The sequence below is a fragment of the Helianthus annuus genome, chromosome 16 (assembly GCF_002127325.2).
Source record: "Helianthus annuus cultivar XRQ/B chromosome 16, HanXRQr2.0-SUNRISE, whole genome shotgun sequence".
NCBI lineage: Eukaryota > Viridiplantae > Streptophyta > Magnoliopsida > Asterales > Asteraceae > Helianthus > Helianthus annuus.
The window spans coordinates 176,022,733-176,094,512 of NC_035448.2; the positions used below are offsets into that span (position 1 = coordinate 176,022,733).

Below are 71,780 nucleotides of genomic sequence, written 5' to 3' on the forward strand. Positions count from 1 at the left end.
TGGCATCACATGAGAAACTCATGAATGCAATTAAATGAGTTCTGATAGTTAAATTACTTTTAATAGTCGAATTTAATTGCTTAGTAATTGCAATGCATGAAACGAAAATAGTGAATAATATTAATGAGTATTAAAAGTTATCATGGACTTCAAAAATCAAAACTATTCTAACTAGGATTATTGACAACGCGCGTTGCGCGAGAGAGTCAGTTTTATTTCTCACAACCATAGCAATGTTTAATTTACAAAATAATACCGAACTATACAGATGGGTTCTATAAAAATACAAAGTAAAACTGAACTATACAGATTGGTGCATTTAGATATGATAATTACTTGCTGGGCTATTTGGAGAGCCAGGAAAAATGCTATTTTCAATAAAAAGATGGGGATTGACGCTTGTGTTATTGATGAAGTCAAGGTGTTGGGTCTTCTCTGGATAAAGAATCGCACCAAGCCGTTTTCCTTGGATGAGGCAGCATGGAAGTCCTTTAATTTCTTTGATGAGTAGTTCTGAAACATCAATATTCATAATCAGGTATTGAGTAGTAGATCACGCAATTCCTGAATTATCATTGCGACAAGGTTTTTATATTATCCTAAAATTGCAATGGAAACGAAAAATATAAGAGCTTAGTCGATTGATTTGATCTCCAGTGTACACACCTAGTATTGTTGAATCAAAACAAACCTTCAACATAATCAAATGGACTATTAGATGATATTATATTACCTGTTTTTTTATCACGTCAAGCATCAATAAAAAATAAAAATAAAAAGAGGATGGAAAAGTTGTTGTCAGAGTTACCTAAGTTGTCGAGGGTGGCTACCGATCTACACAGATCTGAGACATGCAAGCCTTGATCAGTTCATCTGATGAGGGTGGTGGTTAAATTGGAAAGAAGCCAATTGGAGACTTGTAGTCGACACAATCATTCAAATATCAAACCCCTAATAACCAATTACCCTCTCTTATACCTAGATCTGGCAAACGGATCGGGTTGGGTCGGGTCATGGGTCAAGGCGGGTTCGGGTCGAAATGGGTCAATTAAAATAAGGGTTGTTTTGGTTCGGGTCAAAACGGGTTCGGGTCGGAGCGAGTTCGGGTTAAAACGGGTTTCGGGTCGGGTCGGGTCGATCTGGTTAAAAGATGCTTTTTTAAAGGAGAGATTGTACATGAACTGATAAGAACACCATGAAATTTCATTTAATACTACACCTGGCAAAACGGGTGGGTTGAGTCGGGTGGCATGTCGGGTTAATACGGGTTCAGGTCGGAACAGATCAATTAAAAAAAAAAGGGTTTCTTGTAAATCCCATAAGAAAAGTCTTAATGTAGGCCAAAACTAAATGTCGCTATCAATAGTTTAAACACAAAATCAATGACTACTTAAACTCTATATTAGTGTATATCACAATAGAGACATCAAATTTTCAGCTTTGAATTAGAAAATTGCTACCTTACAGTTTCTAAATATAAAACTTTTTAGATGGGTAAAATGATTCATAATCTGCATTATGAATCTTCCTAAATTGCCATTATAATTATAAATTATAATATGAACCACTACACACTGGCATTCCGATGCACACAACAAAAAGTAGCAATTCCTCTTCTAATTATCCAAATGTAAGGTATAACCATATTCAACTATTATAGCATCAAAACAATTACATAATGAAACAGAAAACTAATAACAACATCAACAACAACAGTAGTTAATGAAACATAAAACTAATAAACTCTTTACACAGACCTAAAATACACAACAATTACATAATGTCTCTACTGAGTAATTACAAATCTTCACACAAACACAGTCGATTAACAACAAAACCTAACACAATGATCCAAAGTTATAAACCTACATGAATCCATTCTTCAATTTCCTCAACAAATCAGCTAAAATTATATAAACAAACACTATATAATCAATTTCATAACATTCTAAACATCATAAAGCTGACTAATTTCAACAATCTGATTTGCATTGATAAGAGTAAGAAACTAAAACGAACTTACCGAATCCCCCAACAAATTCACAGAACCAACGAACTTCAAAAACCCTAGAACGAATCAAGAATACGAATCACAAACTGTGAATGCTTCTAGGCGATTAACGAATCACGGACACGAATTGTCCCCTCTATCTCTGTCGTAACCCGCCTCTTTATTATAACCCGTTCAACCCGTTTCTTTTTACAGCCCAAACCCAGCTGATCCGTAAGAACATTTCAAAGTTTATGGGATGACCCAACTGGACCCGCTAATCACTAAAAGGAAGCCCAAACTGACCCAATGGAATTTAGAAAAGACCCAAATATATTAGTTTGGGTCAGAATTACCAGGTCTAGTTATACCCAACCATGAATTAGAAATCATACTTGAGTTTGTTGACTTGAGCCATGTTACCTTCAGCGACTCCCAAAAAGGGTAGATGGCGGTCATTATGCTTTCAAAAGCGGAAGAAGCAACGTAGAGAAAAAGGTGGCTGTGAAGATTCGAACCGACGTCAAAGTTATCACCACAAAACCAACAAATCACTAAGCCAAAGCCCCAAATCAAGTACCATAACGAAACCTATTGATACAATAACATCGGGTAAATGGGAAGAATGCAACCAATAAGGTATTGCCACGTGGCAAAAAAAACACTATTCATAGTGGAAATGATTAAGAAACAAAGAAGTTAACCGATTTTATGTCATAACCTAATTAAAAGGGTGAAACCCATCAATTCCACTCTATAAAAGACCAGCATCATCATAATGAGCGCACGATTATTTTCCAGCATTATTCCACAAATGCCGAACACTAACCGATAAAAATAAATGCTTGTATCATCTCTGAAAACAAACATTTTGGTGACAAACAACTTAGAAAATAAACTAAAGTAACACTTATCATCAAAATGTCAGTTCAATCGGCTACTACAGACATCATAATCCAAAACCATAAGCGATTATACATATGTAATATCTAGCGGATAGAACAAAACCCTAACATAAAGTTTACCTTTTTAAAAGGCTCGAAGGCCAGATGGGCGCCGATAGGAAGGTTATCAAATTCATGCCTTAGGTGCGAAGATTTAGCTGTTACCCACCAACATGGTTGAAACATAAAGATTGAAGCAATAGACACCTGGTTCGGGTTGTATAATCGGAAAGTAGAGGGGTTTAATCCTTCTCGACGGAACTTCACCGGAATAGGACCTGAACCCTAGGTGTTTCGCCTGAGCTTCTTGAAGCCATCGAGTTCTGCTGATGTCAACAGAAACAACCAACAACCTAGCAACCACTTACAGCTGCTGACCGCCGTTGTGGTGACCGGAAACCCTGGTACCACCGCCGACGCCGGAGAGCCGACATAACCCCAACACCATGTATGGCGGACCCGACTGTGATGTCGACACCGGAGAGCCATGTGCGGCGCGGCCACCGTGTCGAGACCGAGACTTCTCCGTCTCTGTCTTCCATCTCTTCTCCCCTCTGTGTGTCTCTCCAGAGTGTCTTTCGGTTATGTTTTGAAGGAAGAAGAAGGGCTACCTGTTTATTACATAAATGCCCTTCTTTACTCTTCTACTGTTCATTACTGTGTTTGTGGTGTAACAAGTGAACTCTACTAAGTATAAAACTAATATGGAACTGGCATTAGAATACTTAGGTAATTTAGGAATTAACCTTACATGAAGAGATAATATGGTTGGTTGTGTGAGAATTGAAATGTTACTTTGTTGGAGCCATAAGAAAGATGGAAAAGAAGACAGAAGAGCCTTGGTCTGAAGTAACATGATAAATGAGGTTTAAAGAAAAAGATAAGGATAGGCATCGTTTATGCGGTATGATGTCATAGTAATTTGGGGATAACTAATTGTGACTTGATTGAACTTATGTGGTTTAAGTTGAGTTGATCAGTGAATTCGAACACGAATTTTAATTAGGTTTTGTTGTTGTTTCGTGCAGGAACCATATAAATCGCAACCAGGGATATGCGGCTCATGAGATTTGCAGAGTATTTTGGTAGGGCATTTGCTTCAGTCAACAGTTCTGAGTTTTCGTGGATGAAAACACTCAAGGTCAAGGAAGCTACTATTGAGAAAATAATTGATGTAAGAACCTTCTCTTTTAAGCTGTTTTAAAATTTTAATGTTTATGGTCATGTATCATAGTTAGCTTTTGGATATTTATTGTTTTTTTATGAATTACAAATATCGGTGGCCTTTGTAAACAAGTCAAAAACAGTGTAGAGCACTTTTTTAGTCTTTTAGTTGGAACTCCAAGTCAAAACATTATGGAGAATATCATTGACTCCATCATCGGGCAGCGAAGTCGGCATCCGAACCCAAGCAAGCATCTGAGTCCATACCTCCTTAGCTAAGGGGCATGAAACAAGAACATGCTCAATGTCTTCAACACCCATATTGTAGTTAGGACACAACAACCATGAATAGTGATTACAACTTTTATTTTTTGGGTTTGCCATGCGTCGTTATTTCGATTTAGTTTCACGAATTTAAGTTTTTCCTTCTATGTTTTCAATGTGTTCTCTCAGATGTTGCCAAATTCAGGGCCTCGGTTTAATCAAACAAATATTTAGGGTTCGGTTTAGTCTTTAAGTACGTTCAGTCGATGTGTTCAATATGTTCAATACCAATTACCAACTGATTTCAATTTGCTCCCAGGCCTGTGCTCGCAATTTGCTTATTTCCGTTAATTACTTGACGATGGTATGTTGATATCAGTTACGGGTAATGTTTGCAATGTTAAGTCGATATTTGCTGCGAAGAGTAGGCGCAATCACCTGGTTCGTTTTTGCAGGTTTGTTTTTAGTTTGTGCACCCCTATTGTTTGTTTTATTTCCTTTTGATATGTTTCTAATTTTATATCTTATTAAGTTGAAGCCCACATTAATTTCATTTGGAATCTACATTTCATTAACTACTGAGCAGTTGGTGAACTTGGAGGAGCATGATATTTATAGTTTATACTACATGTGCATGAACACATCTGTTAATAATGAAAAACTGAAGATGTTGATGAGAACGGGTCAGTTTGTAGGGGGAAAAGGAACACATTTACTTGCATTACAGAATATGTAAATGCATGGAAGTAATTATGTACACATTTAAAATATATTGAGCCGGTTATGTTTTTGGTGCCGCCGCAACGCGGTTGCGGCGGTTTGATTCGGTTGATTCCGCTGCAACGGATGTGTTAAAATTTGTAAGTTTCGGACGCTAATAAAATTAAACATGTCAAACAATAAAGGCGGAAAATTGAAAAGGCGAAAAGAATTTTACAAAACATAAAAGCTTTCTATAATTTATATTGATAAGTAAGTTAATGTAGTTTTCTTATCATATGATTAAATATGAAGAATATCTCTATAAAAAAAGAAACGATTAAATCTAGAGAATATTTCTATAAAAAAAAGAAACAGTTTTAATGATGTATAAAGTGGGGTTGGGAGATGCCATCGGTTTAGTTGTTTTTTTTTAAATCGGTTTAGTTGTTTTTTTTTATTTGGTTATGTAATTTTTTTTAAAGTTTAATGAAATTTATAATTTAGTGTTTTATTTTTATTTTCTAATTTTAAAATGAAAATTAAAAAAAATGGGAGTGATAGAATCCATCACTAGTGATTCCACCCCTAGTCCATTTCTATCACTAGTGATAGAAATATGGTTGATGACATGTCATGCTTTGATTGGAGAGTGGGAGTGATAGAATCCATCACTAGTGATTCCACCCCTAGTCCCCTAAGCGTAAATTAAATATATATTCTGAAAATAAAAAAAAAATTATTGGATTGAAATGAAATGAAAACAATACAGTTGAACATTTTTACTTAACCTTTTACTTGATAAAAAATGTAAAAATGTGTGCATATATGCATATGTACACACATTATTAAACTCTATATAAATAATAAATACTCGAAAGTAGTACTTGAAAATAAATCATATGCTTTTTTAAACTATATACAAATTTATAAGTGATGGTTTATTAGTTTGAAGACAATATTAGCAGAGAAGCAAAATTAATTCATGGTCCAATATTCTATGAAAACCCCCACGATACTTATAATGTTTTACAATTTAATAATAAAATAATAATTAGTATTTATAAATTTTCATTCAATCTATTTTTTAAACATTTACACATCCATTCATTCCTGCATCTCGTTCCTTCAAATCTAATCTTTTTCTCTCTCCACCAAAAGAAAACTACCATTGCCACCACACGAAGATATCACCCATCTAGCCGCTCGTTTTCTATTTCCACCGCGTAACACGCGTATAGATCGACGTTTGTTTTTTAATATATAGGATAATATATAGGATAATTTCTAACTAGGTTGAATTTAAAAGGGATTTGGGCTTGAAATTGCAATGAAGCCCACAGCATGTGAAGCCTGCACAAAAAAAAAATCGTATATGGAACCGGACCTGATAAAAGAAACTCGAAACCGGTTATTTTTGTACCTGGGTATTGTATACTCATAGCCAAACCCGACCCTACCCGTAGGGTATGGATATGATATACATTTTGAACTCAATACCCGTAACTGAAACCGTACCCGATTTATACCCAAAAATACCCAGAACCGGTCATACCCTATACCCGAACCCGGTTATACCCTATACCAGATAGAATACCCGAATTTTAAAGTATATTTTTATGTTTACTTTGCAATTTTTATATTTAAGTTTTTTAAAAATGTATATTATAAAACAATAATTTGTATTTGAGTGAATTTATGTTATTGTAATTTGTTTTTAGTTACTTTTACAAACCAAATTTAATTGCTAAACACATTTATTTTCATGTAAAATAAAAAACATATTTTTAAAATCGGGTATTAATACCTTGTTCCAATACCCGGTTATACCCGAATCCGATTATACCCTACCCGGGTACATAGGGTATGACTTTTCTCTTCAATACCCGTACCTTACCCGGTTTCTCTTAATACCCGATTTTCCAATACCCGATCATATCGGGACCCGGTTCCATACCCGAAACCGGGTATTAACAAAAACTCAATTGTGCACCCCTGTTTTTAGGCAGTGGTGACAAAACCGGGTTTTTTTTAATATCCGCGTTCGGGTTCATACCCGAGTACGGGTATGATCGAATTTTGAATTTTCGGGTGTTGTCAATACCGAGTCGGAGTCGGGTTCGGGTCCGGGTATTGGCCAGGAAATCCATACCCTGTGTACCCGGGTTCGGGTTTTCTATACCTGGGTATTAGAATACTCTATTTCTGGGTTCGGGTATGGTTGAAGTATGAAAAAAAACCTGGGTTGGTATTAAAAATAACCCGGATGGGTATTCCTAAAACCCGATGTCAGTAGGAACTAGAATAATCAAAGTGCATACATTTCTAACGCCTGGTATCGGGTATTCCTAAAACCCGATGCGGGTACTCCTAAAACCCGAGTACGAGTATTATTAAACCCGGTTACGGGTATTGAAAAACCCCGGTATACATAAAACCCAGGTATAAAGCGGGTCTAAAAAACCCTGGTGTCCATACACATAGGGAAGGGTTCGGGTTGTCAATACCCGGTTTTTATAATACACGGGTCCGAGTTTTTTTTCGTGTTCGGATTCGGGTTTTTCATGCACCTCTATTTTTAGGGAGAGCACTCGGTGTTTAATTATTAACTACCTGTAAGATGTAACAGTCATTGTAAGGCTATAGGGTGTGTCCATTAACCCTTATGACCATTATGATCATCTACGTCAGCGTCATGTCACCTACCTCTAATCCACCATCAAAAGCCAATACCCTAAGGGTGTGGTCATGACCCAAACCACTATCCTTTTATTTATTTTAATATATTTTAGTCTAAAGAAAAAAGAAAGGAAATCTTAGAAAATGGAAAAGAGGACCATGGTAGCCATGGTTTAATCCATGTGAACCATGGTGAACCAAACATGTGGGTGATGTAGTATTTCATTCATTTTCTTACGTGATGAATCATGTCTCAACCATTACCTGACACCCTTGAGCCTAAGTGGTAGTGAGGTGCTAAAAGGTCTTTAGCCGAATAATATTTATGGATTGCTCTCATCCAAGTGGTGATTACTAAAACTCTGCTACATGCAAGTGGTGATTACTCAAACTCTAATACATGTATTTAAATAAAATTAAGGAGGATTCATGTGGATTAAAAATAAGTCACACTAGAATGTATTAAATTGGAAGAGATGATGTGAGTTTAATCTTAGTGATAATATCATGTAATTTTGGTGCTTTGTTGTAACTTCTTGTTGGCCCTACTTTCAATACAATTACTTTCTATACAATCATAGTGCTTACGGTTAAAAAAAATGTATTTAAATAAATTTAAGGTGGCCTAGAATTAGAGATCGTATGTCACCCTTTCAAAAAAAAATTGTTGTGATACATCATAAAAACAAGTAGAGTTGAACCGAATCGAGCTCGAGCTTCATAAAAACATAGTGAGTCGGGTTCAAGCTCAGCCCGGACGTGTCAAGCAATCTCCCACGAGTAAATTCATTAAACATGGTTGTTATGGTCCTGCGTGTTGAAACTAGAACGTCTAAAATTCAATATTTTTATTTAATTGTAGCAACGAATTATAAACAAATCTCATTTTAAAAGTATGTATACATGAAGAAACAGTGATCTAATTAAGGTATTAATTAGAGGGGTTTATGTTCCTATCATAGTGGTTAATCTTCTTTGAGGTATTTGAGCTCCGACTGGTTAATCAACCTGCAAAACAGAACACCGTTACTCGTTAAGAGGGGAATGTGGGGGTTTCCCTCTTAACCGGGCTCCGGCGTGAGAATAAGCGACTGCTTTGAGAATAATTAAGTAGTTAAGAGTAAGAGCCGAGAGAATAGAATGAATAACCTGAGGAATGAAGGTCTCTATTTATAGCCGGAGAGGTGTAAGGGGTTGTGGGCTGATGGGCCTTGGGCCAGAAACGGACAACAACGAATATGCTCTTTGCCTCGCTGGCCTCGACTGCTTAGTGGCTTCTAGATGCTCGTCGGTGCTGGCGCACCTTGATTGGAGCCACGTGTCATTGTTGTCGGCCTTGTTGTCCCTTCTGTCATCAGCAGACAAGTGGAGATCGTGGGACAGTTGTCCCCGTCTCTTGATTGGTGCCATGTAGTCGTCCTTGTGTACTTATCGTCAGAAGATCGTGGCGCACGATTGAACAGAGCCTGCTGGACGCTCATTGGCTCTTTTTACTGCCACTTGTACCCTGTGTACCTCTGTAGGTAACAGCGCGTCTTCCTATGGAGAGGATTTTGTTTGGTGGCAACTAACCCGCGCGGGGTTAGTGTGCTCACTTATACCATTGTTTTTATACTAAGTGTTGCTATCTGAGTTTATTATGTGCTCTTCCTCGCGCGGGGGTAAGTCACAATGTGATGTGAGCTGCGCGAGGTTGTTATTATCAAGTTGTTATGCTAAGGAGTATGGTCTCACGTGCAACCTGTTATGAGGTTTGCGCGACTTTTTGGGACCATACCCCTTCAAGTCCCCCCAGTCCAGTGCTGCACCATGCGCAACGCAAGTGGTTGGAGCTCTGGACTTAATAAAAATAAGAGAAGGGAAATTGTCCTTTTGGTCCTGACTTGTAAGGCGCATGTAGAAAACTGTTGTTTTCGATGCGCAGGTATTAGGCAGGTGTCGAGTGATTTCTTGTTTGTCCTTTTAAGCGCGCGGGGTTATAGTGGTTTACGTATATCTGGCGCGACTCATATGACTTCTGCATGAAGTTACTTGCATGTTTTATGGCGGGAAACTTCGAAATTTGAACTTCTGACAGGTTGGTGAGATAAGTCGCTGAGGGCGACGTTTGAGTTGACCCCTGGCACGGGTGTCATCATGCCGCCTGCGGCGGTTGCACTTCATGTCAGGAGAGTGAGGCCCACGCGCGCGTGGTAACCGTCACTCCTGGTTTCCCGCTTGACGTGGCAACCTCCTGTTGGTTAGCCTAGCGGCGAATTCGGCACGGTTACCCATCGCATTAAATGCGATGGGTATATATATCCGAAGAGAAAGGTGAGAGATTCACTTTCTCTTCGTTTCTTCTCCAATTTCCTCTCAAAGGGTCTTTGAATCTTCAAAGTGTTCTTCATCTTCTTCAAGATTTCTTCAAATCTTCAAACTTTTCTTCGTTCTTTTTTTTTCAGATCCTTCTAAAATATGAGTGAGGAGCACCAAGAGGTTCCTGCTAGTGAGGAAGGACCGGTTCCAGTCCTTAGATGGGACCTGGGTCTGTTTGAACAGATTGTTCGGAGCTTCAGATTCCCACCGGAGTGGGACGCCCGGTATCCGGCTCAGGGCCAAACCGCGGCTGATGCCCCACCCGGCTATATTACCCTTTATGAAGATTTCTTTCTTCAGGGTAATTTCCGGCTACCGGCGACCAATTTTCTGGGTAGTATCCTTTCTTACTACAGGTTCCACATATCTCAGATGAGTCCACCTGGGATGGTGAGGGTGAGACACTTCGAGTTCTTATGCCAGTCACATGGCATTGAGCCATCTGTCGACAAATTTCGTTCATTCTACCAACTGCAAAGGACGATGGGGTTCTTTTCGTTTGCAAGCCGAGGTGCGGCGAAGAAGATCTTGTTAAATCCACCAAAGAGTTTCCATGACTGGAAACCCAAGTTCTTCTTCATCAGGGAAGAAGTCGTGCCGGTCGCTATGACCTTTAGGGAATGGACTGAGGCCATACCCAAGGAAGATCTGCCGATCCCAAAAACGGCTTTGTGGTACCAGCAGCTGACCCCAACCCCTAACCGGGTGTTTGGGGAAAATGTTCTAGTTGCAGCTAAGATGAGTGACCAGTGGTCACCTAGCAGTAGGGAAGTTCCCGTTTTAAAGCTTGGCGATCAAGGTTAGTCGTTTTTCTGTTCTTTGTCTAAGTATGATTTCTTTGATTATTACTTATGTATCTCCGTTTATAGAAGCGCAACTTTACCAAGCTGCCTTCTCTACTTTTGGAGGCTCCATGGGCCTTCGCCCAGTGCGCGATGATGAAGAAAGCTGGTATGACCAGATTAAAGGAAACTTCATGTTTCCAGCTGCTGATGCCTTCGCTTCGCCGCCAACTGCTACTGAAGGTGCGCAATATCCAAAACCTCGTCCATTGCGTTCTGTGACTCTCGCTGGGAAAGAAACTTTCTATCTTTCCAGCGAGGAGTCCGTAGGATCTTCCAGCGGCGAGCTAAGCTCTTGGTCTAAAATATTTGCAGGTGTGTTGCGCGACCTGGGGATTGACCCAGAGGAGAAAAAGAAGAAACCGGTGAAGAAGAAGAAGAAAACGGAGCCGGAGGTGACCAGCAAGGGCACTGGCCCTAGTCGCGCAACAACTGCTGCCGGCAAAGGTACTCTTCGCCTTCGTCAACGTGACTTGGATGATTATGTGATCATCAGTGACTCATATGAAGGTTTATCACATGTAGCCAAGGGAAAAGCTGGTGCTGGTGGGTCGAAGAGTTCCGGGAGCGCGGGTTCTCGCAACCCTGAAGCTGGCGCGACACCGTCTTTCCCAGAGGATGAAGAGGTGGAAGAGGAAGATGTTGCTGCTCAACTTATTGGGCGGAAAAGGGGTAGGAGCGAGGCTACAACTGGTGTGGCTTCCGCGCCTCAATCTGTTGTGATCCCTACGATAGGGAAGACGAGCAGGCTGCGCTCGTTGTATCAATTTTCTCCCGGTATGTTCTTTTCTTCTTTTTTCTTTTCTAAAAAACTTCTTTGCTTACACTTGCCTTATTTTGCAGAGACCAAGAAGAAGACCCCGGAAAAGGCGGTTACATTCAGTGAGGCGGGAGTAAAAAGGCCCAAGATAACCGTCAAGTCCACTGACGCTGCAGCTCAGGACGCCGCGGAGGCGGCTGAGGCGCAGCGAAAGGTGGAGGAGGCGCGTAAGAAAGAAGAGGAGAAGAGAAAGAAAGAAGAAGAGAAGAAGGTAGAGGAGGAGAGAAAGAAAAGAGAGGAGGAGAGGAAGAAAAAGGAGGAGGAGGATAGGAAGCGGAGGGCGGAGCAGGAGAGGTTGGCTGAAGTGGCGAGGCAGCAGGCCTTGGAGAAGGAGCTATTGGCGAAGAAGGCTATGGATCAGCCTCTTAAACCTCCAGGCCCTGAGGTCACCAAGCCACCCAACACCGGTCCCGTTACTACTTCCAAGGGTTCTAGCCGCTTCTCCTCAAGCGGCGCGAGCTCTGGTGGAGCTGGGGGTTATAACCCCAATGTGGTAGGGGCGAAAGATACCGTTGGAGATATCTACTACAAGACATATACTGAAGAAGAGCGCGGTGATGTCCTCCATCAAGCCCCCTGGAGCTTAAAACAGAAGGATACATTTATTGAGTTTGGCGCTTCGCGCGAATGGTTTTTGAATTCCTTCCCCCCTGGTGAGGTCAATCGGCAAAGGGCAAAACCCCATGAGATGTTATATCGTACTTATATTCTTGGGGAGGCCAATGCCCGCGCTGCCAACCACCAGATCGTTCGCGAATGGCGAACGATGGTTCGGGAGCGCGCCGACTGGGAGGCTTATCGCGAGCGTATGCTGAAGCGAATTGCGGAATTTGAGAAGTCGAAAGCTGCGTTCGACGAAGAAAGAGCCAAGTTTGAGGCTGACAAGAAGGCGGAGGAGTGGGGCCGCGAGGGGCTGCAGAAAAAACTCCACAATGTTGAGGAGCAACTGGCCAAGGAGAAGGCCGAGTTCAAGCGTATATGCGCCCAAGACAACGAGCGTACTTATGCTCTACGACAGAAGATCGTTGCTCTTGAGGCTAAAGTTGCGGACTTGACCTCAAAGGTGGAGGAAGCGCAGGGTGAAAAAACTGCCAAGCAGCAGATGGAGGTTAGTTCTACTGATTCTCGCTCTTCTTTTTGTTTATGAAATTTCTCTAAGTCAATTCTCAAGGCGTTTGTCAATTTTTAGGTTGAGTTGACTGATGCCAAGGTGCAATTGTCTAACAAGGACAAGGATCTCCATGCCAAGGACGTTGAGATAGCGGAACTCAAACGTCGCTTGAATGAGCAAATCGATAGATGCGAGTCCTTGGAGATTGACCTTGAGGCTGAGAAGGTCAAGGCTGCTGATGCTGAGGAGGCGCGTGCTGTGAGCACTGCCGCGCTGAATGTAGCTCAAACCAACTATTCTGAGGCTCAAGGTATCGTCGATACACTTGTCTCAGAAGCGGAGTGGATGCGCACTCGTGGAGTAGTGTTGGTAAGTGCCTTGTGCTTTTTTCTTATGTTGATTTGAAGAGTTTTTTCTTTAATGCTTATCTTTTGTTGAAGGTTGCCAACTCCATCCTGAATGCGAACGAGCTAGATCGCGCCGTGGCGGCTCTGACAGATGCGGCGCGTGCGGTGGGTCATCGAGGAGGCTACCTGGAGTGTGCTAATCATGTTGAGCAAATGCTTGGGCAAGAATTTGATACAAGCCATTGCTCAGTAACAGAACGTGTCGATGCTGCGCTGGCAAGTGCTGAAAATTCCTATGACAACCTCTCCTTGCCTATCATGGAGTTGGTTGTCGAATCGTTAAAGAAAGACGACTGGTGCCAGCGTCTTAAGGCAATCCTCGATCCACCGGTTACCGTCGAGTTGTCCGACGAAGAGCCAGCTGGTGATGATGGCGGTGATGGTGATGATGATGGCAACGATGATGATGATGGTGAAGATGACGGAGATGATGGTGATGATCGTCGCGGAGAGTAGGAGAGTTTGTTGAGTAGTTAGTTGGTAGGCATTTGTGCCTTTGTAACTTTTTTTTGAATATTCTTATGTATGATGCTGCGCGGTTGCGCAAGTTGTTAATGAAACATTTTGTTTTTTCCGTTGCAATTATTGCATTGTTATAAAACTTTATGCTAAATTAGCTCGAATAAATGGAAGCGTTTTGTAAGTATTTAGGTGATCGTCCGGTATCGCGCTTTGTTTGCGGAGGACCTTGGAGGTGGTTTGAACCGTCTTGAAATGCTGTAGTGTTTTCGCGCTAATCAAAAGTTTAACATGCATTTGTAACGAAAAAATGTAATAGAAAAAACATGTCGTATGTTTTCATTCAAGTCAGAAGTTGGCTCTTAGGCCTTCATACATATTTGCCAATGGCTCGTAGCCAGCGTAGCGAATTGAAAAATGGCGCAAGGCCGAAAAGATTACATATAGCATTTGCGCAATTGTTGCGCATTCCAAGTTCTTGGTAAGATGTGGCCATCTAGGGTGCGCAATTTGTAGGCCCCTTTGCCCAGGACCTCATGAATCAGATATGGGCCTTCCCATTTAGGTGCCAATTTCCCTGGGCGTTCCGCATTTGATGCTTCGTTGTCGCGAAAGACGTACTCCCCTGGATTGAAGGTACAAATGCGAACCCTTGTGTTGTAGTACCTTTCTAGCTGGGTTTTGTACTTAGCCTCTCGGATTCTTGCGATTTCGCGTCTTTCTTCTAACAGGTCCAAGTCTAGGCGCCTTTCCGCTTCATTGTCAATTGTGTTGACCGTTGTCATGCGTGGCGAAGGCAGGCCAATCTCCGCCGGGATTACCGCCTCTGAGCCATAGACCAGGCTGAAAGGGGTCTCGCCGGTACTCGTCTTTGGCATGGTCCGATGAGCCCATAAAATGCTTGGGAGCTCATCAACCCATCCGCGCCGCCTTGTCCCTAATCTGGCCTTTATCCCTTCGACGATACATTTGTTCACACTTTCCACTTGTCCGTTGCCTTGTGGGTGCGCAACGGAGGTGAAAGTGTGTTCGATGTTCATCTCCTTCATCCAGTTCTTAAGATCGTCCGAAGCAAAGTTGGTGCCATTGTCTGTCACGATCTTGAGCGGGAGGCCAAATCTGCATATGATGTGTTCCCATATGAACTTGCGCACAATCATAGCTGTGGTGGATGCAAGGGCTTTGGCTTCTACCCACTTTGTGAAGTAGTCAACAGCTACTATGATGAACTTTACAGCGCCGGGTGCATCCGGGAAGGGTCCCACCATGTCGATTCCCCATTGTTGGAAGGGCCATGCGGTGGACACGGGGATGAGATCGTTTTTAGGACGCAGCGTTTTTGGAGAGTGTCTCTGGCAAGAGTCACACTTGCGGATCTCCTTCATTGCGTCAACATGCATACCAGGCCAGTAGTAACCGGCGCTCATGATCTTCGCGACAACCATCCTTGGTCCGGAGTGGATGCCGCAAATCCCTTCGTGGATTTCCCTTATCAAATAATTCGCGTCCTGGGGGTCCACACAGCGCAGAAGTGGTCCCAGGAAGGATTTTCGGTACAGGATACCGCCATTCATTTCGTACTGTAGGGCTTTGTTTTGGATCTTTTTTGCTTCCGCTTTGTTCTCGGGAAGCACCCCCTCTTGCAAGTATTGGATGATGGGGGTCATCCATGATGTCTGCCCTGTTTCGATTACGTTAACTTGGCGCAGTAAAACCGATGGGTTCTTGAGTACCTCTATCCTTACATCCTTGGCGAGATGTTGAAAGGAAGTCGAGGCAAGCTTGCTCAAAGCATCGGCAGGCTTGTTTTCTGAGCGATTAATGTGTATAACTTTGTGGGATTTGAATTGCTGTAGCAATTCCTTCGCTTGTTCCAGATACAAGGCCATGACTTCTCCTTTCGCGTCGTATATGCCGTTCACTTGACTTGCGATCAGGAGTGAGTCAACATGTGCGCGCAAGTTTTTTGCTCCCATCTTGATGGCGAGGCGTAAGCCTGCCAGGAACGCTTCGTACTCAGCCTCGTTGTTGGTATTTTTGAAATCCAACCTAATGGCGTAAGTAAACTCGTGATTCTCGGGGCTTACTAAGCGCAAACCTGCTCCCGCGCCATCTTCATTTGATGCCCCGTCGGTGTAAAGCATCCAAGTTTCCTCTGTTGTGTTTTCCTTGGGAGTCTCTATCATTTCGCATTCCTTGATTTTATCAGCCGGCACTTCTGTGATGAAGTCGGCGAGGACTTGCCCCTTAATGGCTGGGCGCGGCCTGTACAAGATGTTATGGCCGCCCAGTTCAATGGCCCATTTTGCCAACCTGCCTGATGTCTCAGGCTTCTGAAGTATAGTGCCAATGTGGAAGTTGGTAAGCACAGTTATCACATGGCCTGTGAAGTATCGGCGCAATCTTCGGGAGGCGTGTAGTAGCGCAAGAACCAGCTTTTCCATTGTGGAATATCTTGTTTCTGGGTCTGTGAGTACCCTGCTGACGTAATAGATCGGGGTTTGCACGCCATTCCTGTCTACCAACAATACTGACCCTACTGCCTTATCCGAGGAGGACAAGTACAGCACAAGGGGCTCTTTTTCAAACGGTGCCGTCAGCGTAGGGAGTTCGATCAGACACGCTTTCATTTGTTGAAAAGCTGTTTCGGCTTCCGGGGTCCATTTGAACTCTTGCTTCTTTACACAATTGCGCAACGTGCTAATGAAGGGATACGACTTTGCGGCGTGATTGGAGAGAAAACGATTTAGCGCGGCCAGCCGGCCGGCTAGTCGTTGCATTTCCTTGATGTTTCTTGGTGAGGGCATTCGTTCTATAGCTTGTACCTTCTCTGGATTCACCTTGAAACCGCCGTTTGTGACTATGAAGCCTAGAAACTTCCCTTCTTCCATGCCAAAGGAACACTTGGCTGGATTTAGCTTCATATTTACGCTGCGCAATGAGTTGAACGTTTTTTCGATGTCTTTTAACATTTGGTCCTCCTCGGGACTTTTCACCACTAGATCATCGATATAAACCTCAATGTGCTTTCCGATGTCACCTGCGAAGGTTTTGTCCATCAAGCGTTGATAAGTCGCGCCTGCGTTCTTCAGACCAAAAGGCATCTTTGTGTAGCAGAAGATTCCAAGGTCTGTTCTGAATGCTGTCTTGTCTTCATCTTCTAGCTTCATCTGCACTTGATGGTATCCTTTATAGCAATCCAGAAAGCACTTCCATCGGTATGGCGCGAGAGAATCAATTTTTTTATCGATCTCAGGCAAGGAATAGCAATCCTTTGGGCACGCCTTGTTGAGATCAGTGTAGTCTACGCACATGCGCCATCCGCCATTTGATTTTTCTACCATCACAGGGTTCGCGACCCAGCTTTGGTATCTTACCTCTCTCAGGATTCCAGCCTTGAGCAACTCACATACTTGCTCATTCATCGCTTTTGTCTTATCCGCGCCTAGGCTGCGCCTTCGCTGGACTTTTGGTTCTACAGAAGGGTACGTGTTTAAGCAATGCTCAGTTATGTTGCGCGGGACGCCGGTCATGTCTGACGGGGTCCAGGCAAATATATCCATGTTGCGGAACAGCAGTTGCTTTAAATGTTTTCTGATGTCTGACGAAATGGCGTGGCCAATTGTCACTGTCTGCTCTGGGTACTTGCGGTTTAAGACCCATTTTTCTGGCTCGGTCGTAGAGACCTTCGCCGCTTTTGTTGGGCGCAGCTCTTCAGTTGACATCACTTCTTTCTTGGCGTATATGATTGCGACGCCTGTCTTGGTAGGAAAACCTATGGCAGAATGAGGTGTTGAAGTCACCATGTTTAGTTCGCCTTGTGTTTCCCTTCCAAGAAGCACATCATGCCTTGATTTCACTGGCATTACCATAAAGTTCACATTTGTTGTTCTTGAATGTTTCCCGTCAGAGAGCGTGACAGGGAAACTGATTTGGCCGAGAGGGAAGACCATTTCATTGCAAAAGCCGGACAAAGGATAATCGACTGGCTCGAGTCTCGCTTTGTCTTCTTCATCGAATTGATTGAAACATTGTTCGTAGATGATGTCGGCTGTGCTTCCTGGGTCGATGAAGATGTACTCTGTTTCATAGTGACCAATTATACCAGTAATGACGACGGGTCGTGTAGCGCGAGGACCGCCGCGCACTACTGGGAATATGACTTGCTGTTCTTGCCAAGAAGGCTCGTAGGGCCGTTTGCCTTTTTCTCTCGCGGTGTATCTTGGTCCGTTGACCATGTGAGTCTCTAGCCGTCTCACCTTTTTGTGGCTGCCTTCATCGTGACGCTGGAGCTGACGGGTGTCCTTGCGCACATTCTTCACTAAATGGCTTAGCTTGCCGCTTTTGAGCGCTCTTTCGATTTCCTGGCGCAAACTGTAGCAGTCATCGGTCAAATGCCCCGAGTCTTTGTGAAAATCGCAGTACAAGTTAGGGTCTTGCCCTTTCTTGTTTGTCATTGGCCTTGGCGCCTTGAAATCGACATTCTCCGTCATCAATACCTCCTTTGGAGTTTTTGTGAGCGGAGTCCAGTGTTTGTCACGGTTGTCGTCTCTGACTGCTTTCTTGTAACCGATTCGGTCAATCGTATCTCGCGCATCTTCTCTGTAACGTGGCCTGTCGTCACGGCCTCTGGGTCTTTCAGACTTCCAATCGTTGTTTTTGTATTTGTTGCGCTTGTTATTGTTGTCGCGCGGCCTCTCGTTTGCTCTTGAGAATCGATCCTCGGAATAATAACCCTTTCCACCAGCAAGGGATTCCTCGGTTTGCGCGACGATCTTCGCTGCTTCCATCAGCTTATCCCACTCTTTTGGCATCCCATCTTTGCCTGTGATGGTTCTAATGAGGTTATCACAGCGTATAGCCTTCTTGAAGTGGCAGCGCATGAGTTGCTCACTGACGCCGCCAATCTCTAAACATTCCTTGTTGAAACGCGTGATGAAGTCCTCCAGACCTTCACCATCCCTTCGCCATATATCTTCTACTTCCGCCGTATCACGCTGATAGCGACGTTGTTGGCTAAAGTAGCTTAAGAACTGCGTCTTGAAATCTGTCCATGACTTAATCTTCCCGGGCGGAAGGCTGTCAAACCAGGCGCGAGCCGCTCCGGTAAGCGTTTGAATGAACAGGTGGCACCACATGGGCATGTTCCAACCTCCCATGCAGCCCACACTCGTGAATGTTCTGACGTGGTCGTCTGGGTCAGTCAACCCATTGAATTTCCCAACGGTTAGGGGTAGCTTCTCTCGTGAGAGTGGTGCGAGTGCGATTTTCGGGATAAACTTGGAGTGTTCCGCAGCTTCCGCTGGTCTGTATGCCAGGCGGAAATCTCGTTCAGCCTCTTCTGTATAGCCAATGTGTTGTCTTGGCTTATAGTACTCATGGTTTTTTGGTAAACGATTAAAGACTGATGACTCTTCATCACCTTCCCATGTAGGATCATATGGGTCGGTTTCTTCCCATTCATTGTTCATGTTGCGCGGCGTAAGCCGGCTGTGAACAGGGCCTCGTTGAAGGTTCGACGGATACTCGTAGTAACTATCCGTTTCCCCTCTTGTATCGCGCGTGTCTTGTACGCTTAAACGTCTTGTAGGGGGAGGCCTGTTGGTTCTGCCTTGTATGTTGGCTGGTGGTGGCATTTGGCGTATCCCCTGACTCGGAGGGGTGACCAAGGACGGTTCTGCCGTTAAAACCGCCTGCTGCGCGATGAGCGATTGGTATGCTGCATTGATAGTGGCGATGTTCTTGGCATACCACGAGGCTGGGGTTTCGCCCTCTGGTAAGCCAAGTAATGCAGATACATTTTGAGGTGGCGTTGGGTTGGACGGTCCTTCGCCGTTGTTACCTGGGGTAACCATTTGTGTGATACGGGTAACGCTCCCGCGCTGACCCCCCGTGTTGGTGATCTCGACTTCACCTATTTCTTCGACTTGGGCTTGGAGGTTTTGGACTCCTTCACCCAAGGCCGTGTTAGAGTTGGCTCCGAAGCCGAACTCTGGAAAGATTCCTTGACCAGTCATAGTCGAAGGATGAAAAGATGTCAAAGGCTCAAATAAAGAAGATGAGGGTGGTTATAGAAAAAATCGGTGGGCGCCAATGAAGAAACAGTGATCTAATTAAGGTATTAATTAGAGGGGTTTATGTTCCTATCATAGTGGTTAATCTTCTTTGAGGTATTTGAGCTCCGACTGGTTAATCAACCTGCAAAACAGAACACCGTTACTCGTTAAGAGGGGAATGTGGGGGTTTCCCTCTTAACCGGGCTCCGGCGTGAGAATAAGCGACTGCTTTGAGAATAATTAAGTAGTTAAGAGTAAGAGCCGAGAGAATAGAATGAATAACCTGAGGAATGAAGGTCTCTATTTATAGCCGGAGAGGTGTAAGGGGTTGTGGGCTGATGGGCCTTGGGCCAGAAACGGACAACAACGAATATGCTCTTTGCCTCGCTGGCCTCGACTGCTTAGTGGCTTCTAGATGCTCGTCGGTGCTGGCGCACCTTGATTGGAGCCACGTGTCATTGTTGTCGGCCTTGTTGTCCCTTCTGTCATCAGCAGACAAGTGGAGATCGTGGGACAGTTGTCCCCGTCTCTTGATTGGTGCCATGTAGTCGTCCTTGTGTACTTATCGTCAGAAGATCGTGGCGCACGATTGAACAGAGCCTGCTGGACGCTCATTGGCTCTTTTTACTGCCACTTGTACCCTGTGTACCTCTGTAGGTAACAACGCGTCTTCCTATGGAGAGGATTTTGTTTGGTGGCAACTAACCCGCGCGGGGTTAGTGTGCTCACTTATACCATTGTTTTTATACTAAGTGTTGCTATCTGAGTTTATTATGTGCTCTTCCTCGCGCGGGGGTAAGTCACAATGTGATGTGAGCTGCGCGAGGTTGTTATTATCAAGTTGTTATGCTAAGGAGTATGGTCTCACGTGCAACCTGTTATGAGGTTTGCGCGACTTTTTGGGACCATACCCCTTCAATACAAAATATATTAAGCAATCGGTAAGATCAAATGAAAAGTTCATTTTGGTCATGTAGGATAAGAAGTAATATTAATCATTCAATTTTTAAATCAACGGTTAAAATGAAAATGTAGGAAAAAAAGATGAGTGTAAGTGTATCTTGGAAAAATCTTATTTATTGACTTTTTCTCTCCACATGCAAGGTAGATGCATATTCTACCCTCGTCTTTAAACGTTCATAACTTTTTTATACGACATTATTTTTTCTATAAAAATTTCACCATAAAATCTAGTGTTTTTGATCTTTTATTTGAGTAACATATTGCTATATAAAATATGACGACTAAAAAACACACAAAAATGTGTTGTATTTCTATATTCAATAACATTTTTTGTGCTGTATTTTTGTGTTGAATTTTTTTGTCTTGGATTTTTTTTTCTCAACTTTTTGTGCTGGATTTTTTTGTACTATATTTTTTTTTGTGCTAAATTTTTTTTTTGTGCTATATTTTTTGTAGTAGATTTTTTTGTGCTATATTTTTCTGTACTGCATTTTTTGTGCTATATTTTTTTTTTGTACTGAATTTTTGTGCTAGATTTTTTGTACTGGAATTTTTTTGGGATATTTTTAGAAAAAAAAAAGGTGTCACATGTCATTTTCACACTCTTATTTATAAGGATCAAAATGTCATTCATTGCTACTTAGGTAAAATCTATTTTTTAGTGGATCCTTCCCCTATGTAGCAATGTTCGAACAATGTATGTATTGAACTATAAACCCTTTTAATATGGTGCTAAACAAGTCGTGTTCGTAAGTTGACGAGTTTAACCCGACCCGAACCCAAAAATTTTAGATGACTCAAACATGACCCGAACCCAAAATCGTGTCATGTATGGACCCGAACATTCGCGGATTGACTCAAACAGGACCTGTTCAACATGATTTTTTCCCGCAAATTAATACATTAAAATTAAAATTTACTAAAAACACAAAATATATAATACAATTACATTTAAATCATAAATTCTTATGTCAATTTCTCTCTTAACTTATAATTATGACATAAAATACACACTTAATTTGATTTATGATATAAACCATATTTTAAAAAATATAATATAGTATAAATGGGTTAAACGGGTTAACCCACCAACTCGACTTGGTTGACTCGAACCCGACCTGTTTAGCTAAGCGAATTCGCGGGTTCAATTTGAAACTGACTCAAACCCGGTTAGACTCAAGATAAACCCACAAATTTCGTGTTAGATTCGTATTGTGTTTTCGAGTCGTGCCATAAATTCACACCTTACCTTTTAACATTTTTTCATAATGCAACCGTTTGGTTTCTCGTAGAGTAGGAACTTCTTATTCTAATTAGGTTTAGAGTTAAATGCCATTTTAGTCCCTATGGTTTGGTCTATTTTGATTGTTTAGTCCAAAAGTTTCATTTTTCACCTGTGTGTCCAAAAAGATCTCACCGTTGCCATTTTAGTCCACTGTGTTAACTTTATTCATTTTTTCTGTTAACGAGAAGGCAAATTCGGTCATTTTATATGTAATTCTGTTAACTAGAGAGAATTGGCATTCTCGTTAATAGAAAAATGAATAAGTTAACCTAGTGGACTTAAAGGAATTGCCCTTTTAATTAACAAAATTATTACATATAAAATGATCGAAATCTTTGGACTAAATTGGTAAAATGATCCAAAACACATGGACTAAAATGACAGGTTTATTTTAAACCAAGGATTTAGGGGGGTGGGGGTGGTCATCACTCATCACTTACTCATCACTCACAACACCCAATCAAGTTCCGTCATGTTATCAACCATTTTCCATCACTCACAACATTTTTTAGTGACAATACCCATCACTCACAACATCCAAAAATAAACCTTCACATCCCCTCACATCATACCTTCCATCACGTGTGAAGTATATCACGGAAACAATTTTATCACTTGTGAATACTGTTAGTGGCGGTGGAAATTTTGTTTGTTCCACGCGTGAAACATCTCGGGAAAATATTCCCCACCCCCAGTCCCCTTACATATTAAGGAAACTAACCGTTACAAAATTTTGTCAAGATTACAAAATACCAATCGCAAAAAAAAATCGGTTCGTCTGATTCTTGGAGAGTATCTAGAGAGAAAAGTGACCTGTTTCTTGGAATATTGAGTTAGCAAAGGTACGATTCCGGTCTTTTCTTAATTCGATTTTCAAGTTTTTGAATGCCAACTACTATGTACGTTAGGATTTGATTTGAGATCAGTTTTTCCTGACGTCTTTTTTATGTTGAACTCAACAATCATTGTGCATATTTTGATTCTGTGTGAACAAAATAAGCTTCTTTTCGATGTATAATTTGTTTATGTGAGTATGTGTGGCCGTGATATGTAAAATTATTGTTGAACTAAAAAAGATGAACAAAACCCTCTCTGTTTTGAACTGCAATCATTTTTTGCTGTACACATTTCCTTAAAGAATGTCTGATTTGTCAAGAATGTGGGCAAGAATTCTTTTCTTTATTGTTTTTCATATAATTATTTTTTGATTTTTCCATATGTGTAATGCTTTTGGTTTTGTTTGTTTTTCAATAAGTTGGGTTTGTGTTAATCTTTCGGTGTCTTGTTTGGGTTATTGAAAATTTGACTCGATCCACATCTAGCATTTGCCAAGTGGGGAAGAATCCTTGTTTTGTTACATTTATTTTACTTTTTTTCTTATTATAATACATGATGATTTTAGCTCTTTTTGCTAATTTTGTTACTTTGAGTTTTCATTACCTGTAACGTTTTGGTTTGTATAGTTTTAACAATAAAAGAATACTTGTATACCCTTTTTAATTTGAGTTCATCTTTCAGTTAAACTTTTGGGTTATGAAATTTGACTCAATTTCACTGGTAGCATCCGCCAAGTGGGCAAGAATTCTTTTGTCTGTTGATTTTTTTAGTTTTGTTTTTATGATTTTTTCCATATATGTAAATACTTGAACTTCCATTAGGTTTTTTATTTAGTTTTTTCACAAATGGATTTCTATAATACCCTTTGGATCTGAGTTCATCTTTCGATATTATGTTTGATTGGGTTATGGAAAATCTAACTCAATCCACATTTAGCATTTGCCAAGTGGGGAAGAATTCTTCGTTTGTTATTTTTTAATGATTTGAACTCTTATTGTTAATGTTGTTGATATATATGTTTTAGTTTTTTTAGATTTGTATTTTTTTCAATAATGGAGTTTTTTGGAACATGTTTTCGCTTTTTTCTACTTATATTATGATGATTTGAGATCTTTTGTTACTATGAGTTTTCATTATCTGTAACGTTTTTGGTTTTGTATGTTTTTCAATAATTAAAAGAATTCTTGAGTTCCCTGTATTTATTTGAGATCATCTTTCTATGGTTATGGAAATTTGACTCATTTTCTTCACCATTAGCATCCGCCAAGTGGGCAAGAATTCTTTTTGCTAATTTTGTTACTATGAGTTTTCGTTATAGTTTATTTGTGTTTTGGTTTTTTCAAATGCCCCTTTGGATATGATTTCACTTTTCAATATCCTCTATGGGTTACAGAAAATCTGATTCAATCCACAAATAGCATCTGCCAAGTCGGGAAGAATTCTACGTTTCTTAGTTATTATTTGATGATGATTTTTACTACTTTTTGTTTATCTGTGTGTTGGTTCTTTTAGTTTTGTTATCTCTTACAATAATAATGCATTTTTTACACATATTTGGATTTGAGAACATCTTTCATGGGTTATGAATATTCGACTCACTTTCACAATTAGCATGTGTTTTTGCTTATGAGTTTTAACATCAAAAGAATACTTGAATACCCTTTTTTATTTGAGTTCATCTTTCAGTTAAACGTTTGGGTTATGAAACTTGACTCAATTTCACCTGTGGCATCCGCCAAGTGGGCAATAATTCTTGTGTATTTTTGTTTATTTTTTGGTTCTGTTTTTCAGATGTTTCCATATTTCGACGGATATGTACACACTCCCTCTTTTGTAGTCAGTCATATGTCCTAAGACTGTTCTGCCAAAAGAGCACTTTGAAATTTACCAAATGTTGCTTCATATCTTTGCTTAGAATTTTCTTCTTAAATGTCTAATTCATCAAGATGGCTTGTTCGTTGGTTAATCCAAAGGAAGGGCATCACCATGAACTCGAAATTGCCTTGATGAGTTTTAAACCTCAGTTATTATGGGCACAAGTAACCTTTTAGTGGGGTGAACAAAATATAACCGGAGATATTAGCGGATCAGTTAAAATAGAGAACTGAATATGCTGCTGTACTGCCATGATGTTATGCTTGTTTTGTGGTGAGGCAGTTGAAACTTGTGGGTTTTGGAATAGTATGGCTTTCTTTCTTACACGTCATTTTTGCTGCTACTTTCTGTTGTACATTGGCTAATGGAGTTGCCCTGCTGATTTCATGGCCTAGATCAAAACACATACACAAGTATGAATAACTTTTGTCTACAGTGATCAATTGAATGGTCTTCTGTTTGTTGAGACTAGTATTAATTACCAATGTCTCTTCTGTTTATTGATTTTTTATTATTTTTCTTATTATTCTATGATTTGAACTCTTTTTTTTTTGTTTTGTTTATTTGATTTTTCCATATTTGTGAATACTTTTAGTCCCTTTCAATAATACAGATTGGTTTTGTCTCAATCCACAGTTAGCATCTGCCAAGTGGAAATTTGATGATTTGAAGTTGTTTTTGCTAAGTTGCATTTTTTGTTGTGCTTTAACAACAAAAGTAGTTGAATACCTTTTTGGTTTGAGATTATTTAAGCGTTTTACTAACCAAGAATGTCGTAAAGGCGATGCTACCTTTTGGTCCAATAAATGACCTTTCGATAGGTATGAATGATGAAATGACCCACATTGAGAATGGCTAACGATTTACAAGGGTTGTGCTTCATCACAACTGCATCCGTTTCCACAACAAACGTTTGGTTAAGGTATGGTAGTGCTAAGTCTGGTGCTGAACAAAGCATTTTTTCTTGGTCAAATGATTGTGCTGCTTTAGCAAATCATCAATCAAGGGTATAGATAGCAATTCTATTTTTGATAGTAATCTCGATTAGTTGGTGATAATCAATGCACATTCTCCAACTTTCGCCCCTTTTCATGTTATTCGAGTTGGCCTGCTGATTTCATAGCATAGGTCAAAACACATGCTGCTGCTAATTACTGCATTGCCATTTGTGGTGAGGCAGTTGAAACTTGTTGGATTTGGAATAGTATGGCTGCTTTCTTACACGCCATTGTTGCTGCTACTTTGTGTTATAGACGTCTATTATAGCATAGGTCAAAACACATACACAAGCGTGAATAAGTTATGCATACAGTGATCAATTGAATAACTAACTAGCTGCTTACATTTCACTATCTTTTACATTTGGTGCATTGAGACTGGTTTACCATTTGCAAGCCGCTATATACCATATCTTAATTTCAAGTGGAATAACAAGTACATCAACTAGCACATGTTAACGGGTTACCGTTTGCCATCATCACACACTAGGTTCTAGCCGTCTAGGGGTGTGTTTGGACCGGTTTTGAGCCTCAACTTTCTTCTGTTTGTGTTTTGTAGTGTTGAATGCTTTTTGAGTGAACATTTTCCCCGTAATGGTTTAAATATCTTGACCATACATTTAATCTCCGCCTCATCCAAAAACGTATTCCTTGCAAATCTTTCTGCTGCTGAAAAATAGTTTTCGGACGGTCAAAAAGAGGTCAGAACCCAAACCATGTCAAAACCAAGGTGAGTTTGTGTTTTGCTTTGCTGAACGCGATGTGTTACTCTGGTGCATATATACATACTTACGTTGACAGGTTTATATATGAATAACATGATTAAAGGAAGATGAATTAAAGCAAGTAATAATGACAACTTGTAACTATGCAAGATTTTGGAGTGTGCATTCAAGATTTGAGACTTATGTTTTGCAGGTATCTCAAATATAGAATTAAAAAGACGAGTGAGTAAAATCTCTCTAAGATTTTGTCTTGTGTATATTATTATTTTTAAAGCACGGATATTAGAGGTTGGCAACGAAATGAAAGATTAGGGGTGTTTATCTGTTCGGTTTGAAAGTTAAAGGAATATTGGATTTTAATAATAGCTATTCGCCGTGGCTGCCAACAGTCCCAACTTCAAAAATAACCACTGACAGTCCCAGCTATTAACATGTTGGCCTCCAATGGACACTGACTAACAGAACTCTAACGCCGTTAGTCTTTGGTCGTCGGAAAAACGTTTTTGGCCGGAAAACTAAATTTTTTTTGTCCCAAAACTCTTTGTAATCCTCTTACGGACTTTTAAGAACTTTTTTCTAGTAAAAGCTCCAATTATTGAAGTCGCCGGAAAACTTCTTTTGGCCGGAAAACTCAACGTTTTGGTCGAAAAACTCAACATTTTCATCCCAAACCTCTTTGTAACATTAGATCTGACCTTTAGAAACCTTTTTCTGGTAAAAAAAACAGTTTTCCAGAGACTAACGACATTAGAGTTCTGTTAGTCAGGGTTTATTGGTGGACAATATGTCAATAGTTGGGACTGACAGTGGTTATATTTAAAGTTGAGATCGTTGACGGCAAACAACAAATTGTTGAGGTTATTAAAATTCAATATTCAAAAGTTAAATGGGGAGTTCGAAGTGGTGGGGTTTTTTAATTTTTAAATTTTGGCATGATGTTTCTTTCATGATGACATGGTTTGTACATTAATATTAAGAAAGAAAGGCTAAATGATAATGTTCTTGTACCCGTTTGTTCAACAAGCTTTCGGTTTAAATAACAGAACAATGTTCTTGTAACCCGTTTGTTTGACAAGCATTCGATTTAGAAAACAATAAATGTTCTTGTTTTTAAGTAGCTTTGGGTCATTAGAAGTATAAATATAGCACTAAGGCCAGACGGGGTCGATCGTTATTGTTCCGTGATGGGAGCCAACTATTGATTTTCCCACCGCCACTCCTCAACTATAACGCATGGTAATGTAACGCGTGTAAAATTCAACGGCGTGATGGCCAGATTTTGTGAGAGGAATTGTTGGTTGGGGGGAAATTGTTGGGTGTGGTGGTGAGTGATGACCATTGCCACCAAAAAAGGTTGTGAGTGATGAAAAAATGGTTGATGACATAGCGAAACATGATTGGATATTGTGAGTGATATAATTCTATCACTAGTGACCACCCCCTCCCCCCTAAAACATATGATCCAATCTTCTGTTCCTATACGATGATGTTGTTTTAATGTTGTGTTTCTTTTTCTAATCGTCTCTTCTTTTGATTTTCTTGTATTTATGTGTACCTACATATAGGTCCAATGACATTAGATAGTTCTTTTTGGTTATATAGTACTAGGTTATAACCCCGTGTATTACACGGGTTGAATAAATGAATTTTATATACCAAATAATAAAACATTATCTTTTTAAAAGCCTCATTTATTGCACGGGTTGAAGAAATGTAATTTTATATATTAAATAATAAAATAAGTTATATCTATAAGAACCATATGTATTGTACGGGTTGAATAAATGTAATATTATATACCAAATAATAAAAAAATTATATCTTTAAAACCATTGTATTACACGGGTTGAATAAATGTAATATTGTTTACCAAATAATAAAAAAAGTTATATTTTTAAAAACCCCCGTGTATTACATGGGTTGAATAAATCGTTAAATGGTTAATATAATCGGATCACAGATGAAATATGACATGCTATCAAAAATTTAATCCGATAATAAATCTACGACCACACGGTTTGAAATATGTTTACATGTGCAAAAAGAGAATGGGTTTTGTTATAAATGATTTTAAATTATTTCATTTATATATATTAGATTTGATTAAATATTATTGATAATAAAAATTTGTATTAGATTAGATTTTAGATTTGATAAAATATTCTTAATAATAAAAATTTGTATTAATTTAGATTAAATATTATTATTATTAGTATTATTAATAATTTTAATCAATTAAATGAGAGAATGACAAGTGTCCTAAAACAGGTTTCTTTTATTATATAGTATAGATCTGATACTTAATTTTTAGAGTAAATTGCCAAAATCGTCCTTAAGGTTTGGGCATGTTTGTTAATTTCATCCAAAACAACTTTTTTTACCATATTGCCCTTCACTTTTAAGATTTTTTGTCATTTTCATCCAAACGTTTAACTTTTTTGTCAAAATCGTCCCTGAGATTTGGGAATTTTTTTTTTTTTGCTATTTTCATCCAAAATTTTGATAGAAAAAATAAAGTAAATTAGACTTCTGGATGAAAATGATAAAAAAATCTTAATAGTGAAGGATTATTTAGTACAAAAAAGTTGTTTAGATGAAACTGATAAAAATACCTAAATCTCAGGGACAATTTTAACAATTTACGTGTAATATGCGTACATGACCATAAGTGACACCGATTCATTGCTTAATGACACCAGAAAATATTTTTGGGGTCCATGACCACTTGTGTTGACCTTGCCAATACAAATAATTATACTATGGGCCAATTTGCATCTAATGTAAAAAATATAAAAACGTGACACATTAAATAAAAAATGAATCCAATCTCTTTTCTTCCCATTCAATAACTCATTGATGCTAATTATTGTTTTTATGTTCATCAACCCTGAAGCAATAAATTCATCATTAAATCGTTCCATGAATCTATCGGGCCGGGCAAGCACCAATGCAAACAATCATTTTGAACTTTTGCGTTCCTATCTTTCCCGTCAAACGGATGGAACGCGCGGTAGGGGCCTGGGTGACCATCGGGCCTCAACAACGACAAACGGGTCGTATCAAACAATCTCAAAACTGACCCGTTCATTAACTCTTTAGCATTCTCAAACTCTTCCAACTCAACATCTCTCATTGTCTTATCAACATCCCTCATGTTAACCTCTCCGCTTTTAAACGGGCCCGTTCGGTTACAATACCCTCCGGTGTTCCATTCCCCGTTCTCGAAGTGATCGGGTGTTGTGGTCCGGAAAAACGTGTACACTTTGTGGTCCGATTTTGTAATAGTAAATGAATGAAACACAGAAATTAGATGGGCAGTAGGCTTAGATTCTCATTGATTGAATTAAAACTACAAGAATGGGGATGGGAATTCAGAGAGAGAAAGTGATGGGAATAAGAATGAGGTCACAACAAATACATGCATAACCGTTTCAAGCCTAGCCTCTACCCTTTTATTCTAGAAGTGGTCCCCAGTACCTAATTCCCTCCTGATGTGTAATTCACCACAAAATCCTTCCAATTTGGGCTTTTGCGAATCCTTGAACTGGGCTCTCTTTTTGGGCTCACTTGATTGGTTGTTAGGTCCACTAGTATTCATTACAGATTTCGTGATGAAATCGAGAACTGCACGTATTGCTTTCCGATACGCGTAATTGAACGCTATTTCTGTTACATTTTCTTTGTTACAACTATGACACCCGATTAACGTGTTGTTTTCGTAGTATACCGCGGTTTTTAAGAACCATTTGCCACCTGAAATCATGATGTAGTTGAAGTTAGTGAACTCGTTAACCCAAACCGAGTCAAGCTCATCGAGATGAAGCTCGATTGCACCCGACGAATGCCCGTCGTTATCCTCGAATATATCCGCTTTCAAGAGAAAAGGTGACCAGATCACTGAAAGAGTGAAGTTGTAAGATCCAAAGAACCATCTTTTGCTTCTGTATTCTTCATCATGGTATACCTCAATTGCTTCTTCAACCTGCAAGTGACAAAATATCAGATCAAACACCCCCAAATTATTAGAGAGAATATACTGGTTATATTATTAATGTAGTTAGAAGATATGATTTGATTATATTACTTTTATGATAATTCTCGTTGTACCCTTATAAATTGTTGATCAATAATACGCATTACCTTACCGTGTTGGAAAATCAGGCCCTTGATCAAACACAGAAATACGGTATAAACGAACTCGTTTAACTCTTTTTATTATCACCCAAAACACACAAATTACAATGACCCTAACTCTTTTTAATAATAAAATAAACTATAACTAAATAAACATAATTCAAATTATCTAAATAAATAAGCCAGACTACATTTATTTAATCCACCTGAATTATCTTTAACCTGTTTAAACTTAATAGATTTAGAATTGTCTCTTCAGGGTTTTCATTATTTTGTAAAATACCATGTTTAATTTATAATTATTATTCTCATTATGCTTGTATAAAACTATAAATAGTTGATCAATAAATCACAGTACTTTAGGAGGTTTATATTAATTTCTTGAAAATTAATCATTAACCAACCTGTGAGAGAATGCAAAGCAATGACTGCACATGATTCCGGGAAATCGAATCACCGCCATTGATTTGTTCCTCATGTAATGAAGAAACAACTTCGCGTCGAATGCGGGTAACTCGCAACCGAAAGGACTCCAACGCCAGTAAATGTAGTCGGAATCGGGCCGGCCATTGGTCATACAGTTTTGATGGTGTTCAATGGTGTTGCAGCTGTTGTTAGTGTACCGCGGACCGGCCTGATCCCTAACCCATTCTCCAGTAAAAATATCACACTCCAGTGAACCTAAATCACCCCAAAAAAGTAACCTAAAGTTAGATAATTGAGCATAAATAGGTCAATTGTCACGGATTTTGAAATTTTAAGTAGGAGAGACAAAAATAGGTGACGGACTCGATACATATAAAACTTTAGGTATAATTTACACTTTGAGACGAAAAAATAGGCGGGCCCTGTCCCAACTATGATTCGTCACTGGCTCTATCGTACTGATAATGTCTCCAATAGCTGCTTTAACCGGTAATACCTACCCTGTTTGAACCGGTTTTTAAAACATTGATAGGGATAAGTACTTGTTATAGAAAAATATATACCTTGGGGAATTCCGGTGTTGTTGACCGGGAATTGGTCAAAGAGTGTCGGATTAGCCGGCGGGAGTGGCGGTGGCAGTTTGTGGTCACCGTCAGCAACAATGACGGAGGAAAACTGAATTGAAGCTGAGGAATAAAAGTGATACGTAAACCATATTACTAATAAACATATAGCAATCTTAATGTACACGTGATTCTGCTTATGATTTAATAAAAGTTGAGTGTTGTTCATAGTAAGCTTCATGTTTTTCATATTTTGGGGAGAGGTTTCTCTCTCTAAAACAGGTGTAGAGAGAGAGATGTATGGTTTGTGGGTTGGGTTGGTTCAGGGTTGTATTCAAAAGGTGGTTGAGTAAAAGGTGGCTTAATTATGTTTCAGATGAAACTATGAAAGGGGAGTTTAAACTTTAATTTTAAACATAATGGTTATGCATTGCCACTTGTACATTATGCATTAACAGTTGTACATTGTTGATATCAAGAGAAGTTATAAATATTAGTCTTTGTAAATTAAGAAAAATAATAGTTAATTAATGTTGTCAACTATTTGATAAGTTGATTTTATTAAATTTCATGTTACTTTAATTAAAAAAATAATAATTAAATAACAACTAAATGTGTATATTAAATGACTTAATAAAAACAACAAACAATAACTAAAAATGATAAGTCTGATAATTTGTCACCTTCTGAAGACATTTATGAGATATAGTTGACAAGTCAACATCCAAATGTATTCAGTCCATTTTTGCCAGCTTCTAAATCCTAACCAGCGTTAATTTGAATTAAATGTCATTATTATTTAGATAATAAACTTAAATAAGCAGTAATATTTGGCCCACAAATTGGCAAAGATCAAAATGCAATTCACAACTAGACCGTCCGGCCCACTTACTTCCTTTCAATTTAATGCCATGCATAAAATATTAAATTCAAAAAAAAAAATATTACGACAAATTATTAAAATTAATTTTATAACGCTTAAGACAATGATAGGATTAATACACACGTCAATTTATCGGGTCATGGATCAATATCCAAACAACACGAAAAACCCATCAACATATGAGGCTTAACTGACTGCTAACTTGAAGATATATACAAAACAAAACACAGCAAACCACAAATCTAGAACAAACTCGAAACCGAAAACCATAAATCCTACTATAAAGAAATAATCACCGGCGTATCGCAAACACATCGATACACAAAAATCTAAGCTATATTTGCGACCCCGTTGAGTTTCACGAGCCCGTTACACATCAGTTGTTCTTGGAGGTTTCATTCCAAATCCTTGCTTCTTGCGCTCCACCCTGTCAATACAACAAACGACTGAATGAGCCCCTAGGTGTTCATTTTGCGAACCGGGTCACAATGTTAGATTGGGTTTGTTACTTTGTTAACGTTTTTTTATGTTCGTTAGTTTAGGATATTAATGAACGAACGTGATCATTGTCTTAATGAATTAACATGAACAAGAAAATGACCTAGTTTAAAAACGTTCGCATTCATTTGGTTCGTTTACTTGCCTAGAAGGCTAGAACTTTCTTACTCAATTAACATATATTTGGGTAATAAAGTTCTAGGCATGTAAACGAACCGAACGTTTAAACAAACGCATTGTCTTGTCGTATTCATGCGTTGAGAAAATGATTGCTTTCATGTTCGTTTGTGGTTGTTCGTTAATATTCTTAACAGTACCTCACTCGTTTCATTCTAGGCATAAACAACCCGTGTTCAAACATACCGAACATGGTTTAAGCTTTGAGTTAACAAAATGAGTGGGTCTGGTGATGAGTCAAAACAGGTAATTTTTTTATACATGTTGGGTAGACCACTTGACCCGGATCGCTTTTTGTTGATTGTGTGTTTTCAATAATGATCTAATGCTTTAAATAAAATGATTTAGACCATGTGAATTCAAACCTGTTTGTCCCGTTTCCTTTTTAGCTAACTTTTTTAATCATTCGAGTTCAACCCTTAATATATATATATATACACACACACATATACATACACAAAAGAAAACATATGCCAACTCAACTCAATTCGTAACTAAATGGGTCGAATATGCCAATTCTACTTAAACCCAACCTATGCCGTTTAAAAATACATAGATCACGTAAAAATGCAAGAACGACACTAGATTAGTGATGATAATGGAACTAACTCACTAAGAACTAAGAGATTAAGACGGGAGCACAAATTATAGTCGGGACTTACGACGGGGCAAGTTTACCAAGGCCTTCAAGCTCTAAACCCGACTCCTCATCAAGCACTCTCCCAGATATCTCAATAACATAAGATCTATCTGCATCTGCCGGGAGTCCTCTACGCACAAGCAAATCCAAATCTTTTTGATGAAGCTCTCTCCCGTTCACAAAAACATTTGTGTTTCCATCCGCACATTTTTCCGGCATTGGATAATTGAATTCTTCAATAAATGGCTGCCACATCCATCATTTCACATATTATTTGTCGTAAGAATATATAATAAGATACACTACTTGTACAATTTAGTGTTTGCATGGTTCGTCACTTTGTCTGTTTTCTTTATTATATATCACGAATTCTAAGTTTTTTTTATTATTCTTTTAGTTGTCATCTAATTTATGGTTTAAAACACACTAGAAAGTCTAAAATATAAAAGGCTCTTAACGTGCGACGGTGCGCAACCACCAATATAACGTGCGCAATTAGGGTTAACCCAACCAATGCGTAATTATGCAAATAATGTGCGTTATTAGGGTTTGAACCAACCCATGCGTAATTGTGTATTATAACGTGCGTAATTATGCAACATTAATTACTATTGTGCCACTGCGTTCAATTAAAGGCCTAGATTAGATCAGATCTGCGGTTCGCATTGCACGATAAGGTGGTATTGTAAGTCAAACTTCACAATAAAAAAATTAATGATCAAGAAAATTACCGGAATTATGCCACGACAAGGGCAACCCATCATACCCCAGAATCCAGCTCCCGGGTCATACCTAAAACATAAATTAAAAATGAAAATGAATAAATGAACAAGAAATGAGTGTACTCAATTATATAAATTGCAGAAAATATCGGAACTAACTACTAACCAATAATCACCGGGCCGTACTGGCCCAGCAAGCTTTTCAGCCTTCTTGACCAACCGATCTGGTATAGGATGCCCGTTGACTGTCACATTAACGTTTCCCTGGTCAACATGTTGACTTGATGGTATAGGATGCCCGTTGACTGTCACATTAACGTTTCCCTGGTCAACATGTTGACTTTGACCTTAGTTATAAGGTTATTATATAAGAGGAAAGAAGTGTATGAAGTGTAGGAGAAAAGTTATTTGTAAGATTTGAGATTAAATGTTCCTTAAATTTAGAATTTACATAACTAGAAACAAGTAGGGAAAAGGGGAAAATCCAACATTGTTGACTCATAAACCCACTTCCTATTTAATTTTCAAACGACTATAACTTTTTCATACGGTAATATTTTTTATAAAAACTATACCGTATTAACGAGTATTTCATTCTCTGTAATTCAAGCAGTCTATTGTCATAGCTTTCTTAAAAATTGCAGGATTTTGAATACTCATTACGTGATTACGTGATTTTGAATACCTAGTAAGTGACTACGTGATTTTGAATACCCGTTACGTGATTACGTGATTTCATTATAGTATTTTATGTGAAACCCCACTAAGTGATTACGTAACAATCGATGACTATGTCTTATTACGTGACTACGTGATTTTGATTACTCATTTCATGGTTACATGATTTCATTATAGTAGGGTTGTTCACGAGCCGAGCCGAACCGAGCGGACCGTTGCTCGTGCTTGGCTCGTTTACAAACCGAACCGAGCGGAGCGGCTCATTTAAACCGAGCCTCAAATCAAGCGAGCGTTTTTCGAGCAGTAAATATTCCGAGCGAGCGTCGAGCGAAGTTCGAGCAATTTGGACAACCATGTCACCCGATTTAAATTTGCTAAGAGAGATAGTGACAATGTTTGGTCTCAAGTTTTATGTCTCTAAAAACATGCACATTTCATGGTATAATATTTTTCTTATGAATAACAATGTTGTGGCCGACGAGTCGATGATCATATTGCACGAACAATTACGTTGAGAGCAGGAGACGATCGACTTAGGGTAACGACATGAAACATTGAGGTGATGAGCAGTCTGTCGTTTATCGATTTAGGGTTTAACTTTTAGATTTGGTATTAATTTTTTTATTGGCGTGGTTGGTCTAATACGTATAGATATAGTTGTAAATTTGTATATAGTAGACCGAAATTATAGTGGTATATATAAAATTATAAATTTAATTTATATTTAAGTATATATGTATGTGTAATGTGTGTGTGTGTGTAAATATATAAGTGTGTGTGTGTGTATGTATAATTTATATTTGTGTATATATATGTGTATATACATGTTTATATATGTATGTGTATATGTATATATATATTTATATACTAATTAAAAATAATAATTCGAGCCGAACCGAGCGGACCTTTGTTCATGCTTGGCTCGTTTACAAACCGAACCGAGCGGAGCGGCTCGTTTACAACCGAATGTCAAATCGAACGAGCATTTTCCGAGCAATTTTCGAACGAGCGTCGAGCGAGCGACGAGCGGCGAGCGATTTGAACGGCCCTACATTATAGTATTCATATGAAACCCCACTAATGATTATGTAATTACGTAAAAACAAAACATGTAATACATAATATTTCATATAAAAATATGTATCTTCATTCTATATAAGTCTAGTGAAATTCTCAAATAAGCTAACATCCTATAAATATAATTTAACATCCCACAAACATAATGTACCTTCTGATATTGGAGTGCAGTCGCAAGTTCTATCACAACCTCAGCCATCCTTGGCCGATCTTCACGAGATTCCTTCAAACATCGATATGCAATGTCAGAAAAAATTCCTAAAGCGCTCTGCTCCAAGGGTAGAATGGCCGTATCTTTAAAGATGATATCATTTAACTTCTTCTCTTCATAGCATTCAATCCACGTGCGCACTAAATTCTGCTGAACACGATCATTGCTATATGTACAACATAACCTCCCACATAAAACTTCGAATAAGACCACACCGAAAGAGTATACGTCTGACTCTTTTGTTAGGGTGTGCGTCATCGCATACTGCGGATCACAGTACCCAAGGGTACCTGCTGCCATGGTGACAATAACTGATTGCTGCTCGTTTGCAGGGCCCATTATTGATAGCCCAAAATCAGCAAGTTTACCATTCCATTGCTCATCGAGTAGGATGTTGGCGCTTTTTACATCACAGTGGATAAGTCTTTGGTGTGTCCCCCTTGGATTATGAAGGTACCTTAATCCCTTTGCTGCATCAAGGCATATCTTGAGTCGCTGTGACCACGTTAGATGGGGTGAATTTAAATAGCGGTCAAGGCTTCCACGAGATGCGTGGTCATATACCAGGATCATCTCATCCCCTTGGTAACAAAATCCCAGAAGAGAGATGAGATTTTCATGGCTGTAACGGGAAAGCGCTGTGATCTCTTTCAAGAACTCCGGGATTCCTTGTCCATGCCTCCGATCCAGACGCTTGATAGCCACCATACTTCGTCCCTTAGAGTGAGACATTTCCCCCTTATACACTTTACCAAAACCGCCACCTCCAATATAGTTCTCATTGTGGAAGTTGTTGGTGGCTGATGTTATCTCTTCCAGTTGGATTTTAAGATGTTGAAACTGCTGCAAGAAAGCATCCATATTTGTGGATCAAGTAATAATTATAAAATTCAAATCAAGGGGATCAAGCAATTGCAAGTTCACAGATTGATTGGAGATGCGTAAAGAACCAACACAAGATGGCTAAGAATGAGAGATACACAAGATGACAAGATTTATTTGCTATGAATACAGCCATGAAAGTCAACTCCGTGTGGGTCAGTCTACCAACTGTATAAATGTATTATTTTATTTAGAAAAAAAAGTTTATTTCTTATCTTTTGGTTTATAGGCATTATGTCCAACGAATATGATACGAATGGGTGGTTCTGTTAGTGACATGATGATACTCTAGTGTTCCGTCAGTGATCCAAATTTGTCATTCAAAAAAAGATAATTATTATTGCTAGTGGGAACTTTAAAGTTTAAAAGGTTGCAATAATATAGATGATATACTTTTAATAAACTTAGTTATACTGTTTGTTAATACGAGAGAGGTTATCATATAAGAGGAAAGAAGTGTATGAAGTGTAGGAGAAAAGTTATTTGTAAGATTTGAGATTAAATGTTCCTTAAATTTAGAATTTACATAACTAGAAACAAGTAGGGAAAAGAGGAAAATCCAACATTGTTGACTCATAAACCCACTTTCTATTTGATTTTCAAACGATTATAACTTCTTCATACGTTAATATTTTTTATAAAAACTATACCGTATTAACGAGTATTTCATTCTCTGTAATTCAAGCAGTCTATTGTCATAGCTTTCATTCTTAAAAATTGCAGGATTTTGAATACTCATTACGTGATTACGTGATTTTGAATACCCATTACGTGATTACGTGATTTCATTATAGTATTTTATGTGAAACCCCACTAAGTGATTACGTAAAAATCGATGACTATGTCTTATTACGTGACTACGTGATTTTGAATACTCATTTCATGGTTACGTGATTTCATTATAGTATCACTAGTACAGATTTAATCAAAAGATGCGGTTAAATTGGCTATGAGATGCGGTCATAGACCCGCATCTTATGGCATGGCATCTTTTGGCTGTGTCAAATAATGCGGGTCCAAAAAATGTGGTTCTAGAACCGCATCTTTTGATATATTAACAAATAAACTACTTTTTCTTAATATACGTAAGAGATGCGGTTTTAGAACCGCATCTTTTGATGTTTCAGGCTAAAAAAAAAATTATTTATTTCAATTTCTAGATAATTTTATAAAAAATTCTAAATAAATTCCAATATAAATTAACCAAACATATAAATAAAGGTTTTAAACTAACACAAATTAAAAAAAGTTTCAAAGTAACACAAATATATAAATGTGTAAAGATGAAACTGATATACAATAGCCCCCCGAACCCAAGTCTTCATACTTGCAACCAAAACCAACATCTTCAGTTTATACTTGCAACCGGAACCGTATATATTACCTAACAAAACACAACATTCCATGTTAATGGGCTAATTAGTAATACTATTGATGTGAATGAAATATTATATTTACCTGTTTTCTGAATTTCTGCAACAAAGAAATATAGCAAAAAAGCCTTTATGACACCTAGAGTGATCCATGACTTGCCCCATCCTTTTTGACACTGTCAATCAAGCATAAAAAAGCAGTTACTTATAGAATACTATCATACATGAAGACAGTTCCAAATCTACCCTACATACGCACATAATAAAACATGAAGATCCAAATCCACAACCTACAAGTCCAACAATACTACAATACTACAATCGACCAATATATCTACCAAATCCTAAATCACAAACTATACAAAAAGAATTTATCAAACCATGCAAAAAGCATTCATCTAATATCCCTAAGATATACATGTCTTATGTGATAATCAAAGTTGATGAGTTACAAATGTCTTGGTTCGGTTGAACCATATATCCAAACACACACTAGTAGAAAACATACCTGATGTGGCAGCAATGACAATTTACAACACGATAGTTATCAATCTAAGATGATACGGGTCAAATGGGTCTAGCTAACAAAAAAAGATTGAAATATCTTTATTGGATTTAAAAAAATATCATTAATAATATAAACTCAAAAAAATACCTTTGAATTTTCGTAGCCCCACTGCAAGCTTTCTTGGCATCCATACTCCCACTAATGTCATTTAGTATCCATAAAAGTAATCAGATAGTTAATCTGGATAAAGGGACATAATAGATGCAAAACCAAAGTCAAATGCTAGTTTTGAATTCTAGAATCTAGAGTTAAATTTTTACCTTCTGGGATTAAGTATTAATAACAACATCATTAGTAGAAGCAATTATCATTCAAAAGATAATAATCCTCAGTTTAATCAGTGGTTGACGATAAACAGGTACCGGTACCAGCACCAAAAATAATCAATACGGTATGGAACTGGTATTTATCGGTAAATCAACCAAAATACTGGTACCGGTATCGTAAATGGTCGGCACGGTTCGGTACCGGTACCGGTACCCAATACCAAATGCTCCCTGGTATATATGCTTAAGTACGTTGGGCAACCAATGAAAAAATTTCAAGATATAGTTGAAAATATATTTGTACATAAATTAACATATGTAAAAGAGCCATTTCATAATTTTCAAATTAAAGCACCTCAATGCTTTTAGTTGCACATAGCTGTAAGTTCTTATAACTAATTTAACAGAATACGAAATGCATCCAAGAAATAAAACTCCTACCTGAAACCCTTGACAGCTCTTTTCTGCCTAAAAATCTCCATTAATGGTGTGACTATACGAGCTTCTTTAGCAGCACCTGGAAATGGGAAGTAGATAATCCAAGGTATATTAATCAATTATTTGCCAAGTTACAGCCAAAAGATTATTCCCAGTTCTTTTATGAAATCATGTTCTAGTTCAAGATAGCAAACAGTTAAAATAACAAGGGCTGACCAGCTCATGCAGCTTCCTTTTTTTCCAATTGTATATCCACATTGGGAAGATTCTCCACAGGCTTTGAAATAACCACAAGGAATCCAAGATACTCGAGATTTATATTTTCACCAAAACTTTAGCTATAAGTAATAAGTTACGTAATGAGTTAATTGGAAACCATAACCATCATGCAAAATAAGCCTCTTATTACCATTCCATATTGTCCCTTCACGGCCATTTTTTAGACCATTGCTTTGGAACGTGCTGGGAAGGTGTATCGAAGAACTCTGCAAAGTCAATGACATCATCCAGCCACTTAAAGTCGATATAAGCTCTGGAATGTTATTGACACTTTGTGCTGCACAGAGTTTAATATAAACTTGTTACTCTGCCCAAAAAAAAGATAATTCATGTGCGTATATAGAACATCTAGAGATATGTTGATTCATGATCACAACTTCTAAAGGGAAACATAATTACATCTATCCACTTCAAATCATGAAGTCATATTTGAATTGTACATAGCAAAATACAGTTAACAGTGCTTGAAAGATCATGTCCAAAGAAACCATTAACAAACATCGTTTCTAGGCCATGAAGACCCAGAACCCAGTGTGTACACGTACATAACAATTTATAATCTAATCAATAAGCAAATAACACCTCGTATACAAACTTTGACAAAAAAAAAAATGAAACCTAAACTTGTCATATTTGTTATTGTTCTGTCATGAAATGATGATTAAAGTAATGAAATAAGCATTTGTAATGAACTTTAAACTAATGAAAAAATTTAGAGGTAATCAGCAAACTCAGAAAGTGCATGTACATATTTCACATATGAATACAATACCTATTTAGAGCATTCACATTCTATCCATCAAAATATGTGAGGGGGAATTTTTATATTATAAAGGGTATAAAAAGTGGTTGTGAGTGGAGGAGAGAGAAAATGTTACTGTCCATCTGTATATTTGAGGGGACACTGTTCACCCACTATAATTTTTTTAATATATATTGAAAGTGGTTGTGAGTCAAGGAGAGAGAAAAATGTAATGATAATATTATTTAATTGAAAAGGAGAGAGAAAAAGTATTTGCTTTTAGTAGAAATATATTGATATAGGAGTTGTTTTTTAGTGGAATGTATGTATAATTTGATGGATTGGATATGAATGCTCTTATATACATAAAAATCCAAAGACTGAAATAGAAGAACCCTATTTGGACATGAAATGAATACAACGGTTCAGATCAAAATACAAGCAATAATAGTTATAGAATCTCAAAGTAACCACCAATGTAACCATCAATTAGCAAATACAACTTCTAGATCTAGATTCAGAAGCCAACAAATTGAAGGCGATTGAACTCTTAATCCGTATCTAACAGGTCTTGATATCACGTAGTCGAATGACCAAATAAGTGAAGTAAGAACAATAACTTCCGCTTTCCACAACCAAATAGAATCAATAAATATGCTTAATACCATCGTCAATACCCAAAATCCTCATTCAATCATCACTAATACTGGCACATAAGCTCAAATACGCACCACATATCACAAACTAAGCCCTAGATATTGATATAAGACAAACAATGAGAAGCATTGGTCAGAAATCGAACCAGTTCTTTGGCACTTTGCTCGGTGACGGGAGGAGCGGAATATGAAGATGGATATGGCGCCGGTGAGGAGAACGAGAACGCTGGTGGCGACTTGGAGAGTGGACCGGTCTTCATCGATGGAGATGAAAGAGGGCGGAGAGAAGGAGAGCTCGACTCCACGTCTTCAGGGAATGGATGGAGATGGCAGGATGTTCTGAGAAAATGGAGAATTTGGAGGGAACAAATGAATATTGGGGGAAATGGGCGGGATCATCTGAAATTTTTTAAAAGAGAAAGTTATGAAATAACACTTTTATATTAATTGGAAATATTAATTATTATTTTATATTGTTTTCTATCAAAATATTCTATATTCTGTTATTATTATAACTAGGGGCGTGGTAAACCCGTGCGTTGCATCAGGAAGAATTGCACACCATGACAACTGATAAATTAATTGGTAAAATAAAATAAATATATACATACATGTGTTATAATATTTGCTCCGTAGCTCTCTAAACATCAAAACGTAAAACGAAAACATACATCATAGAGTATCACCAATGTGAAAGTCATATGAAATCGAAAAAATTATCAAACGCATCAATGATTGAATCGGTTAAAATCCCCATCCATATGTGTCATCACATATCACAAACTAAACCCTATATGATGTAAGAATTCCACATATACAAAATCCATGGAGGTTTAATGAATCTGTGATGATGAAACTGCGTTTTATTCATATCTTCTTGTTTATCTTCTTATATCTATGATCATTCTTCATTCATTATCACCCCACACCCAACTTTATACTCAATGGCCCTAATTGTCCCATCAATCATCCTAATTGACCATTGGTCATCCTTAACACCCTTTGTTGACAAAAATGGAGCATGAACAACCCTACTTGACTATCATCGGTCCTAATTGGCCCATTAACCATCCCAATGGACCATTGATCATTCTAAACGTCCTTCGTTGACAATAATGGAACATGGGAAACCCTAGTTAACACCCTAATTATCCCATTAACTATCCTAATGGACCATTGATCATACTAAACGCCCTTCGTTGACAATAATTGAACACGAACAACCCTAGTTAACCACCATTGCCCCTAATTGACATATCAATCATCTAAATGGACCACTAATCATCCTAAACGACCTTTATTAACAAAAATCTAGCATGAACAGCCCTACTTGACCACCACTACCCTAATGGATCTATCAATCATTCTAATGGACCATTAATCATCCTAAATAACATTTATTGACACTAATGTAGCATGAACAACCCTATTTGACCATTATTAGCCCTAAACGACCTTCATTGACAAAAATGTAGCATGAACAACCTTAGTTGATCATTGTTGCTTTATGTTTAAGCAACATGCACGTGATTGTTGATATATGATTAAACCTTATTTTATTAATCATTTAATGATACATCGATATGTACACATACATATACGCTAACACACACACACACACACACACATATATATATATATATATATATATACAGACATAGGGTGGGGTTCTAGAGTGAACAATAGTGTATTTGGGAACTGAGTGAACAAATCTGGCCATTGATCTACACACGTGTATGGCCAGGATCTCATCATCAAATCGTAAAATACACTAGTATACTTTAACATCAAATCCTGGCCATTGATCTACACACGTGTATGGCCAGGATTAGTTCACTCAGTTCGCAAGCTACACTAGTGTTTACTCTTGAAGCTAATCCTACATACATAATACATATTAATATATAAGTACGTACATGCATACACAATAAATGAATAAATAAAAAATAAATATTTGTAATCGTGAAAAAACTAATCTGGTTATCCTAAGAAAATTATTTGTTTATTATTAATTATCAACTAGTGAATTAGCCCGCGCTACGCGCGAGTGTTTGTATTGATACACGTACTGATGCTCGGTCGTAACCTAATTGATACTGATATATAGTTTAGATGGTATCATATTGGTTCATCACCGTTAATCTCATGTTTCTCAATTATGGATTTTGGGCAAAAGAGTCAAGTATAAATGTCGTCACCGTTAATCTCATGTTTCTCAGTTATGTTGTGAATTAATATAGGTAGAGAATACTATATATCAAAACCTTTTTTTTTTTAATATTTTGCTATCTAATATCATGAATAAAAAAATCAATCATATTAGTATATACTTATCTTTATTATTAGTTTTTATTTATTACTGTTATATCAAGAGATGCGGTTCTAGGACCGCATCTTTTGGCTCTTGATCTTTTTTAAAACACCCATAAGATGCGGTTACATAAAAACCGCATCATTTGGCCCATGTTTTTTTTTCAAAACAAACAAATCTTTTTTAAAACATCCATAAGATGCGGTTAGAGAGGGGAACCGCATCTTTTGAAAACACCCATAGCATCTTTTGCTCAATTATGTACTAGTGTATTCATATGAAACCCCACTGATGATTATGTAATTACGTAAAAACAAAACATGTAATACATAATATTTCATATGGAATACCTAATATTTCATGTATAATCATTCGAGTTCAACCCTTAAGAAACATAGATTAGTGATGATAAAGGAACTAACTCACTAAGAACTAAGAGATTAAGACGGGAACACAAATTATAGTCAGGGACTTACGATGGGGCAAGTTTACCAAGGCCTTCAAGCTCTAAACCCGACTCCTCATCAAGCACTCTCCCAGATATCTCAATAACATAAGATCTATCTGCATCTGCCGGGAGTCCTCTACGCACAAGCAAATCCAAATCTTTTTGATGAAGCTCTCTCCCGTTCACAAAAACATTTGTGTTTCCATCCGCACATTTTTCCGGCATTGGATAATTGAATTCTTCAATAAATGGCTGCCACATCCATCATTTCACATATTAGTTATCATAAGAATATATAATAAGATACACTACTTGTACAATTTAGTGTTTGCATGGTTCCTCACTTTGTCTGTATTCTTTATTATATATCACGAATTCTAAGTTTTTTTTTTATTATTTTTTAGTTGTCATCTAATTTATGGTTTAAAACACACGAGAAAATCTAAAAGGCTGTTAGCGTGCGACGGTGCACAACCTCCAATATAACGTGCGCAATTAGGGTTAACCCAACTCATGCGTAATTATGCAAATAATGTGCGTAATTAGGGTTTGAACCAACCCATTCGTAATTGTGTATTATAACGTGCGTAATTATGCAACGTTAATTACTATTGTGCCACCGCGTTCAATTAAAGGCCTACATTAGATCAGATCTGCGGTTGAGATGCTCGCGTACGCATTGCACGATAAGGTGGTATTGTACGTTATCCAGCCTCTAAGTCACACTTCACAATAATAGAACCGGATATTTTCGCAGGGTTAGAATTGGTAGAAATAAATAGCTCAGCCGGTCACAACGGGTGGTTAAAATTGAAATCTGTATGTTTTGTTCTGAGGCAATTGAAATCTGTTCTGTTGTTGGGTTTGAAATAGTATAGCTTTCTTTCTTTCACGTTTCATGTTATTCGAGTTGGCCTGCTGATTTCATAGCATAGGTCTGGTCAAAACACATGCTGCTGCTAATTACTGACTGCACTGCCATGATCTGTACGTTTTGTGGTGAGGCAGTTGAAACTTGTTGGGTTTGGAATAGTATGGCGGCTTTCTTACACGCCATTGTTGCTGCTACTTTGTGTTATAGCATAGGTCAAAACATATACGCAAGCGTGAATAAGTTATGCATACAGTGATCAATTGAATAACTAACTAGCTGCTTACATTTCACTATCTTTTACATTTGGTGCATTGAGACCCGGTCGTTTGTTCAACAAGCTTTTGGTTTAAATAATAACAAAACAATGTTCTTGTAACCCGTTTGTTTGACAAGCTTTCGATTTAGGCTACTCGGTATGGTGATGGACCATCTTTGGAGGATGATCCGCCACGTAGGCGTCACGTCATAGTCCTCCCAAGGATGGTCCATCCTCCAAAACTAGAAGGCATGGGAGGATGGTCCTAGATGAGCCAACCCCACAAAAATATGTACAAGTATTAAAGCATAATGTACCACAAATCAAACACACACACAAACAAAAAAGGGCCCACCATACTGGATCGTCGCCAACGTCGGATTATGGCCGTTTAGGACGGGGACGTGGGGGGCGGCACGGTGTTCCTGGCGTCACCGGAGCTCGACGGTATGAGGACGAACCCCATACCGTGTAGCCTTAGAAAACAATAAATGTTCTTGTTTTTAAGTAGCTTTGGGTCATTGGAAGTATAAATATAGCACTAAAACATATAATCCAATCTTCTTCTGTTCCTGTTCCTATACAATGATGACGTTTTAATGTTGGGGTTTTTTTTTTACTAATCCGTCTCTTCTTTTGATTTTCTTGTATTTATGTATACCTACATATAGGTACAATGACATTAGAGAGTTCTTTTTGTGTTATCTCGTATCTGATACTTAATTTTTTATATGCAATATATACGTACATGACCATAAGTGACACCGATTTATCGCTCATTTTCGAAGAATGACACCAAAAAATATTTTTGGGGTCCATGACCACTTGTGTTGACCTTACCAATACAAATAATTATACTATGGGCCAATTTGCATCTAATGTATAAAATATAAAAATGTGACACATTAAATAAGAAATGAATCCAATCTCTTTTCTTCCCATTCAATAACTCTTTGATGCTAATTATTGTTTTTATGTTCATCAACCCTGAAGCAATAAATTCATCATTAAATCGTTCCATGAATCTATCGGGCCGGGCAAGCACCAATGCAAACAATCATTTTGAACTTTTGCGTTCCTATCTTTCCCGTCAAACGGATGGAACGCGCGGTAGGGGCCTGGGTGACCATCGGGCCTCAACAACGACAAACGGGTCGTATCAAACAATCTCAAAACCGACCCGTTCATTAACTCTTTAGCATTCTCAAACTCTTCCAACTCAACATCTCTCATTGTCTTATCAACATCCCTCATGTTAACCTCTCCGCTTTTAAACGGGCCCGTTCGGTTACAATACCCTCCGGTGTTCCATTCCCCGTTCTCGAAGTGATCGGGTGTTGTGGTCCGGAAAAACGTGTACACTTTGTGGTCCGATTTCATGATGAAATCGAGAACTGCACGTATTGCTTTGCGATACGCGTAATTGAACTCGATTTCTGTTACATTTTCTTTGTTACAACTATGACACCCGATTAACGTGTTGTTATCGTAGTATACCGCGGTTTTTAAGAACCATTTGCCACCTGAAATCATGATGTAGTTGAAGTTAGTGAACTCGTTAACCCAAACTGAGTCAAGCTCATCGAGATGAAGCTCGATTGCACCCGACGAATGCCCGTCGTTATCCTCGAATATATCCGCTTTCAAAAGAAAAGGTGACCAGATCACTGAAAGTGTGAAGTTGTAAGATCCAAAGAACCATCTTTTGCTTCTGTATTCTTCATCATGGTATACCTCAATTGCTTCTTCAACCTGCAAGTGACAAAATATCAGATCGAACACCCCCAGATTATTAGAGAAAATATACTGGTTAGATTATTAACGTAGTTAGAAGATATGAATTGATTATATTACTTTTATGGTAATTCTCATCTTACCATTATAAATAGTTGATCAAGAATACACATTATCATACTGTGTTGGAAAATCAGGCCCTTGATCAAACACATAAATACGGTATGAACGAACTCATTTAACTCTTTTTATTATCAACCAAAACACACAAATTACAATGACAGATGACCCTAACCATATATTTATACTAGACTCATTCTAATTCTAATTCTAACCCAACTCAAACGCTATGTTAATAATAAAATAAACCAACTAAATAAACATATTTAATGAACTTATAATTCAAATTATCTAAATAAATAAACCAAACTATATTTATTTAATGCACTTGAATTATGTTTAACCTATTTAAACTTTATAAATAATCCACCAAATTAAAATTATCTCTTCATACCGGGTTTTCCTTATTTTGTAGAAAACTATGTTTACTTTAATTATTCTCATTATGCTCGTATAAAACTATAAATAGTTGATCAATAAATCATAGTACTTTAGGAGGTTTTTATCATTCTCCTGAAAATTATGTTTGTTTCGTAATTATTTATTCTTATTCACGGGTATCCCCAAGAAATCTCAAAAATCCAAGAGCTGTAGAGAAAATGGACCCCTAAATTATAATTATCTTAAAAGATATATAAATAATATAGTTAATCAATAATATACAATTGACAATACCCGTAAAAAATGTGTTTCCTTTGTAGTTATGCTCATTATACTTGTGTAAATAGTTGACAATAATAAAATGTGCTTACTTTGTAGTTTTTATCTTTCCACACGTATTAAAATAAATAGTAAGAACAACGGGCGTGGTATACTATCTCTAGCCAACTCAGCAAGTTTGGCGTCCTGTAGCGTCCCTCCCCCATTTCCTGGCTGCCAAAGGGGGCGCTATGGCATATCTCCGCAGTGGGTTAGCGGACGTGAAAGAGGAGAGAGAGAGAGCAACAACCAATCAAATTTCTTAATTTTTTTTCTCTTTTTTTTGTATATAGTAAATTGGGACTTTAAAGGCTTTAAACCATTTCATAATCTAAGTTAAATAGATGGGCTTTAAAGCCCCTTACGTGACATAAAGCCTACGTGATGGTAACGTGGCATGATAATACCACACACACCCACTAGCCTAATACTTTATCGAATTTTAAGAGTTAATTACACAAATGGGTCCTGTGGTTTATACCTAATTTCGTCTTTGGGTACTAACTTTATTTTTTAACAGATTTAGGTTCTATGGTTTCAATTTTGTAACACCTTTGGGTACTAACACCAAAATTAGTTAATTAATGACTAAAATACTCTTGCATTTTTTTAAGTTTATCAATGTAACACATTTGGGTACTAACACTTAATTTTATTTAAGTTTAAATCAATTTTACAAAATCTATTTATTTTTTTTATTTTCATCTTTTTATTATATCTCTTAATTAACATAAAGTCTATTTATTTTTTTTTTCTTATTTTCATATTTTTATTAAATTTCTTATTTAACATAAAATATACTTGTTACACCAGTATTTTTTTTAAATAGATTTTTTAAATAAAATCTACTAGCTATATAGTTTTATGTAAATTAAATTTCTTACTAGTTTTAAATAATGTAAACCTTACTCGTTTTCAATTTTGGATATATATGATTGATAATAATAATAATAATAAATATCTTTCATGTAAAAAAAATAAGCCATTTTTAACTTGTTTTTTTTGTTTATTTACATTTTACTATTTTAGAAAGATATTTAATTTACACAAAATCTTCTAGTTGCGCCAGTAAAATCTACTAGCTATATAGTTTTTTATAAATTAAATATCTTTTTTACAAAAAAACGAGTTAAAAAAAGGTTTAACTTTTTTTTAGTTTTATCTAAAATACCTAGCTATATAGTTTTATCTAAAATACCTAGCTATATAGTTTTATGTAAATTAAATATCTTTCTAAAATAGTAAAATGTAAATGAAAAAAAAAAACGAGTTAAAAAAAGGCTTAAATTTTTTTACATGAAAGATATTTATTATTATCAATCATTTCAATCCAAAATTGAAAACGAGTAAGGTTTACATTATTTAAAACGAGTAAAAAATTTAATTTACATAAAACTTTATAGCTAGTAGATTTTATTTAAAATATCTATTTAAAAAAATACTGGTGTAACAAATAGATTTTATGTTAAATGAGAAATTTAATAAAAATATGAAAATAAAAAAATAAATAGAGTTTATGTTAATTAAGAGATATAATAAAAAGATGAAAATAAAAAAAATAAATAAATTTTGTAAAATTGATTTAAACTTAAATAAAATTAGGTGTTAATACCCAAATGTGTTACATTGATAAACTTAAAAAAATGTAAGGGTATTTTAATCATTAATTAACTAATTTTGGTGTTAGTACCAAAGGTGTTACAAAATTGAAACCATAGAACCTAAACCTGTTAAAAAATAAAGTTAGTACCCAAAGGCGAAATTATGTATAAACCACAGGACCCATTTGTGTAATTAACTCGAATTTTAATTAATCTATAGAAATGGTGAACATAATCATTAACCAACCTGTGAGAGAATGCAAAGCAACGACTGCACGTGATTCCGGGAAATCGAATCTCCAATAAACGCCATTGATTTGTTCCTCATGTATTGAAGAAACAACTTCGCGTCGAATGTGGGTAACTCGCAACCGAAAGGACTCCAACGCCAGTAAATGTAGTCGGTATCAGGCCGACCGTTGTACATACAATTTTGATGATGTTCAATGGTGTTGCAGCTGTTGTTGGTGTACCGTGGACCGGCCCTATCCCTAACCCATTCTCCAGTAAAAATATCACACTCCAGCGAACCTAAATCACCCCAAAAATGTAACCTAAAGTTAGATAATTGAGCATAAATAGTTCTATTCTTACGGATTTTGAACTTTTAAATAGGAGAGAAAAAAATAGGTGATGGACTCGATACATATAAAACTTTAGGTATAATTTACACTTTGACACGAAAAAATAGGCGGGCCCTGTCCCAACTATGATTCGTCGCTGGCTAATGTCTCCGGTAGCTGCTTTAACCGGTAATACATGCCCTGTTTGGACCGGTTTTTAAAACATTGATAGGGATAAGTACTTGTTATAGAAAATATATACCTTGGGGAATTCCGGTATTGTTGACCGGGAATTGGTCAAATAGTGTCGGATTAGCCGGCGGCAGTGGCGGTGGCAGTTTGTGGTCGCCGTTGGTAACAATGACGGAGGAAAACTGAATTGAAGTTGAGGAATAGAAGTGATACGTAAACCATATTACTAATAAACATATAGCAATCTTAATGTACACTTGATAATGTTTTTGGTTTAATAAAAGTTGAGTGTTGTTCATAGTAAGCTTCATGTTTTTCATATTTTGGGGAGAGGTTTCTCTCTCTAAAACAGGTGTAGAGAGAGAGATGTATGGTTTGTGGGTTGGGTTGGTTCAGGGTTGTATTCAAAAGATGGTTGAGTAAAAGGTGGCTTAATTATGTTTCAGATGAAACTATGAAAGGGGAGTTTAAACTTTAATTTTAAACATAATGGTTATGCATTGCCACTTGTACATTATGCATTAACAGTTGTACATTGTTGATATCAAGAGAAGTTATAAATATTAGTCTTTGTAAATTAAGAAAAATAATAGTTAATTAATGTTGTCAACTATTTGATAAGTTGAATTTATTAAATTTCATGTTACTTTAATTAAAAAAATAATAATTAAATAACAACTAAATGTGTATATTAAATGACTTAATAAAAACAACAAACAATAACTAAAAGTCTCTTAGTTCGGTGGGCCGAGTCATCTCCGATAGGGTGTTTGAATGGAACAACTGGGTTCCAAAAAAGGTCGGCATAGTGGCATGGAGGGCGGAAATGGAAAGACTTCCGACGAGAAGTGCGTTGGCTAGGCGAAATGTACCGGTCCCGAATCAACTATGTGTGCTTTGCGGTGAATATGAGGAGACTTGTGATCATATTTTTGTGTCGTGTCATTTCGCACAATCGGTTTGGCAAAATATTGCGGCGTGGTGCAAAATTCCGCCCATCATTGCGTTTGGCATAAATGATTTACTGTCACTCCTCGTCTCGTTCCCGGGTTCAAAAAGAAGGAAAGCTGTTCAGGCAATTATAATGGTGGCAATTTGGAGTATATGGAAGATAAGAAATGATGTCGTATTCAGGCAGGTGTCCCCAAACTTTACCAAAGCTTTGGATGAGATTAAGTCTATGGCATATCTATGGATTAAAAATCGATCAAAAGTGGTCACATTATCTTGGGAGGATTGGAGTCAGTTTAATCTAGGTGTAATGTTATGAGGTGAATTTGTAGTAGTGTGGTGTAAATGTGTTTTGGTTTTGGTGTAAACATTGTATATTTGGTGTGTAGCTCCTTGCTACTATGAATAAAATTTTTTGTCGGCCGTTCAAAAAAAAAATAACTAAAAATGATAAGTGTGATAATTTGTCACCTTCTGAAGACATTTATGAGATATAGTTGACAAGTCAACATCCAAATGTATCCAGTCCATTTTTGCCAGCTTCTAATCCTAACCAGCGTTAATTTTGAATTAAATGTCATTATTATTTAAATAATAAACTTAAATAAGCAGTAATATTTGGCCCACAAATTGGCAAAGATCAATTCACAACTAGACCGTCCGGCCCACTTACTTCCTTTCAATATAATGCCATGCATAAAATATTAAATTCAAAAAAATATTACAACAAATTAAAATTAATATTATAACGCTTAAGACAATGATAGGATTAATCCACCATTTAGACACGTCAATTTATCGGGTCATGGATCAAATATCCAAACCACACGAAAAACCCATCAACATATGAGGCTTAACTGACTGTTAACTTGAAGATATATACAAAACAAAACACAGCAAACCACACATCTAGAACAAACTCGAAACCGAAAACCATAAATCCTACTATAAAGAAAAAATCACCCGCGTATCGCAAACACATCGATACACAAAAATCTAAAGCTATATTTGCGACCCCGTTGAGTTTCATGAGCCCGTTACACATCAGTTGTTCTTGGAGGTTTCATTCCAAATCCTTGCTTCTTGCGCTCCACCCTGTCAATACAACAAACGACTGAATGAGTCTCTAGGTGTTCATTTTGCGAACCGGGTCACAAGGTCCACAATGTTAGATTGGGTTTGTTACTTTGTTAACGTTTATTTATGTTCATTAGTTTAGGATATCAACGAACGAACGTGATCATTGTCTTAACGAATTAACATGAACAAGAAAATGCGCTAGTTTAAAAACGTTCGTGTTCATTTGGTTCGTTTACTTGCCTAGAACTTTCTTACTCTATTATCATATATTTGGGTAAGTAAGTTCTAGGCATGTAAACGAACCGAACGTTTAAACAAACACATCGTCTTGTCGTATTCATGCATTGAGAAAATGATTGCTTTCATGTTCGTCTGTGGTTGTTCGTTAATATTCTTAACAGTACCTCACCCGTTCATTCTAGGCATAAACAACCCGTGTTCAAACATACCGAACATGGTTTAAGCTTTGAGTTAGCAAAATGGGTGGGTCTGGTGATGAGTCAAAACAGGTAATTATTTGATACATGTTGGATAGACCACTTGACCCAGATCGCCTTTTGTTGAATATTTTATCATAATGCTTGTGTGTTTTCGGTAATTATCTAATGCTTTGAATAAAATGATTTAGACGTTTTTACGCACTATAACCTGTTTGTCCCTTTTCCTTTTAAGCTAACTTTTTTAATCATTCGAGTTCAACCCTTAAGAAACATAGATTAGTGATGATAACGGAACTAACTCACTAAGAACTAAGAGATTAAGACGGGAGCACAAATTATAGTCGGGACTTACGATGGGGCAAGTTTACCAAGGCCTTCAAGCTCTAAACCCGACTCCTCATCAAGCACTCTCCCAGATATCTCAATAACATAAGATCTATCTGCATCTGCCGGGAGTCCTCTACGCACAAGCAAATCCAAATCTTTTTGATGAAGCTCTCTCCCGTTCACAAAAACATTTGTGTTTCCATCCGCACATTTTTCCGGCATTGGATAATTGAATTCTTCAATAAATGGCTGCCACATCCATCATTTCACATATTAGTTGTCATAAGAATATATAAGATACTCTACTTGTACAATTTAGTGTTTGCATGGTTCGTCACTTTGTCTGTTTTCTTTATTATAAGTTGTCATTACTTATCTAATTTATGGTTTAAAACACACAAGAAAGTTTAAAATATAAAAGGATCTTAACGTGCGACGGTGCGCAATTAGGGTTAACCCAACCCATGCGTAATTATGCAAATAATGTGCGTATTTAGGGTTTGAACCAACCCATGCGTAATTGTGTATTATAACGTGCGCAATTAGGCAACGTTAATTACTATTGTGCCACCGCGTTCAATTAAAGGCCTAGATTAGATCAGATCTGCGGTTGAGATGCTCGCGTATGCATTGCACGATAAGGGGGTATTGTACGTTAACCAGCCTCTAAGTCACACTTCACAATAAAAAAAAATTAATGATCAAGAAAATTACCGGAATTATGCCACGACAAGGGCAACCCATCATACCCCAGAATCCAGCTCTCGGGTCATACCTAAATCATAAATAAAAAAGAAAACGAATAAACGAACAAGAAATGAGTGTACATAATTATATGAATTGCAGAAAATATCGGTACTAACTACTAACCAATAATCGCCGGGCAGTACTGGTCCAGCAAGCTTTTCAGCCTTCTTGACCAAGCGATCCGGTATAGGATGCCCGTTGACCGTCACATTGACGTTTCCCTGGTCAACATGTTGACTTGACCTCGAGAAATCCCTAAAGCTTTTCTTGATCATACCCACAAAGTTTCCTCTTCGTTGATGCGTATCCCTATTTGTATCGCCAGATTCTTGAGAAGTGCCGGTGTTGACGCAATATTCGTTAGATGAGATATCGATCTCACTTGCCACTGCAGCGTCTTTCATGGAGCTCCCGTGGGACCCTAAATTAACGGGCTTTTCATCCCGTTCAATTTCAGACCTACGGCTTACGTTTCCTTTTCCTGCTCGATTATACTTCGTTGAATACTCGAAATGATCTTGCAACGGTGACCCCGAGGGCGGTGGAGATGGTTTATTAGCGTTTGTCGCTACATCAACAGGATTTTCGTCTAAAATAATGTTGACTTTGATTTCATCTTCTGATGCGTACGACACGGCAGATTTATAGGAAGTCAAACCCGTGCCTCCTAATTGCAACTTATCCATTGACTCAAAGTCGTAATTTCCGGAATTGTCGTAATCTTCCGAAGAAAATTCGGTACCGCCCCATTTTGCGTGTCCGTGAGTCTTACGATCGTCTTTTAATTTCTCGGAATGTTTATTGGTTTCTTTATAAACAGAAAGAACGAGTCGTTTATTGACGATCGAAAGCAACATCACTTCGGAACACGCCGCACATCTCATTTTCTTTGTATTTGGTTTGGGTACTTGGAGCAATTCGTAACATGTACAACACGACACGAATGGAGAACCACCAGCCACAGGGCGGCACCGCCTCACTCCGGTGGCTAAGATTCCTCGTGGAGGACGGCGGATTTCACTAGACCATCTTGAGCGGGGTTCGGAAGTATGAGAGTTCAAAGAAAGATTGGAGAACCGACGGTTGTAATCATGGCGGTGGAAAACCGGATCGGTTTGCAAAACAGGCGGTGCTATAGGCGGTGGCGGTGGTTGTGGTGGTGGAGGCGGTGGTGCTTGTTGGTGTTTATTGTAGCAAACTAAACAAGAACAAGAAGGGTGGTGGAACAGTCGATTATCGGTCATCTCGTTACCAACATATTGCCCGGAATAATACGGGTGATACTGGTGTTGTTCAAAAGGCAAAATCGGGTTTCTTCTATGATTTTGCGACCTAAACGGATCGCTAAAGACTTGAACTTGATTCGAATTAGCCATTAAAGAATGATTCGTATGATGCATATAAGACGAAACATTATGATGATGCATCGGAACTGCTTCTTGAGATTTATCACGAGACCGAACAATTTCATATTTGAGTTCATCTAATTTCCTTAAAAGCTCGGCCTGATCATCGTCAACCTCAAGACCATTCGTGTCTTGAACTAGCTCAGCATAATGGTAACTTGATGAACCTTCTTGAAGATCGGTCTCGTGGTACCTCCTATTCGAGGCCCGAACCGATCTTCGTGACCCGTTTTTGATACTTCCAAATACGGGTTTCGGTTCTTCAAACTCTATATTGTTACTGCTGTCTTTACCGGGTCTCCTACCGGAACTTCCATTAGATTTGACACCGTTTTCGGACCCTAAACTCATGTTGTTAACACTTCTATTTGAGAAATCGAGATTCGCTGATTCTTTCGAGTTTTTGTTTGAAATCGTATCGTTTTCATCACCGGATTTCTCAGAAGACATACCGGAGTCAATACGTTTATTCTCTGCTGTAAATTGAAAATAAAAAAAAATATGAAGAACACTTCAACCCTATAGAAACAAAGAATCCCACAGAATATTGACCAAATCACATACATATATTATATGAGACATCAAAATCACTAAAAGTATAAAATAAAATAAAATAAAATAAAAGTCTACCAACAACCTTTTGAACTAATTCAAAACCACACAATCTTGATTTTGACAGCTACAGCACACACACATACAGAAGAAGTCAACAATGAGGATATTACCAGGCAATTTAATGTAACAATTTCTCAAACCCATCTAAAATTCTTCACAAAATGTCATTAATTTAACCCCAAATCACAAATAATGAAATAAACACAATAGAAATGATCTAAACTCGTATTTTAACAAACCCCAACAAGAAACCTTCAACAAAGTTCAAAAAACACAAGATCATTTCACAAATAAATCATGCATTTAGAAAACCCACATGTGGGTTTCTTGAATCGAACATAAAATGGTGAAAAAGGAAGGAACTTTACCACGAAGAACAGCACCACAACCGCCACACTGATAAACTGCATATTCAGTAACCTCAGGGAGCAGATTTTCACATTTGGGGCAGCGAACTAGACGCACTTTTGCAGGACTTTCAGACATTTTTGGCTCAAGTTAACAAAGATTGTGCATTTGTTGTAGAAATCATGGGCACAGTGGGAATGCAAGAACAGAGAGAGAGAGAGAGAGAGAGAGAGAGAGAGAGAGAGGTTTTGTGGGTTTTGCAGAAACAAGGGAAAAGATTCTGGTTTGAGAAATAATGAGTGAAATGAGAGGAAACCAATGATGGACAGAAAGGAGAAAATGAGGAGTTATGTGAAGAAATGGTATAATTACAAGAGGAAAAGGGAAAAGAAGAACATGTTAAAAATGAATGAATCAAAAGAATGGGTAAGGATGCTGTAAAAAGTGCTCAAAGTGTAAGAAGTGTGAGAAGTGTATTATAACACTATATATAATACTATATAACACCATATAAACACTGTATAACAATATGTAACACCATATAATACCATATAACACTATGTAACACTATATATCATTATATAACAAATATAACACTATACATCTATCATAGACATGCTATCAGACAAACTATAGTGTTATATTTGTTATATAATGATATATAGTGTTACATAGTGTTATATGGTATTATATGGTGTTACATATTGTTATACAGTGTTTATATGGTGTTATATAGTATTATATATAGTATTATAATACACTTCTCACACTTCTTACACTTTGAGCACTTTTTACAGGATCCTCTACCTCAAAAGAATAATAATAATTCATGAGGGTGTACTTTCTTTTTACTTTTTCTGCAATCCTTTGGGCTTTGGGCTTTGCAATATTTATGTTATTACCCTTCATCTTATTCCATATTACATAAGTTGTTTTATGCTGTTAAAAAAAAACACAAGCTTTTTATTATTGTTATCCAACAATATTTAATATTTAACTAGGAGCGGAATTAGAGAGGGGTGAAGAGAGGTCATTGATCTACCTGGTCATAGGAATTTGTGGTATTTTTGTATATAAAATATAATTTTGCTAGAAAAAAAAAAAAACATGATTTGGACCTTCACATTCATTTCATCAAATGTTGTGTTAGAGTTTTTATAATATAAAGAGTATAAAAAAGTAGCTGTGAGTGGAGGAGAGATAAAATGTTACTATTCATCTGTATATTTGATGGGACATTGTTCACCCCCTATAATTTTTTAATATATTTTGAAAGTGTTTGTGGGTAGAGAGATAAAAGATAATGATAAAGGTATAAAAATTATTATTTAATTGAAAATGAGAGAAAAAATGTAGTGTTTTTTAGTGTAATTTAGAGTGAAAATATGGTGAAATGAATGTGAATTTAGTTGTAAACTTGTAGCTGGTAGAGATACGCATTAGACTATATGTGTTGTGAGACTTTATTGGGGCTTCGTAGAGGGAGAAAGAGACTTTAATATATTTTGAAAGTGCTTGTGAGTGTATCAGAGATAAAATGTAGTGATAAAGGTATTAAACTATTATTTAATTGAAAAGAAGAGAGAAAATATAATGTTTTTTAGTGTAATATATGGTAAGGGAGTGGGGGTGGTATCACTTGCAAAATTTTTATCACTCACAAACATTCAATCAAGTTCCGACATGTCATCAACCACTATTCTATCACTCACAAGCCTTTTTTAGGCCATCCGTAGTCATAAAGCCCCTTGTGGGGCGTTATGCGACACGTGTCGTGCCACGTCACACGGGGGCTTTATGGGGCGTTATATCACTAGAGCCCGTAGTCATAAAGCCCCTACCCATCATTACCTATTTAATAATTTTCAACTTTATTAATTAATATAAAAAAAATTGCTTGTTTCTGATTGGTGGAATGTTGGAAAGGAACCAGAATAACGGCGCCATCTCCATCGCGCCATGGCAGCCATCTCCGGCCATAGCGCCCTGCGTTTCGGTGTGGGCGGCGCCATGGCGGCGCTATGGGGTGCCATACCGCCCCACTACGTATGCTCTTAGTGGCGGTGGTCATCTAGTTATGGAATTCCATCACTCACACTATGCAATCAAAAAAGCAGCCCCAACGTTCAAATTTTGCAACATTACAACGCGTGAAGATTTCCACGTGTTTTAAATTTCACGCGTGGAATTAATAGGTGGCGGCGGTGTTCTAAGGTTCATCACTCGTGATGGGGGGAGATCACGAACCAATCCCAGTCCCCTAAAAATATAATGGAATGGATATGAATGCTCTAAGTTAAATAATGGCCATTTCAGTTACAACTAAAGGCTTTTGAAAAATTAATTTTGTAAAAGTGACACTATTGACATTTACACTGTGTGCATGAAAGAGTGGTGTGGAAGCCATTTTACGTTGAGCACACCATCTCGGATATGGCGTGGAGGTCGGGGTTGTTGAAGGGGTAACAAGAATTCCATTAGCGTGGAGGGTATAGTGGGGGACGACGTGATTGCGTGTGATTTGATGCAATTAATATTAATGTTTTTTATTTAAATTTAATAGCTTTTATATATTATTTTAGTATATAATAATCATAATGGGAGGCTTTGATGGTGTTCGGGGAGGACCTCCGCACAAGGCCCACGATTTCTAGGAGCATGCGCTTTAAAAAAAAATCCGATACGTATATGTTATTTTTTTACATAGTATACACATACCACTTCCAATATAGGCCCATTTACAAATCATTTATTATGGTTTAGAATTTAACCCACTTGGAATTAGGTTTATTAAACCTGATACTAATTTGATTTTTTTTTAAATAATAACAAAACATAACGGAAGGGCACAATTTTTCAAACTCGAACAGGGTATGTGAATTCTCAGAGACGCCTCTAATAATCATAATAAAAAGTGTGTGTCACGTGTCGAATAATGCCGCCATTTCACGTCCCATTCTATTCCTCCCTTTTTGTACCACGTCAATTTTTTTAACACGTGCTGATGTGATTGTGACATCTTGCATAACACCCCATTTACATTTTACATGCCTCTCCACACCTTGAATGGTGTTAAGAGTAAAGTGAGAAAGTGTGAGATAACGAATCTTAATGTAATAATGATTGTGTGTTGAGTGGGGTGGGGTGGGGGTAGGGGTAGGGGTAGGGGTAGGGGTAAGGGTAGGATAGTCTGTACTCTGTAGTCATAACCATCCAAGCCTGATTTGCAAGAGTAACCTCAAATTTCATCTATGTTTTGCGTTTATAAAAAGAAAATGGAGTAAAACATGCAACAGTGAGAAGAATATTAAATGGGAGTGTGCGTAATATATGGATAGAAGTATGAGCACCTTAATTATAAGCTATCAATTACTTTAGCTACGGTGTTATAAAACTTTTAAAAGATAGAAAATGTCAATTGTACAAAGATTAGGGTGAGGTTTCGTTATTAAAAGTATCTATAGGATACAAGAAAGTTTTATACTCGAGTTTTAAACAATTAATTCCAAGAATCTAAGGTATTGTACTCTTGACTTGTTTGGTATGTACTTGAAGCATATGCATGTAATCAAGTCAACTTTATTGCTTGAACTAGGTTGGTGATGAGAAAAAAATGTGAAGGATAGTGTACTTTTGGTCTTAAATACATTCAAAAAGATTTACTGTGCATTTTAGTTGGTCAAATGGATTTTGGTTTGATTTTTATCTAGATTTGGTAATCTATTGTTGTATATTGTAACAAGGGGTGCTTAAATACTCCAAACATGATCACTAATATTAGTATATGACTAGATATGTTGTATTTGGTTCATAGACTCTAAGAGTGTATGAGAATCTTCATAACTTATAAGTAGAGACTAAATTCCGGTGCAACATGTGAAATTACAGTAATTATAGAGTTGTTGTAGTGTCGTTATAGTTTGGTTGTTGCCTTGTTGGTTAAGATATACAATAGTTACACCAAAGAAGGTCAAGTATGGTTTGTTCAAGATTGTATTTAGTTATTTGTATGCTTTGGTACGACTTTGAGTTACGATAGTTACAAATTTGTTATGGTTTCTAAAAAGAAAATCTTCGGTGTTGACTGGTGATGAAACAATGGTTAACCTGGCAGGGTTAACACACTGGTCTCGTCAAGAAGGGTTAATCCCTTCCTCTCAGAGATCGCTGGCTGGGTCACCGGTGGATGATCTCCTGCACAAGGAAACAAGCCGTGACTCGTAACAAGGAGGATGGGGTGGGGGGTGCTCCTTGTTACCACTCTCCGGCGTGAGAATCAGTAGTTTGCTTGGGAAGCAAAGCAAGATTATAGTAGTAGTTAGAGAGTTGTGAAGAGATACCTCAAACCTGGTTTGGGGTCGGTATTTATAGCCGAGGAGTGAAGGAGGAGATTGATGGATGGGCTGACGACGAGCTGCACCGTTGCAGGTGTGTCAGTCTCGCCGGCCGTGGGGGTTACGCCACGTCAGCCCATTGCTTTAATAGCTCTGACAGGGGACTGTCGCCGGCGCCACTTGCCTCGTGGTGTCAGCCACTTGCCTGGCGTGTCAGTCCACTTGTTGGATATGCAGGGTGCGGTGCGAGCCGCATCGCTGCGTGCGGTAACGTCTGAAGTTACCGCGTCTCCTGCTTGTGATCAAGAAATACGCGAGATGCGGTGTTGGCCGCATCATCGTATGTGGAGACTATTTGCTCGCTTCCCTTGTCGTGACGAAAATGGCCATATGATGCGGTGCCAGCCGCATCGATATGCTCATCTTCTTTCATACTTGGGTCAAGCTATTTATCTTCGAACCGAATGGGTTCGAAGGATGTGACCGCATGGGTGCGGTTTGCTTGCTGGTAGGGGTTTGTTTGATGCGGGTAATGGTCATTTTGGGACCATACCCCTTCAAGTCCCCCCAGTCTAGTGTTGCTCCCTTGTGCAAGTTGCACGTGGGAGGAGTACTGGACTTATGGTGTAGGAAGGTAGTGTGGCAGTCTGGAGAAAATTTTAGGCCAGATCAACCTGGTGATCTGGTAAAAAATCCGGCTATGCCTCTTCCGTACCGGTGAAAGGGTTTCGCTTGATGCGAAATTCTCAGCCGTTGCATGTCATCAGGTGGGTTGCCACCTGTTGTTGTGTTGAAGGCCTGTTAGGGACCTTCATAGTAATGCTGCACAAACTTCGAACCAACCTCTTGGATGGTGGTTCGAAGGTTTGCACATGTTTCGAACCTCTTGGAGGTGGTTTCTTCTTCGAACCATTTGCCAGAATGGTGCACGAAGAAGAAAAGAAAAACTTGTAAACCAACCTTTGCGGTCAGGTTTGAAGGTTTTGGATGTTGTGTTAGAACTTTGCTCAAGTTCTATGTTCAGCATCCTATGATGAGATGACCATCCCTTTTTTGTTGGGTGTTCGTGTTCATCTTGATAGCTCTCAAGTAACCGTACGTTCTTTGCGGTTACTTCGTTGCGTCATTGTTGGCCGTGTTTGGTCGAACAATGTGGATCTAGACTATGGGTAAATAAACATGGTCATAGGCAAGGGGATGCCCATCGTTGTTTATTCCATGCGATCCATTGGTAGGTAAACAAAGTCGTAAGCAGACTTGTTACCGCGGTCCGTTGGCAGGTAAACAAAGTCATAGGCAGACTTGTTACCGCTGTTCGGACACTTGCTGCTTGATAAGTGCTGGTTTAGAGCACGTATCTGCGTTCTTTCTGGAGCCACTTACCTTCACGCTCCAATACCGAGTTTACAACGAGGTAGCCTCGTTCGGTGATGTGGAGTGAGCTTTGCGTTTCCGTAGCAACCACTCTGCGGAAGCTATGGTTATGTCTGTAGCTCTTCATGGGTGTCTGCAATGTTGCAGTCCCATATTCGCTCAAAGTGTGCTTGTTGCACGGATGTAACTCTTGAAGGTTCAGGAGTCAGGGCTGCTGATGTGCGGGCGCGTAGATTCCGTTCCTTCTTTCTTCTGAAGAAGTTGTTCATGCACCCTCTGTGGTTGTGAACCGGACAGGAGGGATTTGAAGCTTGAAGAAAAGGAAGGCAATGCGCTTTGCCTGTTCCTGAGATGCGGTTCAGTCCAAAGAACAACACTGGTTCTGAGCATCTGACACATCTGAATGGGTTCATGTGTGTCACTTCCGCATATTTCACGTGTGCTCGTGAGTGATGCGGAAAAGGTAATATATCCCTTTATAGCATAGATAGATATATTTCTACCTATTTTTAAAAAATAGGTAGAAATATATCTATCTATGCTATAAAGGGATATATTACCTTTTCCGCATCACTCACGAGCACACGTGAAATATGCGGAAGTGACACACATGAACCCATTCAGATGTGTCAGATGCTCAGAACCAGTGTTGTTCTTTGGACTGAACCGCATCTCAGGAACAGGCAAAGCGCATTGCCTTCCTTTTCTTCAAGCTTCAAATCCCTCCTGTCCGGTTCACAACCACAGAGGGTGCATGAACAACTTCTTCAGAAGAAAGAAGGAACGGAATCTACGCGCCCGCACATCAGCAGCCCTGACTCCTGAACCTTCAAGAGTTACATCCGTGCAACAAGCACACTTTGAGCGAATATGGGACTGCAACATTGCAGACACCCATGAAGAGCTACAGACATAACCATAGCTTCCGCAGAGTGGTTGCTACGGAAACGCAAAGCTCACTCCACATCACCGAACGAGGCTACCTCGTTGTAAACTCGGTATTGGAGCGTGAAGGTAAGTGGCTCCAGAAAGAACGCAGATACGTGCTCTAAACCAGCACTTATCAAGCAGCAAGTGTCCGAACAGCGGTAACAAGTCTGCCTATGACTTTGTTTACCTGCCAACGGACCGCGGTAACAAGTCTGCTTACGACTTTGTTTACCTACCAATGGATCGCATGGAATAAACAACGATGGGCATCCCCTTGCCTATGACCATGTTTATTTACCCATAGTCTAGATCCACATTGTTCGACCAAACACGGCCAACAATGACGCAACGAAGTAACCGCAAAGAACGTACGGTTACTTGAGAGCTATCAAGATGAACACGAACACCCAACAAAAAAGGGATGGTCATCTCATCATAGGATGCTGAACATAGAACTTGAGCAAAGTTCTAACACAACATCCAAAACCTTCAAACCTGACCGCAAAGGTTGGTTTACAAGTTTTTCTTTTCTTCTTCGTGCACCATTCTGGCAAATGGTTCGAAGAAGAAACCACCTCCAAGAGGTTCGAAACATGTGCAAACCTTCGAACCACCATCCAAGAGGTTGGTTCGAAGTTTGTGCAGCATTACTATGAAGGTCCCTAACAGGCCTTCAACACAACAACAGGTGGCAACCCACCTGATGACATGCAACGGCTGAGAATTTCGCATCAAGCGAAACCCTTTCACCGGTACGGAAGAGGCATAGCCGGATTTTTTACCAGATCACCAGGTTGATCTGGCCTAAAATTTTCTCCAGACTGCCACACTACCTTCCTACACCATAAGTCCAGTACTCCTCCCACGTGCAACTTGCACAAGGGAGCAACACTAGACTGGGGGGACTTGAAGGGGTATGGTCCCAAAATGACCATTACCCGCATCAAACAAACCCCTACCAGCAAGCAAACCGCACCCATGCGGTCACATCCTTCGAACCCATTCGGTTCGAAGATAAATAGCTTGACCCAAGTATGAAAGAAGATGAGCATATCGATGCGGCTGGCACCGCATCATATGGCCATTTTCGTCACGACAAGGGAAGCGAGCAAATAGTCTCCACATACGATGATGCGGCCAACACCGCATCTCGCGTATTTCTTGATCACAAGCAGGAGACGCGGTAACTTCAGACGTTACCGCACGCAGCGATGCGGCTCGCACCGCACCCTGCATATCCAACAAGTGGACTGACACGCCAGGCAAGTGGCTGACACCACGAGGCAAGTGGCGCCGGCGACAGTCCCCTGTCAGAGCTATTAAAGCAATGGGCTGACGTGGCGTAACCCCCACGGCCGGCGAGACTGACACACCTGCAACGGTGCAGCTCGTCGTCAGCCCATCCATCAATCTCCTCCTTCACTCCTCGGCTATAAATACCGACCCCAAACCAGGTTTGAGGTATCTCTTCACAACTCTCTAACTACTACTATAATCTTGCTTTGCTTCCCAAGCAAACTACTGATTCTCACGCCGGAGAGTGGTAACAAGGAGCACCCCCCACCCCATCCTCCTTGTTACGAGTCACGGCTTGTTTCCTTGTGCAGGAGATCATCCACCGGTGACCCAGCCAGCGATCTCTGAGAGGAAGGGATTAACCCTTCTTGACGAGACCAGTGTGTTAACCCTGCCAGGTTAACCATTGTTTCATCAACTGGACTACAAAGATTGGTTAATTTTGATTAATGGTTTTGAAGGTACTTTTTACAAATATATGGGATTCATTTTTCATTAAGGAATTAAAATAATCATATACATTTTCCATTTTTTTTATTTTTAGTTTGTGAATTTTACAAATTGTTAACGGTTTCATGTGCATAATTATTTTAAAAGATTTTTCTTGTTTGAAGTTAAATAAGAAAATGGAGGTGTATGTGTTAGAATATATGTTACTTTATTAGGGCTTGTTGTGAAAAATAAAAATATTGACATGTAGGTACATTTTTTTTTCAGTCTTTACATCACTAAGATATGTTAGTGAATTGATGTGTGTAAAATGCAACATATAAATTACATCAAATGAGGCATAAAACTAACCCTTTTTAAGTACTAATGTTGGAAAAATAGTGTTTTTGTCTTCCTTTTTGTATTTTCAGGATTAATTGAGCTCAAATTCACAAAAGAAGCAAAAAGACAGCTAAATCTAACATAAATACAAGAAAAGGAACATAAGTGGATTGCCCGACCCCTCAACAGCATCCTCCCAAGCAAAATAGAGAAGGCAGAAACTTGTAGGTCCCTCGGAGGTTGAGGTTTAACCTATTCCTTGTTATGTTCAACACTCTAGCAAGTGCGGAATCCAAGCTAGAGTGCAACCGGAGTTTAGATGAAAGCAAAGATTACAAAGAGAAAGATAGACACGCAAGATATCAAAGTTTTCTCTTGTATTTCAGTGGACACGGTTACAGACCTTGACCAAACTGAAATGCTCTCTATTACAGACCTGGGTTTCACACACAAAAGCTCTCTACTGTGAATACAAACTTTGGACAGAACTAACTGTGAAGTGAAACCCTCATGGATATATATACCCATATCAGATTCCCATGCACGAAGGATAGAGATCCTGGTCGAAGGATCATCTGTCGACCAGAAAGACTATCGAAAGATCTCGAAGGATCTAAGCATACCTCGAAGGATGGTATATCCTTCGAGGTCCACAAAGATACTTCGAAAGACATCTTTCGAAGTCATTGAAGGATACTAAACGTCCTTCGATGACATCCTTCGAGACAGGTCATCTTTCAACTATTAAGTGTTGAAGTTTGGCCAAGTCAAACCAGGAGGATGGTTGACTTGGTCAAACACATATCACAACACATTACAATACATAAACAACACATAAAAGACGTAAACACAACCGACAAAAGACATCGTTTTATACATTACAAAATATAGACAAAGTACAGACACAAAGTGCACCAACAAACTCCCCCTTGGCTGTAGCTTTGTCTTCGTCTTCATGTCTTAAGTCTCTAACGCCCTTTCCACGGCTAAATGATGCGATGACCATGCACTTCCTGCATTGATCAACAAGTTGAAGCAGTATCGAGCCATCCTTTGAAACTTCATGGCTTGATCTCGATCTTGAACTAGGTAATTGATTTCATGATCCTTCAACACAATGATATCCGATCTGGACATGTTTGTAATCCACATCGGATCGATTATCCTGAAGTTCTCTGCATTGTCTCTGAACAAGATCACAGCTTCACCAGTGTCAGCATCATAAACCCAGCAGCGGAAATTCCCAAGAAAGTCGGTCTTCATTTTCAACAACGGAATCTTCTTCATCACCCTAGGAGGATCATATACCAGACGATAACGAGCGGTGTTAGTCTCTGGATCAAGAGTGAACTTGATCTGCTCGTATCTTGGAAATTGAGGTTTGTATAGAGGATCCTTCCAACCCAAACGCCTTTCTAGCCTGATTTTCTTCGCAAAGAGATCTACCATCGATTCTTTAGCTCGATTGATTACATCAAGCTGCGCCAACACTGCCACATCATAATATGGAAGTGTGAGAATACTAAGGAGAGTTCTGAAGTATTGAAGACCAGATTCTCTCTTCACAACCATGCAGTGTAAGTCTTTCACAAACATCCAGCTGATGATGCGACCCCTTGCCTGATTTTTCTCCAACAACATGTAGTTAGCCTGTTCCAATGGGGCAAGCGGAGGAGGATTCCTAGCCAGGAAATCCGCTCGCCATTCATTAATAGTTCTCTCACGGCTTTCTTGAGCAGTTGGCGAATCAGAAGACAGATTTTCAAACTCTGCTGTCTTCTCAGCAACAAAGTTATCATCCAGAGTATTCATTTCAGCATCGTCCTCTCGAACATAGACAGGACGTTCAGGATCAGAACTGATGAAGATTTCATCAATTGAGGAGAAATCAGTCTGATCCTGTACCAGTGGAGTAGCATCAATCAAACATTCAGCAACATCATCCAACTCAAACAACCTTGATAACTGTTCATCTGTCATCCCAGATACAAACTCTCCCTCTTCTAGTAGTTCACCCGTGATAGGATGAAACTTTTGAGCACTTGAAGATTCAGGAGGATCTTCAGTAAAGGTTTCTGGTTCTAGACTGATCTGTGAAGGGTCTGCAGACGTTTCCAATGTTTCAGTCTGTTCAGTTGGACCAGTAGAGGCTGTAGGAGGAGCAGACGGAGTCTCTTGAGGAGTGCCAGATCCGCCTGCAGCACCGGATGCAGCTGCACCGGAGCCTGAGGCTGCTGTTTGATCTGGATTAGCAGAATCATCATCCTGATCATCTTGACGTCTTGGGAGTACTATCCCTTGAGCGTTGCACCTCTCTCTCCATAATATCCCAACCTGTTTATGAACCCTACCAAAGTTTTCATGCATAGGTTGGAATGCTTTCTTCAGTCTTTCATCACGACTGCTAACTGTTTCCCTTAACGCTTTTGCTGAATTTTCCAGATTAGTGCTGTGTCTTTTCATGATCTCCACCTCTCTATCTCTTGCCAAGTTAGCCTTCTTTAATCTATCAATTTCTTCAGCTTGTTCTTTGATCTTCATACTTTGAGCATTTACAATAGAACACAGCTGATTGTGAGCCTCTGCATCCTTCACTCGTTGTACACGATGTTCTTCAATCGTTCGTGTATGACGGCCAACTATATCACCCAGTTCACTGATTTGTTCAATCAAGAACTGTACCTTATCAGCTTCAGAGAAACCTGACAAGGTTTCTGCCAGAGATGGCCTGGAGGGCTCAGGTCTCGATGAACCAGATTGACCTGCCTGACCCGAACCACCTGAAGGACCAGTTATAACAAGAGTAGGTCGAGGTTGTGTACCTGTGGTGGGAGTTTCAGGTGGCTGTTGATCAACAGACACCTGATGAGCTCCCGAAGACCTTTGTGGAGAAGACATAAGATCAATTGTCTCAGAAGCAGTTAACTGATCGCCAATTGGAGGAAGCTGCTGCTCAGGATCAGATGAAGGCTGAACTGACACTGGAACAGAAGTGTCAGCAGTAGATTTCTTTGATCCACGACCACCCTGTCGTTGAGCCTTCCTTTTCCTAATAAAGCCTGGAGATGTGAGCGTATAATCTTCATCATCCTTATCTGAGTCTCCAGTACCACCCGTCTTCTTGATTTTCTCAAACCTGGTATTCCCACGACTATCCTTGTATTTCCTCAACCCCGGAGGAGTAGGATTATCATCATCAGGCGAAGAATCACCATCATCATCACCAGAACCACCTGCTTCATCTTCAGAAGATGAACTGCTATCATCAACAAGTGTTCTCGGCTGATCCACTTTGCCCTTTCCCTTGTCAGTCGCAGCAACACTCGACTGACCAGCACCAACATCACCACCAGAAACAACTGGAACATCAGGATCAACAGGCATGTCCTGAGCCACTTCAGCAGTCACATTCACATCAACCTTAGCACTAGCTGCTGCACCAGAACTGCCAGCAGATCTTCTAGTGGCTTTGATTCCATGCTTAGATGTGAGTTGCTCATCAGCCATAGCAATCAATCTTGGTTCTTCATCGTCAGACACACTTCCTTCACGTCGCCATCTGTTGTTCTGTGGAGGCTCATATTCAGGAGCATCAAGATGACCAATCATTTTCCTATCTGGATGCGTTCCCGTGTAAACCCCCATAGACTTGACGATTAGCAGTGTGCGTTCGTTCATCGGATTCACAGGAAACACATCTGCCGTAGCTTTAGCAAGATCAGGAATCTGATCGTCTATTAACATCTGCAGAAAGCGAGGATATAACCAAAACTTGGTGTTTGTACGCTGTTTATCAGACGGAAGAGGCCTCTGAGAGTTTTCCTTCAGATTGTTGAAAACATACCGAGAAATGTTGAACGGCTTGTTCAGAATCAGCGCCGTAAACAATCCTGTCAGATCAATAGGAGACAAATCATACCCAGAGCGCTTGTTGCTTAGGCAATGAATGAGGATGTGCAGAAGAAACTTGTATTTAAGCGGTAGGTATTTCTTGTTGATTTGATTGGTAAGGACGTTCTGGCTGTACTTGATCCTTAACAATAACCCACGTTGACACTGCAAGTCTATAGAGGTTGGGTCTTCAGATTTATCACCAAAACGAAGACGTTCTCTGATAGAATTCTCAGTAATAACTACTGGCTTTTCAGCGACGATTGCCCTGATTACTTCCTGATTATCCACTGTTTCCACCCTAGCTGTACTCCAGAATGCTTTGATATGTGACTGATAGGCGACATGCTGTGTGGTAATAGCATAATTAATTCGCGCCCGGTGAAGATATTCCATAATGCCTGCAAATTCTGGACTGATGCCCCCTTCTGGTTGTAAATACGCCACCATATTATGTCTAGATTCAGACATAGCTTCCAGTTCCGATTTCACTTTCTTGGTGGGTTTCGCCCGTTCAAACTTAACTTTTGGTGCCATTTCTGCACATCACAATTGCACATAATAAGCACGGGTCAAACAGTCAACATTGAGTTTCACACTTAGAAAAATTTTCAGTTTCTTGAAAATTTTCTAAGTGTTGAAACTATCGAAGGATACATTATCTCCATCGAAGGATGAAGAGTGGCACGAAGGATGAAAATCAGTTTGAAGGATGATGAATGGTTCGAAGGATGTTGATCCAGCTCGAAAGATGCTGTTTATCTTGAAAGATGTCAAACTTATCGAAAGATCATCTTTCGAATGATCAAGATATTTTGAAAGATACCTTGATCTTTCGAAGGCTGATCCAACGAAGGATGATCTTTCGGGATATCCATTGTCTTTCGAAATTCACCTCGAAGGATGCTGTTTAACACATCTCTCGAGGTGATGACTCATCATCTTCCGAGATAGCAACTATTCATCTTCCGATACGACGTCTGTTCATCGGAATGCTTTTCCGGTGGGATTTCCGGTGATTTTAAATGTTTTTCCGGTCAAAATTAAGTGATTTCAGTTATGTTTTATGCCAAACAATAACACACTAACATCATCAAAATCATTACCATTCGCAAAACACAACACTTTAAACCAACCCGGAATCATGAACACAAGCCAAACACATAAACTTTTACCCAAACCCTAAGTCTCCCCTGTTTTATCCCAAAAAATCTGTTATCAAAGATTCAACAACAATACTTAGGCATCAACGATCGAACACAACATTGATACGCCCAAACACATACAGAAACATTATATAAACATTGACAAATACATTAACACAAGTTCAGATTTCATCAAACATAAGAACATAAGTGTGAAGATATCATGATCAATGAAATAATTAGCATGTTTTTGTTTTAATGTTTGATTAGATGACTAAGCATGGTCATCCTACCAGTATGTTAACGAAATCCTGAAGCTTTAACAAATTTTGAGAAATTTTGGCAGAGGTTCGAGAGGGTTTTTGAGAGAAATTTGAAAACTGATAATGAACAATGAAGAAGATGAAACCCTTTTATACTCTGACCTCGAAAATCGAACCGTCTCGAAGGACTCAAACCTACTCGAAAGATGGACAGCTGTCACGAAGGATCCCTTTTTGTTCGAAGGATCCAGATATTTGAAGGATCTGGATCGAAGGATGCCAGATATTTATGGATCCTTCGAAAGATATCCTTCGATCTAGAATCATCCTTCAAAGGTTCTGGTCAACTCGAAGGATCACTTGGTCAAATCTTTCGTTGACCAAGCATCTTTCGACAGAGACTGTTTGACTTTCATTGACTTTCTTGACCATCTGATCTTTCGAGGGCCATTGCTTCCTCGAAGGATCAGATTTCCACCAACACTTGGATTTTTGGGGAATTTCCAATTTAACCCTTCAAATTTTGAGGTTTTCCAAAAATGACCATGTTGAAAAGTTGTCCATTATGAAGTTCTGCAAGGTTAATTTTATGAAGTATTTCGGCTTGTCAGGTATCGGATCGAGCACCAACATCATTCAATCAAAAATAAGGTTAAATTAAAAATCTTTTTGGTTTTTGAAGTTTGATAAAAATAAAAGGCAACAATTTTAAAATCCTTTGAATGTTATCAAACGACATCACCGCTAATGTCGTGCTGATATGCACCAAACGACAAAAACTGTTTAAAATTAAAGCAGTAAATTAAGCAGAAAGTAAATATGTACAAACACAACAATATTTTTGCGAGTTTCTGGCGAAGAGAATCATATCAGCTTGCGGTCTTTTGTCAAAACACACTTCCTTTTAAAATTCTTTTACAGAAGCGGATAAGTATTCTACCACAATTACCGATATTGTTGTCCACTTAAACTCAACGATCAGGTGTAATCATAATACAATGAGATACGTTTAAGGTATGGTTTATACTTACCGACCGGTGTTCATCCACTCACGACACATTCCCGTATCAAGGTATGCACGAGAATTCATCATACTGGGGAGTATACCGTTTATCATCCGTTTTTGACGTATATATATACAATGTGAACAAGTCACTTATTTGAGTTTGAAAACAAGCCCTATGTGATAGAATCACTTATTGATGAGGAACTTGATTTTCGATGCATGAGAGCACAGGAGCAAGTCCGTGAACAGGTCAGTACTTCCGTACAGCAGAGAGACGAACTTGACTCCCGGATAAATGTGATATTTTATCACTTATTTTGATGGACATGTGATTGTTTATCACTTATTGAGGTCGAATGCAGTATGAGA

At 38.5% G+C, this 71,780-nt stretch overlaps 4 protein-coding genes, 1 long non-coding RNA gene and 1 pseudogene across 17 annotated transcripts; all 6 read right to left on the bottom strand.

The window, feature by feature from the left end:
- Positions 1-178: 178 nt before the first annotated feature.
- On the bottom strand, positions 179-3,726 carry LOC110917658. Of its 8 annotated transcripts, none has more exons than XR_004883066.1 (4): positions 3,016-3,716; positions 2,414-2,492; positions 809-873; positions 179-513 (listed from the first exon to the last, which is right to left on the bottom strand). XR_004883066.1 is itself a non-coding variant. In XM_035984914.1 (3 exons), exons 1-3 carry the CDS (start codon positions 3,118-3,120, stop codon positions 238-240), a joined length of 549 nt encoding a protein of 182 aa, XP_035840807.1. In that variant the 5' UTR covers positions 3,121-3,715; the 3' UTR covers positions 179-237. The 8 variants fall into 8 exon arrangements, 1 of the variants encoding a protein (XP_035840807.1); XR_004883064.1 differs by having other exon boundaries at positions 809-844; positions 2,414-2,581; positions 3,016-3,715; XR_002580744.2 differs by having other exon boundaries at positions 2,414-2,581; positions 3,016-3,715.
- A 25,560-nt stretch (positions 3,727-29,286) lies between these two features.
- LOC118487974 lies at positions 29,287-31,937 on the bottom strand (annotated as a pseudogene).
- A 616-nt stretch (positions 31,938-32,553) lies between these two features.
- On the bottom strand, positions 32,554-56,757 carry LOC110917817. Of its 3 annotated transcripts, none has more exons than XM_035984915.1 (5): positions 56,422-56,757; positions 54,156-55,914; positions 34,529-34,589; positions 33,820-34,043; positions 32,554-32,909 (listed from the first exon to the last, which is right to left on the bottom strand). In XM_035984915.1, the coding sequence occupies exons 1-5, from the start codon at positions 56,537-56,539 to the stop codon at positions 32,852-32,854; spliced, it is 2,220 nt and encodes a 739-aa protein (XP_035840808.1). In that variant the 5' UTR covers positions 56,540-56,757; the 3' UTR covers positions 32,554-32,851. The 3 variants fall into 3 exon arrangements, with proteins under 3 accessions (XP_035840808.1, XP_022017953.1, XP_022017952.1); XM_022162261.2 differs by lacking the exons at positions 32,554-32,909; positions 33,820-34,043; positions 34,529-34,589 and adding exons at positions 52,160-52,533; positions 53,311-53,534; positions 54,000-54,060 and having other exon boundaries at positions 54,156-55,911; XM_022162260.2 differs by lacking the exons at positions 32,554-32,909; positions 33,820-34,043; positions 34,529-34,589 and adding exons at positions 52,160-52,533; positions 53,311-53,534; positions 54,000-54,060.
- Positions 34,689-37,463, bottom strand: LOC118487975 (receptor-like protein kinase ANXUR2). 2 transcript variants are annotated; one of them, XM_035984916.1, is made up of 3 exons: positions 36,426-37,463; positions 36,103-36,245; positions 34,689-34,824 (listed from the first exon to the last, which is right to left on the bottom strand). In XM_035984916.1, the coding sequence occupies exons 1-3, from the start codon at positions 37,344-37,346 to the stop codon at positions 34,788-34,790; spliced, it is 1,101 nt and encodes a 366-aa protein (XP_035840809.1). In that variant the 5' UTR covers positions 37,347-37,463; the 3' UTR covers positions 34,689-34,787. The 2 variants fall into 2 exon arrangements, with proteins under 2 accessions (XP_035840809.1, XP_035840810.1); XM_035984917.1 differs by having other exon boundaries at positions 34,706-34,843.
- On the bottom strand, positions 38,563-42,080 carry LOC110917819. 3 transcript variants are annotated; one of them, XR_002580880.2, is made up of 7 exons: positions 41,836-42,080; positions 40,422-40,568; positions 40,229-40,350; positions 40,016-40,091; positions 39,396-39,488; positions 38,826-38,916; positions 38,563-38,751 (listed from the first exon to the last, which is right to left on the bottom strand). It is a non-coding gene; the product is annotated as an uncharacterized LOC110917819 (long non-coding RNA). The 3 variants fall into 3 exon arrangements; XR_002580881.2 differs by having other exon boundaries at positions 39,396-39,446; positions 40,229-40,568; XR_002580879.2 differs by having other exon boundaries at positions 40,229-40,568.
- LOC110917818 (protein trichome birefringence-like 26) lies at positions 46,390-50,907 on the bottom strand. The gene is made up of 3 exons (XM_022162263.2): positions 50,558-50,907; positions 49,980-50,263; positions 46,390-47,330 (listed from the first exon to the last, which is right to left on the bottom strand). The coding sequence occupies exons 1-3, from the start codon at positions 50,805-50,807 to the stop codon at positions 46,560-46,562; spliced, it is 1,305 nt and encodes a 434-aa protein (XP_022017955.1). The 5' UTR covers positions 50,808-50,907; the 3' UTR covers positions 46,390-46,559.
- Positions 56,758-71,780: the final 15,023 nt, after the last annotated feature.

Excerpts from the sequence above, each read along its gene's own strand:
- LOC110917658 (XM_035984914.1), bottom strand. The coding sequence starts at position 3,120 with ATGTTTCAACCATGTTGGTGGGTAACAGCTAAATCTTCGCACCTAAGG. Across the intron at positions 2,582-3,015 it reads CCTTCGAGCCTTTTAAAAAG|GTTTCGTTATGGTACTTGAT; the intron begins GTAAACTTTATG and ends TTGTATCAATAG. Across the intron at positions 514-2,413 it reads CTTTTTGGGAGTCGCTGAAG|AACTACTCATCAAAGAAATT; the intron begins GTAACATGGCTC and ends TTGATGTTTCAG.
- LOC118487975 (XM_035984916.1), bottom strand. The coding sequence starts at position 37,346 with ATGGATGCTTTCTTGCAGCAGTTTCAACATCTTAAAATCCAACTGGAA. Across the intron at positions 36,246-36,425 it reads CTGCACTCCAATATCAGAAG|GGCCGTTCAAATCGCTCGCC; the intron begins GTACATTATGTT and ends ACTATAATGTAG. Across the intron at positions 34,825-36,102 it reads CGAGCCAAGCATGAACAAAG|TCAACGGGCATCCTATACCA; the intron begins GTCCGCTCGGTT and ends TTAATGTGACAG.
- LOC110917818 (XM_022162263.2), bottom strand. The coding sequence starts at position 50,807 with ATGAAAAACATGAAGCTTACTATGAACAACACTCAACTTTTATTAAAC. Across the intron at positions 50,264-50,557 it reads CAATACCGGAATTCCCCAAG|GTTCGCTGGAGTGTGATATT; the intron begins GTATATATTTTC and ends GGGGTGATTTAG. Across the intron at positions 47,331-49,979 it reads TGCTTTGCATTCTCTCACAG|GTTGAAGAAGCAATTGAGGT; the intron begins GTTGGTTAATGA and ends TGTCACTTGCAG.
- LOC110917817 (XM_035984915.1), bottom strand. The coding sequence starts at position 56,539 with ATGTCTGAAAGTCCTGCAAAAGTGCGTCTAGTTCGCTGCCCCAAATGT. Across the intron at positions 55,915-56,421 it reads TTGTGGTGCTGTTCTTCGTG|CAGAGAATAAACGTATTGAC; the intron begins GTAAAGTTCCTT and ends TTCAATTTACAG. Across the intron at positions 34,590-54,155 it reads GTACTGCCCGGCGATTATTG|GTATGACCCGGGAGCTGGAT; the intron begins GTTAGTAGTTAG and ends TTTATGTTTTAG.